This window comes from Peromyscus maniculatus, chromosome 1 (assembly GCF_049852395.1).
Source record: "Peromyscus maniculatus bairdii isolate BWxNUB_F1_BW_parent chromosome 1, HU_Pman_BW_mat_3.1, whole genome shotgun sequence".
NCBI lineage: Eukaryota > Metazoa > Chordata > Mammalia > Rodentia > Cricetidae > Peromyscus > Peromyscus maniculatus.
The window spans coordinates 187,303,889-187,375,977 of NC_134852.1; the positions used below are offsets into that span (position 1 = coordinate 187,303,889).

A 72,089-nucleotide genomic window follows, 5' to 3' on the forward strand; every position below is an offset into this window, starting at 1 on the left:
AGAACCAACAGATTCCAATGAATGAATATTTGCCCTGGGACAAGACCCCTTGGGGAGGTCTCTCTTTAGTAGTAGCCAGTTTAGCAGGGAGGGTTTCATCATCTCCTGAGGCAAAAGAGAAAAACTAAAGGCCCCATTTATTGTCTTTATTTTCTCTAGGGGAGTCAGCTACCAATGTCCTATAAGAGAGAGAGAAACTCATCCTGGCTTAGGAGTGATAGCAGTTGAGGAGTAGATAGATAGGCAAGGTATCTACATGTCTTGTATAGTTGAGGAAATCAGAAAACTTATGATGAACAAAAGCATCTCTTTCTCCCCCCATCAGCTTAGAGTCATTAACCACCATTCTCACATCCCCAAAAATCCCAAGTTGCAGGGTAAAACAGAGGTGGCTCTGGGACATAAGTCCAAATATGTTCCTGAGTACCGCATTTGGTAATAAAAATAGTGGTACCTGCACAGAGAACAGAGCAATCATAGCCAAAAATAGAGAGGGAAGAGTGATTTATTTCACTGCCTTGATCAATCACAAGATCCTCAGTCATATGTCCCGGGATTAGAACTTAACATCCCAGCCCTGTTGTTGAATGAGTGACAAGGGGTAATATAATTGTCACAGCTACTTCCTGCTGACTTTGGGGTGTCATTGGGGACCTTTCAATAGGCTGGGACATTGACCAAGTCCGGGAAGAGCAGGCTGCTTTATTCACTGTCCAGGTCCTACAAGACCATCCGAGGCTGGGGCTGTGCAGGCAGCAGTTGGAGCAGTCTGCAGTCTTTAATTGATTGGAAGTCCACTGGAACAGATGTATATTAAGGACAGGAAATAAAGTTAAGGGACTTTAGGGAGAGAAATTTTTTTCTTAGGTGTACATTTGAAACTCCCAGATCCACAGTCCTTTCAGCTGGGAGAAGGGTGTCCCAAAATCAGGGACAGGGGAAGAGCTTCCATCCCCACAGGAAAAGGTAGGTAGGTAAACAGGTTGTTGACTGGCAAAACTTAACTACAGTTTGTTTTGACCTGTGAGCGATGGATCCAAATCAATCTCCTGAAGCTTATAAGAACTTTTATTTATTTATTGTTTTAGAGGCAAAAGTTCCAGCTATGTTAGTGTGTTAGCATTATCATTGTTTGTAGTCTGTACTGAAATTTACATTGTAGAAAAGCCAGTAGACTCAAGTCACTAATTTGTGTGTATGTCTTCATAATAATGAGCTTATTTTGATGGTAACCCCAAGATAGTGGGGATCCTGGGACTATGGGACATCTTCTGGGGAAAGCTATAGGCATGAAGTAGAGCTGGCCAAAGGGAGAGGTCACATATGTTGTCTGTATCAGAATTGAAGGGATGAAGCTGTAAGGGTAATTGGAGTTCAGATGATGTCATACTGCACCCAAGACACCAAACATGGTGTTTGCTCTGAGTGGTTTCAGTTTTCTTTTGGCCTGATTTTTATTATTACTATGTCTCTATCCATACCTTTTGGAATGGGAACATTTATTTCTTCTATTTTATATTGGGGATGTGTAGCTTGTTTTTTGATTTTTATAGGGGATCATAGTTGTAAGAGTTCCTTGAGTCTTAGAAGAGACTTTGGACTTTTAATCAACTTTGAGACTGTTAAAGACTATGGGACTTCAGAAATTTGAATGAATGAATGAATGTATTTTGCATTATGAAATGGTCATGTGCATATGACAGCCCGGAGTTAAATATTATGGATGAAAAGTTGTGGGAGCCCACAACTGACTCATTTTCCCAGTTTGAATCTGAAGTCTATTCTGAGTCAATAGAGTTCAAGCTTGTTTGCTCCAAGGTTGTGAGAAAGTTCTGATTAGCCCACAGAGTCTCCTTGAAGGGCTGTGAGAAAGTTCTGATTAGCCCACAGAGTCTCCTTGAAGGGCTGTGAGAAAGTCCTGATTAGCCCACAGAGCCTCCCTGAAGGGCTATGAGAAAGTCCTGATTAGCCCACAAGAAGGAACACGCTATCTAGCTAGTTGTAGGCTGCTGATGCCAGTCACAGGTACATTGAGATAGAAAATGAAACTCCCTGCTCCTTGATGCAAGGCAGGATAGATAGTGGCTGAATGCCTGTGCTATGCATTGTTCTACCTCTGTCCTTCAAAACTGTATGTAAGCTGGCTGTGAAATAAACTCGGGCCTGTCCGTCATTGACCGGCAGACCTCTCGACTCTTTTCTGTCTTCTTCATTGTCTCTTCAATTCGCACGCCTCTACCCAGCTACCTAGCTACCCAGCTACCCAGCTGACTGTCGGCAGGCCCGACAAGTGGCACCCAGCGAAGGGGCGGGTATGGAGGAGTCCGTGACAGATATCACAGAAGAAAAAGGAGTGCACTCGATAAAAGTGGAAGCTGTGGTGAGTTAACTCGAGAGTAAAAGTAGTAAGTGCAAATAAAAAAGCAGACGCGTGGTAAAAAATTCGTGAACAAGTGTAAAAATAAGTATGGGCCAAGGAAATAAAGAACAGCTGTTTGTACATTTACTTACATATATCTTAAAGGCTAGAGGTACTAAAGTAGAACATAAGCAGATGTGTAAATTTTTAGAATTTGTAGAATGTATTGGAGTTAATATACAGCAGTATTATGATAAGCATTGTCCAGAAAAACTTACAACAGATATTTTCAGTCTCTGGACACTTATTCAGGACAACTTAGACCTCCGTCCTGAAAGGCATAAAATGTTTCCTGAACGAAGTAAAAACTGAAACTAAATCAGAAAGACGGCTTCAAGCAGTTGCTTTTACAAAGTTATTTGATGACAATGACCAGTTAGATTTTGGCAATACGGCAGATTTAGAGAAAGAGACTGCTAAATATTATAATGAAGATTCTCTCACACCTCAAAATTCTCCCCCACCTCCATTCCTGACTATGACTGGTTCATCTGGAGAGAATAAGTGGGTTGTGACTGCAAACCATTAGCCCAATGTCTCACTTTCAGATCTGTTCATTGCAGCTGGTAAATGTAAATGTGAGCACTCTTTGTCTTGGTCTGTGTCATGACTGTTACTATGTTACTGTTCTGTTCCATGAGTTTAAGGGGACTGGATCCCCTGGACTGAACTGAGATAAGCAGGTAGCTCCTGCCAGGTGTGGCTTATGTACTGCACGAGAAGTCATCTGTTAACGGGACTCGTTAACAGCGAGTGAGGCCATTGTCTCAGTGCTGATGTACCAGTACTTGTGTCTGTCAGTGTTACTTGTTTCTGTCTACTAATCTGCTTCGTTTTCCTGGATGAGAAGGAGAGAGAGGCATGGCAAGGGCCGCTTCCCTCCATAAGCTCCCTTACTATCAGGCCTGCAGTGCAGATGAAGTGGCAGGGAGTTCGTCCCTACTATTGACAAGCTGAACTGATGTCGAAAAGAGAATCTGATGTTAATTGTTAATTACTATAGTCAGAAAAGTTAACAAAATTTTTTTCAGGAATACGGCAGCCAAGGACACACTCTGTACCTCCTTTCCTTTCTAAGCCAACTGTGATAACTTCCAACTTTAACCCACTATAACCCTTCTCTGTCCTGATACTGTTTGAGAAAAAAAATGTTGAATTACCAACCTGCATACTCTGATGTTTTGGAAAAAATTATGCTTTTGCCTCCACAGGAAAAGAAACAATACATGGATTCTGGTGATTTGAGTTCAGTGGGTTACAAATACTTGTAATTATTTAAGAAAATTGATTACAAACTATTATTGATTAAGATAAGAAAAACTGTTGCTAATCTGAAACGTTTCACATTGATACAGGTTTTTAATATATTAATGCAAAAATAAGTTTTTGTTATGATATATGCATATATCTATATTTTTCTATTCTTGTTTGAAATGTTATACCTATGCAATGTTCTAAACTGCTGGGAAGAAACCACAAGAAAAAGAACTTTGGTGGAAATTTGCATGTTGTCTGAAAAGCAAGAGAAGGTGTAAGATTAGAATAATGACAGGAAAGGGAAAAAAGGAGTTTGTCTATGTCAGGCTGAACCAGAAGAGCAAACATAGGGAAGGGCCTGACCTGAAGGTACATGCTAAGTTGTACAAGGTCAGAGGGGACGTGAACTATGCTGAATGTGAAGGGAAACTGTAAGATATAAGTGGGATTTAACCATAATATGTTAATTCTGGTTTTCTTCATTTTAGAAATAGCTGATGATTCTTCATTGAAAAATGTTTATGTTAAAAATGGAAATATATACAAGTGTATGTATGTGGACATGTATGTGACTGATGGGTGTGAATGAAAGTTGGATCCAACTGTGTGTATGTGTGCATGTAACTATTGTTTAATTTTAAACAGCAATCACATGGTCTTCCTCCATCTTGGCTGGTGACCTCATCATGAAGTGGGCAGCAACATGGCTGGCAACAGTATTTAAATAAGGTTAAAGAATCTGTTCGTTGTATCTCCTTTTAGACTAGGAGGCAACAATCCTCAAATATTTTGGATTGGGATAGATTTCTATATGATATTTCATGTCATAAAAATAATGTTTAATTAGATAGGATTTAAAACAATGTTTATTTTATAAAATATTATAATACTTTTATACACAAGAATGCACCTTGCTTTGACAGGTAAACTTTGCAATTTAAGAGTCTCCCAGATGATAATGGTCTTAAAGATGTAAAGTGATCATGGGAAACAGCTGAGGCAGTTTTGCCAGGTGATGGCCACAAGAAGCAGGAGTCACAGGAAAATGAAATAGGCTTGATTCTAGAAGGTATTTTGGAAAGGAACCAAGTGTAATAAATGTTCCATTTACTAAACAACAAACTGGTTGACTCTTTCAAACTAACGATTCTTGGGCAATTCCTTTTGCTCAATTTCTGGGTCAAATTGATAATCATTGTTCTGCCGATCAACTATTACAGTTTTCTCAGATGAATTCTTTTACTTTTCCTTAAGTATTAATACATACTCCAGTGAAAGATGGTGCTTTGGTTTTTACTGATGGTTCTTCTAATGGGAAAGCAGCTTATTAATGGTGATTAATGGTGAAGGACATGTAGTTCAAACTACTCCTGATTCAGCTCAAGTTGTTGTTGGTTTCTCAAGTTCTTAAAAGAGGTAATTTATTTAATTTATATACAGATAGTCAATATATTTATAAAGCTCTTCAAGTTATAGAAACTTTCTTATATTAAAACTATTAATGAGCAAATAAGAAAGTTATTTCAACAAATTCAGGATACCATTCATTTTAGAAAATTGCCATATTTTGTGGGACATATAAGAGCACACTCAAATCTTCCTGGTCTGTTGGCTGAAGGTAATGCTTTAGCTGATAAAGTTACCCAGTTGATCACCTTATCTGAAGTTGAGCTTACTCAGTGATCACATGGCTTACATCATCAGAATAGTAAAAGCTTAAGAAAATAATTTGGCTTTACAAGAGAAACTGCTCACCAAATTACTAAGAAATGTGCTACATGTCTACAATATTTGACTGTACCTCACTTTGGAGTAAATCCTTGAAGTCTTCTTCCTAATTATTTATGGCAAATGGATGACACTCATATAAAAAAAGAAATGTGTACATGTGATAATTGATACTTATTCAGGATTTTTAATGGCTGCTGCTTAAACTGGTGAGGCTACTAAGTATGTAATTGCTCATTGCCTGAAGTGTTTCTCCTATATGAGGATACCAAAAGTTATTAAAATTGATAATGGAACTGGAATGGATAATGGAAAAAGTAAAGCTTTTTATCAATTTTGTTTTCAATGGCAAATTGACTATAAAACAGGCATTCCTTATAATCCTCAAGGACAAGGTATTGTTGAGAGAGTTCACAGCAGCCTCAAAATACATCTTCAAAAATTAAAGAATGGGGAGTTATACCCCCAGTCACCACATATGCTTTAAATCTTGTTTTAAAATTTTTAAATGTGGATGCTGCTGGAAAATCTGCAGCTGATCAATTTTGGCATGAAGGCACCACCACAAAATTTTCTCAAGTTAAACGTAAAGATACTTGTACTGACTTATGGAAGGACCCCAACCCTGTTTAATATGGGGACGAGGGCATGTTTATGTTTTCTCACAGAATGAAAATGAAACTCATTGGTTGCCTGAAAGATTGTTGTGGTATATGAAGCAGAGAGATGCTGATCCTGATGTTGCTGATGACCATCCAGAGATACCAGAGTGAAACCTATTGGGCCTATGTTCCTGATACATCAAATTTACACCCTGCAACTTGGGAAGGAAAAGAAATTGTGGTTGCAAGATACCAAGCTTTTAGATCTACCTGCCACCCAAGAGTTCCAGATTGCTCACAATTTTCTTATATTGGATATTGGTAAAGGGATTCCTGTATGTTTTGCAAAAAATATTACTTTGGAGGGATGTCTTGGATTGCTTCCTCAAGATGATTGGATAAGTAATATTTCACCCTCTCAATGATTTCCTCCATTCACAAAAGAACTGAGAGAGTCTAACAGAACTTTGTTATGGAGATGATGTACTGGCATTATTCTTTTAAAGTATAACATCACATGGACACAGCAATGTAGTCTTGATTGGTCTGGAAATCAGGACAATTATATTATAGTGACTCTTATACAGTGTCTATAGCAGAATCTTGGGACAAAGGACTGTCAGCTGAAATTTGGTATTCCACTACTGGATCTCCACAAACTGGTTTTTTTGTTTTGTTTTTGTTTTTTGTTTTGCTTTGTTTTGTTTTTTGTTTTTTCGAGACAGAGTTTCTCTGTGTAGCTTTGTGCCTTTCCTGGAACTCACTCTGTAGACCAGGCTAGCCTCGAACTTGCAGAAATCCGCCTGCCTCTGCCTCCTAAGTGCTGGGATTAAAGGTGTGCACCACCACCGCCGGGCCCTCTACAAACTTTTGTTTAGAAACTTGCTGCTGTGATGGGAATAGTGGCAGAACCTTCCAGTTGCTTGAAACTGTTTGTCCTTTGAAAGGAACTGTTTTAGGTTGTGTAAAAATGCTCTATGTTATTTTAATTGGTGAAGCAAATATTTTTATGAATGGTTCTATGTATCATGTCTTAATTGTATTTTGACTGATTGTATTTCTCAAATGGATAATCATACTCATGTAATAGTGTTAAAAGGACCTTCTTTTGTAACATTGCCAGTATATATGAATGATCCATGGTTTGATGAAAAAGGATTAAAAGTAATCGAGGAAATCAAGAAATCTTTAAGCAGACAGAAACATGTTGCTGGATTAGTTATAGCAGGAATTTCAGTTCTTGTTACTATGCTTGCTACTATTACTGTTGCTTCAATGCCTTTGTCTCAATTCATCCAGACAACAGGGTTTGTTAATGAATTGTCTATGAATGTTTCTATGATATTAGAGATTTAGGAAGATATAGATGTGAAAATGGAAGATAAATTGAATGATTTGTATGATGTGGTACAGTTTCTGGGAGATGAGCTCCAAACTTGAAAACTAGAGTACATTTGAAATCTCATACTAATTATGAATTGTGTTACATCTGTGTACAATGAAAGTGCTATTGGATGGGGAAGAGTTAAGGCATATCTTAAAGGAATATGGCATGATTCTAATGAATTCTTAGATTTGGCTAAATCACATCAAGAGATTATAGAATTGAAAAAGGCTAAATTGGATTTTGATGCAGCTAAAACAGCAGAAGATATTTTAGAACAACTTAAAGGGGCTATCCCATCATGGTCACCATTTATTTCACTCTTATGTAGTGTTGTAGCTATTGGAGCATGTGTCTAAACAGGCATAATCTGTTTGCGTATGATTCTCAAGCTGATTTTGAACTTACTATGGAGATTGGGCTCAGAACTCCATGGAGTAAAACTATGCACATTCTTATGACTTAACACCAGAGGCTGGTAGCCAAAGACAGGTAAGTTTTCTTTGCCTCCTTTCAACCTAAGACAGTATGTGAATGATGGAATTCATACTCCCATGACGGGTAAGATTGGAATGTGATAAGGAAACACCTAAGACAGGCACAGTCATCTGGGAGACTCAGCGGAGTCTTAAAATAAACAAAAAAGGAGGAATTGTGGGAGCCCACAACTGACTCATTTTCCCAGTTTGAATCTGAAGTCTATTCTGAGTCAATAGAGTTCAAGCTTGTTTGCTCCAAGGTTGTGAGAAAGTTCTGATTAGCCCACAGAGTCTCCTTGAAGGGCTGTGAGAAAGTCCTGATTAACCCACAGAGCCTCCTTGAAGGGCTATGAGAAAGTCCTGATTAGCCCACAAGAAGGAACACACTATCTAGCTAGATGTAGGCTGCTGATGCCAGTCACAGGTACATTGAGATAGAAAATGAAACTCCCTGCTTCTTGATGCAAGGCAGGATAGATAGTGGCTGAATGCCTGTGCTGTGCATTGTTCTACCTCTGTCCTTCAAAACTGTATATAAGCTGGCTGTGAAATAAACTCGGGGCTGTCCGTCATTGACCAGCAGACCTCTTGATTCTTTTCTGTCTTCTTCATTGTCTCTTCAATCCGCATGCCTCTACCCAGCTACCCAGCTGACTATCGGCAGGCCTGACAAAAAGTAATGCTTTTGGGTGTGAGTTTGACAAGGGGTGGACTTTTGATGACTAATCTTAATTGTCAAGAGGTCACAATATAAAGTAAACATAGGAGAGCAGCTTTTGGACACATCTGTAAGTGCATTTTCAGAGGGATTTAACTGAGGAGAGAAGACTTGGTTTGAATACAGACAGCTCTATTCTATGGGCAAAGCTCCCAGATTAAGTATACTGGAGAAAGTGAGTTGAACACTGGCATTCATCTCTGTTTCCTGACTGTGGACACAATCTGACCAGCTACTTTACATACCTGGTGCCCTTTCCTTCCCTGCCATGATAAACTGTTTCTCCAAACTATGAGCCAAATAAATCCTTAATTCCCCAAGTTGTCCTTGTTAGGTATTTAGTTACATCAATGAGAAAAGCAACTAGTAAAATTATGCTATCAACATAGTGAACTAGGACAATATTCTGTAGGATATTCTTTACTTTTTATCTTTCTTGACACTGTTGTAGCAAGAGGATGAGGTGAAATACTTTGCGACAAGATAGTGGACATTCCATGCTACTTTCCCACAAAGAAGCAAACTACTTTTGATATCTTTACAAGTGGGATGTATTATTAGACAGGGTTCTTTAGAGTCACAGAACATATGGAATGGATCTCTCTCCCTCTCTGTATGAATTGTTGGAATGACTTACAGGCTGGCTGTCTGTGGATGAAAAGTTCAAGAATCTAGTAGCTGTTCAGTTCCACTAGCCTGGGTGTCTCAGCTAGTCTTCTGTATATGCTGGAATTGTAAAGAAGTAGGCTTCAATACCAGTGAAGAAATGGATTTCCTGCAAGGCGAGGGTAAGCAGGCAAAGAACGAACCAAATGTTCCTTCTTCCATGTCCTTATGTAGGCTTCCAGTAGAAGGCGTGGCCCAGATTTAAGGTGTGTCTTCCTGCCTCAAGATCTGGATCACAATCCATTTCTGGATTTTAGATATCCATTGTATACTATTCCAGATATAGTCAAGTTGGCAACCAAGAATAGCCATCATATGGGATTGAGAGGAACATACATGCTAGTTCAATAACTTCACATTCGTATCCAGAATCTATATTCCTTTGTGCCACTAGAAAAATCCATTCATCTGCAACTCTAGGCATCACAGTACTTGTAATTATCTTGAATCATTAGCCTTAATATGTAGACAATGGTTTTATTAATTCTTAATTACTCTTGGCTGGCTTGCTTGAAGTGAGTAAAACAGAATTTACTAGTCTTTAGGCTGATAGTAACTTTGCTTCTACAACCAATTTTTTTCTGACATAAAAATTAATATTGTGGCCTCAGTCCATTCAGGTTGTACACTATAAAGAATTATGTATAAACAAATCAATGGATTTAGTTCTTTAACAATAAAACAACTTTATAGCAAAAGTATATGTCTAAATGGGTATTTTGCTTAAACCAAGAGGTAACTGGGAAATAAATGCATTGCTACCCAAATAACATCTCAGGTTACAAGTACTCAGTCGGATGTAGCTACAACACTGGAAACCAAATACTTCACCAATTTGTCAAACTGCTGGAACCCTACCTTGTGTATTTGTTTTAGTTCATTTCAAATTTGGATGGCATCGTTTTTTTTTTTTTTTTGTTTTTTTGTTTTTTTGTTTTTTTTTATCACAAGAGAGTGAACAGAAGAGTGATTTCACTGACAAAAGAGCTCTACTGGAGGCTGGTAGCCCTGTTTCTGTCCCTGGCACATGCTTTTCAGCCTCGGATAAAAGCACTGTGAACCCAAAGAAAACGGCTCCCTTTTCTCCAACAGGACTTCCTCCTTCCTTTACTCACCCATGAGATCCAGCTGCTGGCCTAATATTTTGCTGAATTTTCGTGATCACTCTTTGGAAATATAAATTAATTTACCAAAATGGTTGTTAATATTTCATTGTTGAAATAGCAGTGCAAACAAGCGAAGACTAATAAAATCTGACGGTGATTACCATATTTGCTAGCATAATTTTCTTACATTAATAATTTGCAGTTAAAATGAGAAGAGAAGCAGCTGTGGGGTTATTTGACTCTGACAAGGGTAAGCCTTCACAGCGTTGCCACCTGATGCTGAGTTCCCAGCGAGTCCCCCTGGAAATTGCTGTGCATAGAGGCAGGAGTGGACCAATTTAGAGAAAAGAGGCTTAGAAGCCCTGCTAAGAGCAGATGATGAAGAATTCGGATAACTGTAAGTCTTCAACGTACTTAGGCAGATAAAAGTCAATTAAACCCAATGCCTACTAGTCTGGTTAAGTCAAAAGTTTCTAAACTCTTGTTATTAAGTTTCAATTTACTAAGCTTCCAAAAATTATGTTTGCTAGAATGTGAAAAAGAAAAAGACACAATAAATATGATAGCCAGGAAAGACTCCCTTGCTCATTTTCTTATGTATTAAGCAGAAGCCAAAATCTGCTTAGAATGAGATCCCAACAGTCACCGTGGCCATCCAAACAATGAAACAGTCATTTTCAGAAACAAGGAAGTTTCATTTTCTTTTTTTTTTTTTTTTTTGTTTTTTTGGTTTTTTCGAGACAGGGTTTCTCTGTGTAGCTTTGCGCCTTTCCTGGAGCTCACTTGGTAGCCCAGGCTGGCCTCGAACTCACAAAGATCCGCCTGGCTCTGCCTCCCGAGTGCTGGGATTAAAGGCGTGCGCCACCACGCCCGGCTGGAAGTTTCATTTTCCTTACTCATTTGTCTGTTAATAACATCCAGGCCGATTCCACTTCTTACTGATGACAGCAGCAAACCCTGATGTGTAAGTATGTCTGTGATGTGTTCAGTTAGATAAAGAGAATGTGGTGCATTTACACATCAGAGCTTGTCCTCAGCTGTAAAGAAAATTAAATCCTCACATTTCAGGAAAGTGGATGGAACTAAAGTGAAGTGCCAGATTTAGAAAGGCAAGTCTCTCATGCTTTGTCTCATTTGGAGGAATGCCTGTGTGTGTGTGTGTGTGTGTGTGTGTGTGTGTGTGTGTGTGTGTGTGTGTATTTATATGTGTGTGTCCATGTGGTGTGTGGTGGTGGTGGTGTGTGTGTGTGTATGTCCATGTGGTGTGTGTAGTGTGTGTGTGTATTTATATGTATGTGTCCATGTGGTGTGTGGTGGTGGTGGTGTGGTGTGTGTATGTGTGTGTGTAGTGTGTGTGTGTGTGTGTGTGTGTGTGTGTGTGTGTGTGTGTGTGTGTGTGTTTGTGTGTGATGGAAGTAGAAAGGGGACCCTGAGACTGGAGTAAGATATTTAAAGGCAGGGAAGAGACGCCAGAGGATTACAGATGACATGAAATCCACAGAACACTGGGGAGAGGGACAGGATCAACAACAGAGATGCAGCGGGGAAGGGAGAAGGGTAAGAACAAAGGACAATGACACGTATGTATGAAAAATGCCATAAATAAACCCACCCCTTCATACATCGCTAACTTAAAAAGGAACAAAACAGAAGTTTCGGTGTGGTAGAGCTCACCATTAAGTGCTCTCTCTCTCTCTCCACATGTGTGTGTGGGGTATATGTGCATGTGTGTGCACATGCTGGAGCACAATCTTTAGCATCATCCTCACCCTAAGGTGCTATCCATGGCCCTTTGCTTCTGTTTTTGAGGTAGTATCTTTCAGTGGCCTGCAACTTGCCAAGCAGTCCTGGCTAGCCAGGGACCTACCTCCACCTGTCTCCGCTTCCCAGCACTGGATTATAAGCAAGCACAACCACCATGCTTGGTTTTTAAAAACGTATTTAGTGTGGATTCAAGGTGTTGACCCTGGGTTCTCACGTTTACTCACTGAGTTGTCTCCCAGCCCCTGGTCGCTGCTCATTCTAAAGTCACTTAAGAGGAGAATATAAGCAAAAACAAGAGAGAGAGAGAGAGAGAGAGAGAGAGAGAGAGAGAGAGAGAGAGAGAGAGAGAGTTAAATCTTATTTTTACTAAATCCATTTTGCAAATGGCTTTTCCACATAATTAAAATCAACCATGTTGTCCTTCAAATCTGGGTTATTGTTTTTACATCTTAAAACACTGTCATTTTAGAGGACGTTATCTATGTGATGAGAGGGAGCATTTTTAATTCCCCTGCCATAGATAGGTGTGTGGAGGACAGGAAGACAAATGGATAGAGCATCTTTGCGTCACTTTCTGTCCTATTAGTTGAGTGTTCCCCCACTTTGGGGTCCACCCTGCTCTGTAGAATGGTAAGGTTGGTATACATGGCCCTTTCTTTTTGTTGATCCGTCTGTACCTCCATGACCAGTTCTACAGAATGTATAGCTTAAACTACATTTATTTTGCATAGTTCTAGAGTCTGGGAGTCCAAAATCAAAGTGCCAGCTGATCCAGGTTATAAATAACATATGAAACACATTAGACCATAGTGCTTCTCCAGCGTGGCACTCTGCTATTCCTATTCTTCATGGTCCATGTCGTATGGTGCAGGCAGATAACTTAAGAGAAAAGATAGGTGGGTGTGAGCTAAGGCATTTGTGCACAGGCTATAGCGTGCAGCACGTTGAACTATAGAAGTTCAAACTCATAGATACCCAGGGTACCAACACTAGTGTGCAACCAACTTTTCAGCACACCCTCAAACTCAGCCAGGAATTTGTTCTCTCTACTACTGCTTCCTATATGAAATTTTGTCACAGTGGTGAGAAAAGTAATTAATATGTACACTTGACTGTATTGCATTTTTAAAATTTGCTTGTCTGGAAACTCAGAGTGAATTTCTTGGATCTGGTAGGCACACAGCAGCATCTTACAGCCTCTGGGTGCTCTGTTCTTTCTCCATGATGCTCACTCTTCTGTGACACCTGTTCCCCCAGGAAAACTGGATATGATTATTAAATATGGCTTCTCTAAGGTGCCTCAAACGACTTCTGCAGTGAAGAATTCCAGAGAGGTTCCTTGAGAGTCATAGGAAGGTCTCTCTTTCTCTCTTTTTTGGATCATGGACATTTTACTCAGGCAGCATGTGACAGTTGGGTTTATTTAGATAAAAAGAGAGGTTAGAATATGTTTCAAGACAATGTGAACCAAGAACACAGAAATGGAAGAGGATTCACAAGCAATTTGCTGAGGGGTGTTGGAACTAACTCACGGGGGCAAGAAGAATAATGTTACAGAGACTGGGTTGGGCCCCATTGGCTGGGGTGAGGGGCAGGGAAAAGTTGGAGCTTTATTTAGTAGATGACACTACAGAAGGACAGCGCTTGATGTGGAAAGACCTAAGCTGAGGTGTTGCTTGGGGAAAAAAGGGGTTAGAGACTCTACAAATGGTGGCTAAGAATACAGTAACTCCATCTAAGGGGCAACAGTAATGGTTAAAGCCCAAAGGACTAAGTCAGGTGGCATGGGTGAGAAGGGGAGCGTACTTGAGAAGTACAGTGGCAGTAGAGTGGGCAAGTCCTTGAAATTCATTGCCGCTGAGATCATGGGAGGAGTCCATGGAGGTTATGGGAGTTCGGACAATGCCATCGGGCATTTGGGGGATAAGTAGTACTGCTTTTTCTCATGGGAGTAAGATTAGGAAAATGTAGAGAAAGAAAAAAGATGTCCAAGCTAGGAAGTGTCTTGCTGAAGCTGTCTTTGGCCTTTGGTTAATGAGATTGCTGATATGCCTTTGTGAAAACCCCAAACTGAGTCAAGGGAGCTGAGCCAGTGCTGGCCCAGACTGTGCATGTAGACTGAAAGAGGGTCTGACACCTTACATGGAATGCTGGCCTCCATCTCCACCGACTCCTGATGGCACAAAGATCACAGGGACAGGTGCTGGACATGGTTTAATACTTTTCACTATGTGACTTTGGTAAATCTTTTATCATCCTCAATTTTCTTGTCTACTAAGCTGAAGATTATGAAACTAGTCTAAAAGGACTGTGATAATGACTTTATGAGAAAAATGTCTCATGCCATTAAGTGTTCCCAAACCTTCCTCCTTTGGTCATTTCCCTAGTAACAGCCTGAGGCAGTAATTCCTGATTAGTTATTTAGTGTGGATGTGCTCTCAGATGTCAGGGCTGGGAAAAGCAGAGAAGAGAAAAGGAGAAAACTGGCAAGAATGTTGTCTGAACTGGAGTTATTGGTTTAATCTGTTAGGGAAGTTCTGGAGGACAAAATGTGGCCCCCAGTTAACTTGATTTTCTTATGATTTGAATATGCAGCTCTTCCCATGGGCTCAGGCACTAAAGGCTTGGGTACCCCCAATGGGCTTTGGGAACTAGCTTGGATCATGAGGGTCTAACCCGGTAAAATAATTAATCTGTGGATAGAGTTGTATTTGATGGAATTATTGGGCAGTGATACCATTGTTTGGTGGTATGGCTCGATTGGAGGACAGCAAACTGGGACATGCCTTTGGAGGAACCATCTTGTCCTCTATTACCTTCCGCCTCCTCTTTCTTGTCTGCCTCTCTCCCATCATGCATGCAGTCTTCCTCTATACTTTCACCTTTAGGATACTCAGCCTTGCCTCAGGCCCAGTGTAGTGGAAGCCAAATAGAGATGGAAACCTTGGAATCTATGGGCCGAAATGAGTCTTACCTCATTTCAAGATGTTCCTGACATCCTGGTCATGGTTGTAAGAAGCTAGCCAATACATACTTCAAAGCAATGTGTTGGCTAAATATACAGCTGTGCGTTAGACTTCAGGTAACCATCCAAGCTTCAGATAATCAGCCCTCATTTGATTTATGTTTAACCAATCATGATTCTTTTACTCAGATTAATTTGGGAGGTATGGCGAAGCTAGAAAGTGAAGCTGGAGAATATTATTGCAGGAGAAAAAAGGTAGCTACTGAAGCCACATAGAAGGCATCAAGGTTGGTTAAGAAGCAGAGAAAGCAGGGGCAGGATGGGGATAGGCAAGCACCTTTTTTATGGTTTCTAAGGAGAGAAGTAAGCCAAGCATGGGAAGGAGGCTTAGGAGTGTCTGTTTTGAATCATCTCAGACTGTTCTTGGATGAGTGATATTTGGCTCAAGGGTGGGTATATAGTGACATAGGGGACATAGAGTCCCCATACAAGAAATTGTGGAGAATATACATTCAGTTGGATGCTCAGAGAAATTGACTAGCTTCTAGACAGGGCCTCAGAACTTGGTCATTGGTCAAAACAACAACAAACAAGAAACAACAACAACAACATACATGCTATACAACAGTGACATAAATAGAAGTTTCTCCAAGAGATATTATTGGTGGCAAGGTGGTGTAGTCCTCATAGAGTGAGAAAAAAAACTGACTGTCTGATTCTCCAGTTTTGTAAAACTTTAGTGTGGTAATACTAAAACTTCTTATCCTATGTCAAAGGAGAAGTTGGGGCAGCCAGTGCTTTTGCCATTGAAGGGCAAATCCCAAAGCACCATAGCTGCTTCTACTAGTTTTTATGCTTCATAGAGGTGAGCATTGTTCTGTTACTGATTGACAGATTCCCCTAGCTTCATCACTATGACATTCGAACTTACTTATCCCAGTTATCATTCTTAGAATATCTCCTTAAGAAAGGCTTTTTGGTTTCAACATACTGATGGTGGAAATAGCTAGCTTTGATATTAAAAAATGGACCACATAATTTTTCATCACCCCTCAGATTTTCTCAATGGAAGAAGTAGGAAACCATAGGCTGTGAACATCAAGAGGATCTTCATCATATTCCCTCTTTAGAAGTGGGCTCAGAGTACTTGCTAAGGTTATGCAGTCAGTTTTGTGGTTGAATTCGAACTAGAACCCAAGCTGTTTATTGCTGTGGGATGTTCTGTATGGCAAATGTGTTGCTCTGATTGGTCAATAAATAAAATACTGATTGGCCAGTGGCTAGGCAGGAAGTATAGGTGGACTAACAGAGAGGAGAAAAGGAAGAACAGGAAGGCAGAAAGAGTCACTGCCAGCCACTGCCAGGACAAGCAGAATGTGAAGATGCCAGTAAGCCACGTGGTAAGGTATAGATTTATAGAAATGGATTAATTTAAGATATAAGAACAGTTAGCAAGAGGCCTGCCACAGCCATACAGTTTGTAAGCAATATAAGTCTCTGTGTTTACTTGGTTGGGTCTGAGTGGCTGTGAGACTGGCAGGTGACAGAGATTTGTCTTGACTATGGGCCAGGCAGAAAAACTCTAGCTACAGTTTATTCCTTTGTTGGTGACTCAATCCTCTTGCAAAGCAATATACTCATTTTGTAACATAAAAGACTGAACTCAGTACAACTGGAATTAAAAACATTTATTATAGTTGAACTTTATATGTTAACTATGAAAGAGCCCTTCCCTGTCTTGTTTCTCAGAAGCTGAAGTGAAATGTCCTGAAGTTTAGCCCAGGAGCAGACACGTGCAGATGGCTTCAGACATGGCTTTTGCTGGTTCAAAGAGTCCTTGCCCCAAGTTGTATCAATAAGATGAACAGACATGACTTAAGACAGTAGTAGTTTGAATGACTGCTCACTAATCATCTGCTGTCTATGGTTGTTGTATCACTTACTCACCCATCTGAGCAAGGTGTGCTTTCTTAAGGAACTGCTGAAAGAAAACATCACTGCAAAGACATTGAAAGCAAACACCAGGACTCCTCTCTGAAGAGAAGTCATGTGGTACCCTGAAGACAAGGAGGAAATAAAAGCACAGTTGTACAAACTTTGCCAGATTCTGCTTGTGGGCTATCCCAGCTCAATATCATGGGGTGACTTTGTGATCGTAAGGAGAACAATGAGCCCAGTTTTGAAAGGTGGCTGACTATATTCACCTTTCTGGCACAATTTTCACACAACTCTCTGACATCCAGTCTTCCTCAAACACTTTTCAATGAGGGTAAGACTGCATTTGTTGACAGTTTTTCATTTTCAGATTTTAACAGCTACCTGGAAGTAGTTACTGACAGATTCATTTGTATTTTATAAATGAAGACAAAATCTTCTGTTTGAGAATCTTTGATGTTTATAAAGCAATGTCCAAGCTTTTTGGCTTGACATGTAAAGCCCTTCTGTCATTTCCTATTCATTTTCTTGTATTCCTTAGACTTCAGCAAATGTGGACTCATTCTTCCATCATGTATTCCTCCACAGGCCAGGTACTGCCCTATGCATCAGGATAGAGCCGTGAATTAGAAAGGCATTTGCCTTGTTTTCATGATGCCTGCTGCTGGCACTCTCTCTTCCAAACACCCCTTAAATTTCCAAACCATGTGTCTGTCTTTTCTCTCCCTGCTCTCTACTCATCCTCTCACCAGAAAGAGCCACTTTTCCATTAAGGCCACCTTCTCTGAATGTGTTTGTCCTTGGTTCTTCCTTCGCCATGTATTGCTATGGCATTTATCACATTGTATCCTGTATTCTCACTCTGAAAACTCAGATAATTCAAGATATGAAAACACAAACTCCTTATGAACAGAGGTCATATCTCATTTACCTTTTAATTCTTACTGTCTGACACAGTGCTTGACAAGTGTGGAGTTTCATAGAGATGTGTTGGGCTGATGGATAATGACATCGTCCTTTGCTTTCTCGTCCCATGGCCACCCTCCTAGTGTCCCTAGCATTTTCTTTCTATTTGTATTGAAGAATTTCTCCAAGTCTAAAGGAGGAAAAAAAATCCAATCAAACAACCTAGCCATCACCACCACCACCACCACCCCACTTGCCATGATGTGGAACTCAGCGTAGTTTGAACAGATGTGAATATGTAGGATCTCTCCACCCCATATTCAACTAACCATTTTTGAGAAATCTGGGATTAATGCATGATTCATTTTTGAGGCTGTTAATTGGTAACTGTTTATTAATGTTACTAATTCTGATAAGAAATCTTTTTATTTCCATTCCTATTTATTTTTTAGTTTTTAGTAACTGCTGTGAGAAAAGTGAAATGTACTTATTTTCATCCTAAAGAATACAGTGACTGTTGTGTGGAAGACAGTCCCTAAAATGGAGCACTCATGTGGCTGCTCAAATGACCCTGCTATTAATACAAAATGGCTCTTTTCATTTCACAAACTGTTGACTGCACCTAATTGCTTTTTTGATTATAGTGCTAGAAAAATATTAATATGATTTGCCACGAACTCTATAATTTAGAAAGGTAAGATATTTACTTCTATATCAATCTGGAATTCAATATAGGGTATATCTTTCTGCAGGACTCTTTATTAGAAAGTCCATAGTTACATATTTTTCTATACATTAATTCAGCTGTGAACTACATAGGATTTTTACTTGTATGTTCTTAGAATTTGGTGGATTAGAGTTTACAACTATGGTCATGTGTTTTTCTACATCTATCTAACCAAGGTTTCCCTCCTCCTTCTGCTCATCCTTAGTTTCCTTTTCCTCCTTATCTAAGAGTAAGAAGCACTAGCGTATATGGACTTTCAGGCTTGGTGTATAATTGTTGTTCACCAAGTAATCAGTTTGGGTCTTATAGTCTGTGGTTTTGATAGAAGTGAGTTTACTTTATGTTTCTAATATCAGAAATGACAGAAAGTGAAAGATACTCAAAAGAACAGGTGCAAACTTCTGGGCCAATCTGATTCCTTCACAAATAAGAGAGAAAACGGAAGCTGTGGCCTACAGAAATCCTTGGATGAATATTGAGAATGACTTGAGAATAAATTATTGGAAAAATTGTCAGTGAACATTTAGCAAGGGAAACTGTAATCATTAAGATCTTTCAAGGTTTCATGAGCAATGTTTTGTCAAGCTAATACTCTTTTCCAACTGATTTATTCGATACGCTCTCCATCAGAGAGAACAATTATGTGCCATTCTGCCTTTACTCCTGACACTATCTGGAGCTTTGAGTATTTCCTATTTGCTCATTCTTGCCTATTGAAGTTTATTCACTCATCAATACACAGTGCATTTAATGTTTCAGTGAAGATTTCCCAACCCCCCATCAGTATGAAGTACAGGATCGCCCTGTCGTCACAGAGACTTGCGTGTCTTTTCACCCTTTTCTCACTCTGGTCATCATTTTTTTGTTCTTAGTTTGTCTTTACATCTGTTCTCTGCTGATTGAAGATAGAATTTTTCAGCTCTGCCTACTGCCCTTCTCCAGTAAAAATGTAAATTCATATATGTATCAAGATGCTTTGTCTCAAGGACTCCATTATAAACTCACATTTCACCTTTTCCTAACTGGAAAGAATTAACTTTTACGTTATTCTTGCTATTTTTTTCTCCCATCTTCACCTATCTGGTTGGTACCTTAAGAGCAAACAGATTCAACATGGGTCAAAACCTCTATCCTCAGGAGAGTAGAACATTCCATTTCCTGTCTTTTTTTTAAATTGGTGGCTTATTCCAGCACTGAATGATGTTTGTTTCCTCAGAATGGCTACAAAGCCTGCAAAGGGTCACATTCCTCTGCTATTTTATTTTGATGATATTTCCTTTGGTTTATTGTTGTAGACTGTTCTTTTATACTGTGTGAAGATATGTCACGGTGACTGGTTTAATAAAAAACTGAATAGCCAATAGCTAGGCAGGATCTTCAGGGCAGAGAGAATATTGGGAAGAAGAAGGCAGAGTCACCAGATAGAGAGGAAGTAAGACATGCAAGAGAACAAGTTAATGCCATGAGTCATGTGGCAACATGTAGATGAATAGAAATGTGTTAATTTAAGTTATAAGAGCTATTGGGACAAGCCTAAGTTGTCAGCCAAGCTTTCATAATTAATAAGAAATCTCTGTGTTGTGATTTGGGAGCTTGCTGGTGGGACAAAAAAAATCTGCCTACAAAAAAAAATCCAACTATAGATTATCTGTATCTTTATATAAAGGGATATTATTTGCTTTTCCTTAAAGGGATATGTTTGACCAAAACCAAAAATGAAATTTATTCACTAAACCAAACATTTATTATGTTCTAGAACATGCTATGAGCAAAGATACAAAATAAAGGGCCTTCTCTTCATCTTAGAAGTACTATGGTATAGCTAGAGTTTTCCTGCCTTGCCCACAGTCAGGACAAATCTTTGTCACCCGCCAGTCCCACAGCCGCTCAGACCCAACCAAGTAAACACAGAGACTTATATTGCTTACAAACTGTATGGCCGTGGCAGGCTTCTTGCTAACTGTTCTTATATCTTAAATTAATCCATTTCTATAAATTTATACCTTGCCACGTGGCTGGTGGCTTACTGGCGTCTTCACATGCTGCTGGTCATGGCAGCGGCTGGCAGTGTCTCTCTACCTCAGCCTTCCGCTTCCCAGAATTCTCTCTCCTTGTCCCACCTACTTCCTGCCTGGCCACTGGCCAATCAGTGTTTTATTTATTGACCAATCAGAGCAACAGATTTGACATACAGACCATCCCACAGCAATATGGCTCTTTATTAATATTCAAAAAGAAATATTTCAATACAGTGTTCTAAGAAATGCCAATCTAAGAATCCCCTCATGGGGATGTTCAGAGTCATTTCTGAGTCTGCTTGGGAGGTAGTTTGGGACAAAAACCATTTTTTAGGAGTGTCACATTTAAGTATATATGACTCTGAGTAGAGATTAGCTACAAAATCAGATAAAGAAGAAACAGAGATGAGGAATGTATTTCAGGCAGAGGGGGAGCCATGATAAAGAGCCTGGAGGTAGAACATCATCCTGTGACTTTTGTTGTCTTTGATGTACCAAGTCCAGAGGAAGGAGCCTCAAGAGCTGAGGCTCTAGAAGAAGGTCAGATATTGGAGACTCTTCCAAAGTCTTGTAAACATAACTAGAGAGTCAGGTAGCCTTACTGTCCTGTGCCCCACCTCTCTACCTCTGTAATCACTATATTATTGATTGTATTTCTTTGGATTAAGGTATTACCCTTTCTTAGTCTATTTTCAACATGTGACCCTTCTCCCTCTCCTTTTAAGAGGTCATGTATAACCAGAGAAAGCGTTACCTCCTTGGGCCCTATAGCCCGAGGTCATGGGTGGAGCAAATACCACTACATTTCCCCTTTATGTCTAAGTAAGGTTCTGAACTTAATGCAAACTATATACAATAAGAATGATTATCAAGTATTGTCCAGGAAAAACAAAGGGTAATAACATAAACAAAAATGGAACTACAACCAACAAGAATAATATCAAACAAGAAAGACTTGCTAAATATCCAGAAATGTCCAGAATATAGGTAAATGGCAAATTATCGAAATTGTTCCAATAGCTGTCCTATCTTGAATATTCTAACTCTAGTACAAATATGTTGTAGCTAAGACATGAGAAGATTGTAACTTTAACTATCTAGTCTTCAACTCCATCAAGCACCTGAGAAGGAAAATAATAATAATATCTGAGAAAACAGAAAATGCAAACAGGCAACTCCCAAAATTCTTGCAATAATAGACAGAGACAGCTGGCAGCCTGGACAGTCACCTAAAGTTTCTCAGCATCATTGGGGCATCCAATTTGGCTACAATATCTGACAGACCATTTTCAGAAGCAGGAATTTTGAAAGACCATCTTGCCTTGTCTTGGCAGAGTTCAGTAGTTGCTTTTCCTTGTGTCATGCTTGTCCAGAAAAGACGGCATTCATACTGCCAGCAGTTGAGACAAGGGCAGTTCTTTGCCCAGCAGGCCATTTTGTCAATAATAAGACAAACTTCTAAACAGAAATGTCTAGAAGCTTAACATTCTCTTGGGATCTGATTGGTACTTCTAGATGCAATGGTGTCTCACATCAACAGAATTCTAACTTATCAAAACATTTAAATGCCATATTCTCTAGGACTATGAAGTGTTTGAAGATTATCTATCCATTTGATGTATGTTTTTGTAAATCTGGAGAACCTAACTAACATAACTGTAGAAATGGCAAGCATGAGTGACTATAGTTCTATAAGTCTTATTTACCTAAATAACCTAAGGACTAAGGCTTCACATTAACAAGGTAAACAGTCTAATATAACTATAGAAATGACAAGCATGGGTAACTATAGTTCTGTAAGTCTTATCTACCTAAATAGCCCAAGGACTAAGGCTACACATTAACAAGTTAAGCAGTCTGTAAGCAGATGTACCATATAAGGACAATGACCTCAAAACTGTGACAATACACAAAATATCTTAAACAGAAGTAGAAATGTATAGTAAAATATGCAATGACAACAATATCCTTAATATGTATCATTGTGCAAAATATTTCAAAAAGTAGTAGGAATATGTGTACTATACAACAAATATAGTTTTTTATTTGTATCAATATACAAATTGTCTTAAATAGGAATATAAGAATAGTTTACATTTGTATCAATATACAAGAATCCAGATCAGTGCAAATTATCCAAAGCTGATAGTTTGCTAAATCAGTTTACTAGTAGATACAATAATCTACCTTAATATACTATACCTATCCATTTCCCTTTATTCTTTTCTAAAGGAGACTACTGAGTCTAAATTTTATTGTTCCTCCCACAACCTTATAACCATCTATCCATAACCCTGAGAAAAATGAAGTCTTTGGGAGAAGGGGCATCATTTTCTTAGAATTATTTTCTGTTGTTTGGGGTGATGGTATGTCTTTGGGGTCCTGTAAGGAAGATTAGATAGTTAGGTCTCAATAGGGCTAGCTTTAGAGTGTGTAGCCAGTCTCAGAGTAGTGGATAAGATTGTCTGAGATTGCCGGGCAGTGGGGGCGCACGCCTTTAATCCCAGCACTCAGGAGGCAGAGGCAGGCGGATCTCTGTGAGTTCGAGGCCAGCCTGGGCTACCAAGTGAGCTCCAGGAAAGGCGCAAAGCTACTCAGAGAAACCCTGTCTCGAAAAAAACCAAAAAAAAAAAAAAAAAAAAAAGATTGTCTGAGATTGTGGCTAGAGGTGTAGTATGATGGACCATCTCATCTTAGAACTGTCCTGAAGAATTTTCAATCCAAAGTTAATCATTGAGTAATATTTTCAGGTATAATGGCATCTTTTTGGATTAAGTAGAGTTGTTGTTTTGGGGGCCCCATCTTCCTTCTGGAGACTTTAGGGATTGCTATTGGAAAGACTTATTTGTAACTGTGGAAAACTTGAACATTATTAATATCAAAATGGAAAGTTTGGATTTACACTGGATCAAGAAGGAATTTCCAGAAAGCAAGGACAAGCATGGAAAAAATAGAATCTTGACAACAATGGTCCCTAGATTATTGGTTTTCTTCTGTCTCACACCAGTTGGCTCTTATGATATGAGACATAATATCCTAATATTTCTTTTAGCAATATATTTGGGTTTAGAGAAAGAGAGAGCCACATTTCAACTCTAGAGCCAGCTTGATTTATAATTGAATCGGTAGAGCATGAGGTTCATGCCCCACATTGGGTGCCACATATGATCAATCCATGTGAGTCTATTTAATGGGTAATAGAGATTTATTAAGATACAAATTGAGGGCCAGGCAGTGGTGGCGCACGCCTTTAATCCCAGCACTCGGGAGGCAGAGGCAGGTGGATCTCTGTGAGTTTGAGGCCATACTGGTCTCCAAAGTGAGTTCCAGGAAAGGCACAAAGCTACACAGAGAAACCCTGTCTCGAAAAACCAAAAAAAGGAAAAAGAAAAAAAAAGATATAAATTGAGGAAATACACTTACAAATGCAGAAGTGGGTAGACAGCTGAAGTTGTTCTCTGATCTGACAGGCAGGAGCAGGGAGAAGGAGCATGTGACCCTTCTTCCTCTCCTTTTAAGAGGTCACATACAACGGGAGGAAGTCCTTCAGGCCCCATAGCTCAAGGTCATGGGCAGAGCAAATACCACTACACTATGTCATGTCTCATACCACCCATCCTGCTTACTCCATGTTTCTTTACATCTCTTTCATGCACTTAGATTCCTCCTTCTCCTTTTTCTCTCTGCCTAGAAGTCCTGCCTATACCTACTGTCTAACAATTGGCCATTCAGCATTTTATTACACAAATCACAGTAATATACCTTCACATAGTGTACAAATATCCCACAACACCTCAGGCTTTTTGGTGAGGATCTCCACCTGCTGAGACATCTTCCCAGCCCTTTCAATGATTTTGCAGCACTTAATCATGCTGTACCACGTAATATCCGCACCCTTAGAGTTATTTATGCCCATTGCTTCTATGTGGAGGGAATATTCTATAATGCTGTGCTCCTACTGTATGTCTCCTCTCCACTCTTTATTCATTGCATCATATTGAACGCCTGAATTTGCCATAGTGGGGATATATACAGCATGAAAATCAGCAAATGCTATAAACCAGAGTTTGATTGATTACTTTGTTGACTGTGTGAGTTTAAGAAAGCAATGGAGCAGATGTGGATAATACAGACAAACATGAAAACGTGCTGTGTGTGTAGCCATTGCATTCTGAATAACATGAAAGTTGAAAAACTATTCTTGCTGTATTTGCAACTATTTTCCAGTTTGACAGAGAAATCTCTCCAGTCACTGGCAGATGAGTGAAGTTCCAGATTTCCCATGTATGTCATTACTCTGTTGCTTTTGTTCTTGTTAATATTAGAGAAAGCACCAACCTAAATTCATGTCAGGATGGCATTCAGTTGTTATTGGCAACTACACAGAAATGGATTCAAGAAAAGATTGACAAAAACATTCCATAAGAACTTTCACAGGTACATTCTGCATCTATAATTTTTTTCAGGAGCTGAACATTAACTGCTTCCCAATATACTGTACTTGAACCTTTGCCCTAACTCAGATTCAGCTTATTTTTCTCCATTGATTCTTTCTTCCATTGAGCTCTGTCTTCATCCATTTACATTGTTATAGCACAATATAACAGAGTTGGACATTTATGAAGAACAGAAACTTATTTCCTCCAGGTTCTAGAGGTGAAGAAATTCAAGTTCTCTGCCACTTTTGGTGACTTGGAAGGGCTCTCTCTCAACTTCCAGGATGGTACCTCAAATCCTTCACCTCGTGGTGAGGAGCAACTCTTCCTTACATGGCAGAAAATTGGGAGACCATATTTTTTATGGAATGGTTCCACCCTTCCCGTTGGACTGTGCACCTAACACTGTTGATTTCAGGGCTACATTTTAGCACATCATGTTTGAGGTCTATATCCAGACCATGGCATGTTTTCCTATGCAGCATGCAGAACTGCCTGTGACAGTTCATCCTCTAGGCATTGTGCTTCTACTAACCTTGCAGGTGCAACCACTCTTAATCACTCTGGCAATCTCTGAGCAAGCACACCTTTGTCTCTTCTTGTGACACACATCATGGTCTTCACCAAGAAACTGGAATGATGTCATCATGTCGAGAAAAGGGAAATGTTTTGAAGCACCTCTTGTAGGCAGTTGTTCACTTCCTGCTTTTTATTGCACATCCAAATTCTCATCTCTCAACCTTATTCGTAGGTTGAAATATACAAACTCCACTTAAGAGTGCAATTCCTTCTACTTTGCTTTATGACCTTTACTGTCCCAAAAGATGCTTTCTGAGACACTATGGAAGAATTAGCGGTCTCCACAGGGATCAACAGAAGCATCAAAAAGGTATGTTATACCTCTATTCACCATATGAGAGGGACATGCTAGGTTTGTGAGAACTAAACCTCTGTCACTCCCAGAAAGCTGCCACTGAGATCAAGTGTTTCTCAGAGCCTTCTAGAACCAGTCATAAGAAGCATAAGCCATTACTTCCCCAGTGGGTGCCAGTTCTTCTGAAGAAACACTCCAGCTTGTCCTGAAGGTTAATTACTCCAGTTCCTTCTATTCTACTTCTCTCCTGCCATCATCTAACTGTATTCTTTCCCACACCAGCCTCTCCCCTGGCTCCTGTTGTCATCAACCTCTTATTTTAGGGCTTAGCTTAAACATCTTATTTTGCAGGAAGTGAGTGTCCCCAGATCTTTGCCCATCACTACTGTTTTCTGTACTGACACTATACTTCTTCCCTCTATGACTTTATCTCCAGCTTCCAGCACCCACTAAAAGGAAAGTACTCATTGAACGTGCACCCTGGGAAGCAATGAATGAATACCTGAGTAATTTCTCTCACAAACCAGGTTCCTAATTTTTGCTAGAGTGCGTCTTGTTGAAAAATATAGAATCTTTTTTTTTTTTGACTCATTAATGAGCTGACTCATTAAGCAGCGGGGTCAGCTTGTGTTTGACACACATAGCTGAAGAAGTATATAATATGGAATTAAATGCAAACGCAGTGATTACAACCCATCATATTCTTGTTTAAAAACAGCTCTTGGCAAGACATAAAATTTCCATAAAAAGCCAACATATATTTTCCAGGTGTAAAGAACGAGGCCTTCATATAGCCTTACTTTCACTTTTTATGTGCAAATAAGGTTCATTTACCATTGCTACAGCTTGAACCTGGGATGTATCCTGAAACACCACGTGTATGTGTGGAACAAATGGAAGGTGGTGCTTAGTGGAAGAAAATTAGCTCAATAGGGCCATGTCCTTGAGGGGGATGTTGGGGCCCTTGTTCTCTCCTGCTCTTAAGAAGCTCAAGCTGCCATAGGGCAAGCAGTCATCTGCCTCTTCTTCTTGTCACGATATACTAGGCTAATAAATCTCAAAGACACAAGGCCTGATTGATATGAATTCAAACTTTCAGGACTGTGAGGCAAAGTAAATCTTTCCCTCTTTAAGGTGATTATCTCAAGTATTTTGCCACAGTAACAGCAAGCTGATAAACAACTATTTACTCTGAATGTTGACAATCAGGAGTTATTACTCTGGCAAATGAATTACTATACATAGACATGTAATTGTTAACTGCAAAAATAAAATGTGATAAATGTGAAAATACACAAGCCTTAGGCATGAAACTGAAAAAAATAATTCTGCTATTTTTTTATCTTCTCTGAACTTTAATTAACCTGGCTTTGCGGCTCCAAACCAGTACCTTTGCCTGTAATATTTATTAAAAGTGAGGCTGTTGCAAAGATTCTTAGTCAAGTGATTTATTGAGAAATTCCTGAGAATGTATGGTCATGGTGCATGATTTGCTTCAGCTTGGTTCTATGAGGGATCTATAAAAGATAGCTAACACAACAGGCCTTGCTGACTGGTTTGGGGGAGGTTGGGAGGAGAGTGCACAAGGCCATACTTTACTGCTTAAGACAGCTCCCATTAGATGGAGGCCATTAGATGAGCATAGAATACACACTTAGAGCAGCTAGCACTTAATGGTCTACTGGGATGACTAATTTTCTGTGTCAGTTTGGCTAGGTTATGATGTCCAGATGTTCAGTCAAATGGCAATACACCATCACTAGGATGGCTCTTTCGAATGCCATTAACATTTATGTCAGTAGAGTCCAAGTACATTTCCCTTTATAGTATGGATAGGAAATTTTAACCACTTAGAGCCTATAAGATAAAAGACAAGGTCCTCCAAGGGAAGGTGAGATTTTCCTCAGACCTGGCTTCAGACTGGAAGACTGGAGCAGTTGGTGTTCCCTGGGTTCCTACCCTGCTGGCCTGACCTGAAAACCATGGACTTGTAGGCTCATGATCTTATGACTGAATTCCTTAAAATTATAAACACACACACACACACACACACACACACACACACTCACATTCATACACACACATGAGAAGATCCTGTTCTTGGAGATCCCTGAGTAACATAGTCACCAACAGCATCTACTACAAGTAACGCTCCCTTCTCCTTTCCAATTTTCTTCCCTCTGCTCCTACCCTACCTGATGCCCTGGGAAACTTCTTTAATAATTCACTTACACGTGAAGCCTTATTTCAGGGCATGTTTCTGGAAGTTTTGTTCTCAAACAGTATAATCTTTTAAAATCTATATTAAAATTTGAGAATGCCCCTTTTTGGGTTGTATCAAGTGGCTATTGCTGTGGGGCAAAACTATCCTCAAAGTTCAGTGAACTGAAATAATAAGATAATTTATTTTTTCTTAAGTCTTCAGATCTATTGTAATGATCTGGACTGGGTCAGAGAAAGGGAACCCTGGTTCTATTCAGCATGTTCCCCCTTTCTTTTTATAGTACTAGACTACTCAGTCATGATTTTCTTATGACAGAGATGACAGAGAAACTAGAATTTTGCATGGCTTCTTGGGGCTGCTTGAAACCAGCACATTCTGTCTTTGTACCACAGAGGTTTTATACAGGAAGCCACTAAAGTCTTTGCTCCATACAAAGGATGAGTAAGGAGTATCACGTGAGTTTATCTTGCATAGTTCTTTTAAAAGAGTTATTTATTTATTATGTTCTGTTTGCATGTATGCCTGCTTGCCAGAAGAGGGCACCAGATTTCATTACTGCTGGTTGTGAGCTTCCATGTGGTTGCTGGGAATTGAATTCAGGACCTCTGGAAGGAGTAGCCTGTGCTCTCCAGCCCTTGTCTAGTTCTTTAAATTGAGACAGCATGGATTATCAGTGATCTCAAAACTACCAGTGGAGTCTTTGGCAACTTTAGGCATAGTCAAATTGGAGAGCTAAGTTCTTGATGCTACCAAGACCATTAGAGAAACCCATTCTTAAAATTCTGTTTCTGTAGAAGCACTTCTGGTATTGCAATATGCATTAGGCAAGGTTTTCTAGAAGAAGAGAATAGAATATTATAAAAGAGGATTCACTTAGTTGGCTTACATGATAGGTGATGGGTAGTTCAATAATGGGCATATGAACACTGGAGAAGCTGAGAATGTGGTAGCTGTTCAGCTTCTGAAACTGGATGCCTCAGCAATGATGATCTGGTTCTGAAGGCCTGGGAGATTCACAAAGAGTCTCTGGTTTTCTGTTTACATTGGAATGTTGAAAAAGCTGGAGTCTGACATGGGCAAAGCATGGCAGCAGCAGCAGCAGCAGCAGCAGCAGCAGCAGCAGCAGCAGCAGCATTACCATTACTACTGCCTACCCTCACCATCGCCACCTCTACTTCTGTGACTGACACATTTATCAGCTAGAAGCGAAGACAGGCAGGCAAGCAACATTGCTTTTTTCCCCCTTAGTCTTCTTTATATCCAGGCTGCTGCTGGTAGGTGCCGCCCACTCTGGGACAGAGTTTGTGCATGAGTGCCTGCGTGTGTTCATTCTCTCCTCCATTAATCCATCAGGGGAAAAAAAACCCCTCCAGAATTACTGAGGGACATATTGCTTAGTTGGTTTCAGATCCCATCAAGTTTACAATCAAGAATAACCATATAGGGACATTCCTAAATTAGTTGGCTCCTGGCCCATTGTGGTGGCTGCTTGTCCATTGTTTTCTGTAGTTCTTAGTTTCTTCCTCAGATACATATTTCCACAACCCCAGTAGCCACCTCCCAACAGCAATTGTCATAAGTACTTAGAAAAAACACTATCCCCTTTGTATTCAGAGAAAACTGGGGTCTCCACACCTTGTACAACCTGAGCGGAGGCAGTATCCGAGCTCAGGATAGTACTGCTTCTTCCACAGAGCTCTCGGCATACTTGTGGATTTTCTGTGTGTTTGCTTTGAGTTCACTCTGTGTGTCAAAGGTCATACCAACAATTCTTTTTTTGAGTCAGGCATCTCTTTGCAGACTTAATTATTACTATTTCAGGCACAGCTGTGGGACTGGGACTCTCAGCTTCATAGAAGCCCTTTTTGCAGCTGAGAGGATGCCTTGTTTCTTTCCAACATTCTAACAAGGTATGTGCAAACAAACTCCTCATTTGATCTTTACCTCAAGGGCAATGTCCTTGATCTTTGCTGCCAAGAGTTACCTTAATTTTAGAATCGTTTTCTGCTTGGAAAATCTGGCTAGGGGAAATTATTTTTCAGACTAGCGAGCACCTGCATTTCTGGGCTGTGCTTCCTCTCAGTTTTGTTTACAAATTTATTGGTTCTAGCTTGCATTTATCTCTCTTTTATAATACCTGCTCACAGATAGCTAAAAGCAAAGAATCTGCTGGTAATTCAAACTTGAAAAAGCATAGCAGTTGTATTTCTTATTTTCCAAGTTACCGTGTGCCCTGGTTTTCATCTTGGTTGCTGTGATAAAAATATTCTGTCCAAAAACAACTTGGGGAGGAAAGGATTTATTCAGTTTTACATATTGCAGTGACAGTTCATTATTGAAAGAGGGCAGAGCAGGAACTTAAGGTGGAAACTGAAGCAGCGACCATAGAGGAACAGTGCTTACAGGCTTATACAGCCCAGGTCCATCTGCCTAGCGGTGGTACCATCCACAGTGGACTAGGATCTGCTACATCCATTAGCAACCAAAAGAAAAAACATGCCTTACAGGCATGTACATAGGCCACTCTAATGAAGGTCATTTCTCAGTTGAGGTTCCTTCTTCTCAGGTGTGCCAGCTTAGCCAACCAAGAGGAGCTGTCATTCTATTGATGACTTACAATGTATTATATTTACATAATACAGGTGGCTTTCTCTCTAGGCACACAAATTTTTAGTTTAAAAAACATTTTTCTTACGGTTCTTTCTTACATTCCTATGTGTGTATGTGCTGGGGGGAGGGGTATGCACATGCCATGGCTCGCATATGGAGCTCAGATGATGACATGTGGGTATCGATGCTTTCCTTCCATCATGTGGATCCCGGTATCAGGTTATCAGAGTTGGTGGAAAGTGCTTTCACTCACAGAGACACCTCAATGGTCCCATTCCTAACTTTTTAAAAATAATTCATTGTCACTGCCTTACCTGCACGCACATCCAAGTCCAAAGCTAATAATGTAACTCTTTGCACCAATTTCTGTATTACTAGCTATTGTTATAATAAACTGTCTCTCAATGGCTTAAAAAGCTGTTTGTTATATTTCAAATGGAATCTAGAGGAAGAGGGTTGTGGGGTTGTTGTTAATATCTACCTCAAAGATTAAGTCCTTTGCGTTGGAATTATAGATAAACCTCTTGCTTTGTTTGTTGAATAATGATGTTACAGTCTCTCACATTTGATAATTGCTTTGATAACAGCAAACTACTTTCTTTCTAAATAAAAATATCAAAGACAGGTTTTTAAGTCTGTAAAAGTCAGTGCATTAAGGAGCCATAGTTTAAAAGTTGAAAATCCAATTTGGAAATAAGTAATATTTCTGCAAACTCTCACTTCAAAGTGTGGAGAATGGAGCAGAGCAGGTTGATGGGGGGAAAGCTCTTTATTGGCAAGTTGCTTTAGGAACTTTGCAGGTTCATGGGAGAAACAGAGCTTTGAAGGTAGTTGGACTAAAACCCTTTGAGGGATTCCTGAATGATACAGGGGGCTGAGAATACAGAAATTGGACAGGTGCAAAAAGCTGCAGGCCAGGAGGACCTGGAGACCTGAGGACTCTGGCACATGTAAGTGAAGGAATGCAAACTGGAAGCTCTGTTCTTTAGCACTCTGTGAAAAAGACCAGAAAATTTCGGGCCCCCAGTGGCAGCAAGGACAAGTATAACCTTAATGCTTGGATTAAAAAAAAAAATCTTGCTCTACATATAAACTTTGAAACAGGTGTGTGTGTGTGTGTGTGTGTGTGTGTGTGTGTGTGTGTGTGTGTGTGTGTTTATGTCATGGCCTGAGGCACACATGGAGGTCAGAGTACAACTTGGGGGTGGGGTCAATGCTCTCTTACCTCTATGATGTAGGTCTTGGGGACTGAACTCAGGCCATCAGGCCTGGCAGCAAGCCTACATATTAACTTTATAAATATAGTCATCAGTTAATATTTGTGTACCTTGACATGTTTTTGCCAAATGTTGGTGGAACAACTAATGTGCTCCATTGTTCATAGTTTTGTTATTAGCCAGGGGAGGCTAATTACTGCAGCAAAACTGCTAAAGCTTAATGGTTTAACAAAATCGTTTAATTTCTTAGTCCCATCACAGCCTAGGGTGGATGGAAGGGCAGGGGACACTGCTCTGGAGCCTTTCATCTTACAGCTACCCCCATTTTAGCTCCTTGTAGTCTGCTCAGTTCATTTTCTATTGATGAGAAGGCTGTGGTGGTTTGAACACCACTGCATATTCTAGGTGGTCTTTTTGTGCACACATCTCTTTTTCATGCTTGTGGAAGTGGGAACACATTTTCTTCCCTTTGAGTGTGGATGCCCCTAGTGACTTGCTGCTAAAGAAAAACAGAGTGGGAACTTGGCCTTCTGAGACTTGGTTCTAAAGGTTTCATTATTACTTTCTCAGTGTCCTTCACCTGCTTCTCATGTTTCTTTGCGGAAAGTCCCTCTGACATTCAACAAAGACACTTAAGGCAGCAGACTTAAGTCCTTGTGATGGACATCTGAGGTCTTTGACAACAACTAGCAAGTAAATGAAGCCTCTTCCCAACATCCCTATAGAAGTAATTCTTCAGTAGTGGGTCTTCCAGCCCCACTAGAACTTTCAGATGACCAAAGCTTTAGAGCTTGGCTTGACTAAAGCCTAATGATGGCCTCTGGGCCCAAACCACCCAGCAATGCCCTTTCAATTTCTGACCCTCAGAAATTGGATAGGTTGATAAATGTTTGCTGTTTAAAGCTGTTAAATTGTAGGGTGATTTTACAGTAATTAATAACTAATTATATATATGATAGAGTTATGTGTGATATTTATAATGCTGGGCTTGTTAGAATAGCTGCAGCCAGCTGATAAAAATACTTAATGAACTCCCAGGCATTGTATGAAATCTTTTATTAATCATAGCAACAAGTGATCTAGGTTTCCATTAATGTAACAATCCTTGAGCTAACTCACTGTTTCTAAGGTTTCAAGTCTATGATTGATTGGTTCCATTGGTTTGGTCCTATGGCAAAGCATCATGGTGGAAGTGTGCAGTAGAGCAAACCCTTCCCCGTGTCCAGGAAACAAAGAAGAGATAGAAGAGGACATGCCCATCCCATAATCTACTTTAGAATACAACCCAGTTCTGGCACTTCTATTAGGCGCTACCACTCAAAGGTTCCACCAACCTTCCAATAATGCCATCCTGGGGACCAAGTTGCCAACCCATGGAACATCAGGAAACATTTAGTATCCAAACTATAGCAAGTGAGGTAGGTGCACTTACCAGTTCTACAGTGGGGAAAATCAGCCACAGAGAAGTTTGGGAGCATGTCCAAAGAGTCACAGATAGCTCTGTATGCCACAGGTTCAGCTCCCTAACCTAAATTAATACTTTTCCATAGGTAGCCTTAGGCCTCTGACCCGTAGACAGGGTTAGTGGGGTGATGGAAAGAGCTGGGAGTATTTTCAGTTGATGATGTGGGAAGAGTTCTCACTGCTGCTGATGTGGATGAAACCAGAACCTGAGATGCTCTTCACTGTTGGGGATAAAATGAAGATACTGGATGTTGCAGGCTCAGATAGGCGTGATAGTAGTTGTAGGCCTGGCAGGAGACTTAAGTGCCATAGAAAATTCCAACTTGATGAAAATCTTGTTTTCTTTTCCTTTGACACACTTCTCAGTAGGGATGCTTTAGTTTATTCTAAATACTAAATAGAGACTATATAACTTGCTGTATGGCAATCTTGAATGATGTAATATGTGAGAAAACTTCTTGGGTATTCTGGGGTACAAACACAGTTTTAGGATATAGTATAACAATGACTTTATTTTCTAGAGACACACATATTTTATTTATCACTGTAAACCCAGTGCTTAGTGTGTTATCTTGCATGGAGGTGATTGTGCAATGTCGTTTCCGTTGAAGGCACAGATGAACAAATGGTAGAATTTCTTCATTGTTCATAGGAAGATGAACTAGTACATGATGTGCAGCCTCATGATCATCCCTCTCCTCTGGGTGCTGGTGAAGAGTTCACCACATACATTCTCACACCACATCTTATGCTGGTGCCCCATCAGGACATCGGCACAGCCTGTGCCTGGAGCAGTTGGAGGCAACCCTTATTAAAGCACTTTGTCCGATTCAGCATTGAAACAGATCTAACAAACCCAGAGAGTGCTCAGAGGAGAACAATAAAAATTGATTGAACAGACCTTCTAAAGAAAGTCTAGGCAGATTGGGATTATTTTAGCTAGTGCTGCCAGTTGGAAGGGTAGAATGGTTTTTCAAGACACTAAAAAAAATATTATAAAGCTTGTGGTGATCAGTCGGCTGTTTCCAGGGGTGACAGAAAAACAGACATTTCCACCACGTTCCTCTTTGACAGTAACAAGAAGCTGCTCTCAGCTTCTGCCCATGGATTAAGCACAGTCCATTTGCCCTCTGAACATTCTCCATCACTAGGGCATTCTCTGAAGAACACTGTGGCTTTCAGGTACTGTCAAATCATGGGGTGATTCAAAGGAGAGACATTTTAAAGTCAAAGATTGAGACATATTCATTCCTTGACCTGGCAGTTTGAAAGCTGAAGATCATGAACCCAGTTAACCATGGGACCTAGAGACACCAGAAGACCCTACTTCCCTTCCATGTTCTCCTTCCTCTCATAGCTAACTCGTCAACATATGCTGAAATCTGTAACATATGAATGAATGGCACAGTCGTTTTACTCTTGTTCAATTATGTCCCAATACTTACGGATAAGGGAAGGCTTCACAGTCTAGCAAGAGCTTGGAATTAGGACTTCTGCTGATAATTATGTCATTTCTTGCCCGAGCCTGTGAGTTATCTAACATGAATGTCACAGAGCTAATTAACTTCTAGATGTGGATAAATACTTGTTATGTGTCTGCTATTGTGTTAAGTACTGAAAAAGTATATTGGTGAATTGTATATATATGGCCCTTGCCAACACAAAGCTTGAACATAAGGCTTACAGGTCAACTGGACACACAGACAAATCAATAGGCAATTGCAATATAGTAAGATACACATTGTAAATGACCATAGGAGAAACAGTCTAACTGGAGTAACGGTCAAGTAAAGCTTTTTGGCTAGTGGGATACCCAAGTGATCTGTGGAAGATAAACAAATATTATCAATTATCATTAATTCCTTTTTGGTCACAGTATTAGTTAAGTTTCTCATACTTTGGGAATACATGTTAGTCAAGCATGTCCACACTGTAGCCTGTGGGCCCCAAGTGACTGAGCACAGCTGTGACTGAGGCCCAACACAGTCTTTAACTTACTAAAACTTTGTAAGAATTCTTTTTTTTGTTTGTAAATTGATCCTGTGAATCTTAAATGTGAACTTTGTATATGAGAGCACAATGTTACAATATCAAAGGTTGACTGCCACTGGACCCATCTATTCCCCCCCTGCCCTGTTCATGACTTTTCATTTTATTTAAAAATTATAATTTAGTAATCTAAATCTATATCTCCAAGGCTTAGTGTTGAGAAGAGTTTCTTGGTATAGTTAGCCTAGATTAAATTAGTGGTAGTAATCATATGCAAAAAAACCCCCTCTGTCTTGAAGAAATGTGTTGGTAAACCATCTAGGCAGCCCAAATGTTAATATCCGTCTTCATTATATAGGAAAGACCCTTTGTTCCTCAAGCTAGATAGAGCTAAAGGCTCAGATAGGATTTTTTTCTGGTATTACTGTGCATTATCATTTTCATTAACTAGTTTTGTTTAATAATACTATTGAGGTCCCAGTATGATTCAAAACCTTTTTGGAATTAAATGAAAAGTTGTCAGTGTTAAATAATTAATTATAACAATCTGTGTAGTGAAATGGAAAGAGTTGACTGTCCAGCTGAGAGTGGTTTTCCCTTCTTCACCAGTAAGCAAAGATGCAAGAGTCAGTCCCCAGTGGGACATATGCATACTGGGAACAGCTAGCAAACCCAGGGTTGGATATCTGGCCCAAGACGAGCCAATCTGATGTCATCTTAGGGATTTTTGAATTGGGACAAGAAAGAATGTGAATGAGTCTCTCTTTGTGTTGGCTGCTGCAGAATATAAATACTGGGTACTGCTAGTGGCCTTTTTTCTGTCTGCATTAGGAAGATATGAAAATAGATGGGTCAAATTCCAAAATGGGACAGAGGGAAAGAGAGGAAAAATAGGGATACAGGAAGAAAGAGAGTGAGGGAGGGAGGGAGGAAGGAGGGGGAGAAGAGGGAAGTGAGGGAAAAGGAGCCTGTGAGGTATCTAACATGAATGTCACAGAGCTAATTAACTTCTAGATGTGGATAAATACTTGTTATGTGTCTGCTATTGTGTTAAGTACTGGAAAAGTATATTGGTGAATTGTATATATATGGCCCTTGCCATATATATACAATATAAATAGGGAGAGAGAGATAGGGAGGGGGAGGAAATAAATAGAAGTATTTGGTATTTACAGGTGCCTTGCTCATTACTTTATATGGTAGTTACACCCATAGTGCCTGAAATTCCCCAGGGCCCAGTTATTCTGGCCTCTGCTATAGTTTTGTGAGAAAAATATTATTATGCTGGTCAGTTTTCCATTATTATGAGAAAACAGTTTACAAAGATCAATTTATAATGGGGTTTTGGAAGTTCATGTTGCTTGGGGCTTGTGGTAAGACAGGTATCATGATGGCATTGCACAGTGCAGCAGAAGGACTCAGCTCATTTCCAGAGAGCAAAGAAGGCAAAGGTGCATCTGGGGCCTCATAATCCCCTTCACCTCCCAAAGACCTAGAGCCCTCCCTCAGTTGCCTCCCTTCTTAATGACTCCACTGTTCTTCAGTGCCACCCAGAGACCATGGTCTAACACATGGATCATTGAGGGGGCATTACACATCCAAATATAGCAATCAATGTTTTGTCCATAAGTTCATTTTTAGTTTTTGCCTGGCCTACTCCAAATTGGACTTTCCTCTCCTACAGCCAGTAGTTTTAGTGGAGACAGGACATGTTGTATGGGTGGAATCTCTACTGCCTTCTTGTGGCTGATGGTTATGAAGTAGGGTCTCACACTTGCTGCCCTCCAGAGATCCGTATGACCAGATAGATGCTAATGAACCATTCCACTGAGCCTTGGTTTTTATCCATAATAAAGAAGTCTCACTGTGTGTTGTTAGGAATAAATGATATATTCCCTATAAAATAATGAGTAGAGCACCTGGCATGTAACTGCTCACTAATGTTAGCAGTCGCTTTAGTAAAAATGAAGCTTATAAATAGGAAAGAACTGTGCTTTCCCATGAAGGTAATGGATAATAAGCTTTTAAGATGCAAATGATTTCAATCCTGGTGTAAATAACCGTGGCTATCCTTCAGAAGAGACTTGAATTAGACAAGGGCAAATCATGATTGAATTTCTGCTTGTGGTATAAGGTGACAGTTTCACACTCTCTCACTACCCTTGAAAAATAATACAGCAACAAACGAAAACTTTTGCCATGAAGCAGCCTGCTATACTATGCTTTACTTCATTTTGGAATCCAGTAGACCCTCTCCAGGGAGTTTAATTACTTGATCTCTCAAAAGGAACTAATTATAACAACACAAGGTTGCCCCCAAGTTGCATCTATGTGCAACAAAACAACCATAAAAATCTTCCGTGCTCATAGCTCCTGTTTATATTCCACAGTCTGAAGTAAAGAAAGCTGACTGTAGGAAGACTTCAAGGTCAGTCAATCGGTTTCTAGTACTTCTTGCTTCCTTTCTCTTCTCTGCACTTGACCTTAGCCAAAAGGCCAAAGAGGTGTTCTCTTTCCTGAAACCCATCTCTGCTCTTCCACTTTCAGATGCCCCATGGCCACCCCCAGATTTAATGAAATACATAAAGGCAATGCAATTTTGAGAACAGCTTTTGAATCAGTTGTACCTGAATATCAGTTCTAGCTCCAAACAGCTGATAATGCTTACCTCCCCATGTGAGAACAAATTGCTCAATAAGTGAGAATTACTGATCATTCTTAAGGAGACTAATTTATAACATTAAAAATGTGGTTCTTGAAATTCAGTCTACCAATGGAAAACACACAGCACTCTCCTCAAAAGGAATAAGGTAATTTACTGAGCCAGATATAAGTGACCATGACTCAGGAGCATTGATTCATGTTTCCCTGAATAACGTGTTCCAATGTAGAAATGGTTACATGAATATTTATGGTCATAGGACAAAAGCTACTCATAAGTCAAGATATTTTGAAAGTTCATTGGGGATATTGGGTAGGTAGTTTATAGCAAGGTGGGGACACTCTGCTAATAGTCCTATATGTTATCTGACAACTTCCTTAGCTTTTGGGTTGATAGAAGCTAGTGGTCTGTTAATACATTCCAAAGGTCTTATCAGGTAGTTGAAAGGATATTAGGTCAAACAGAGAAGTAGGCAATGAGTGCCTGCTAAGGAGACTAAAGATATCTCAAGATAATTTGTCTCTGTACCTGAAACGTCCCAACTTTCTATAACCAGGAAGTACTAATCAGTCAGGGGAAACAAGATTCCTTCATGAAGCTTCTGTGTGAACATTTCTGGCCAAGTGTCTAAGAAGATACCACAGGAAAGACACCTAAACCTTCAGGACACCAGTATCTTGTGACTTCTTTTGACATTGGCAACAAGTATTTGCTCAGTTTCACATCTATAATTTTGCATGTGTTTTCTTAAATGTTTCCCATTTTCTATGTTGTGTAAACTTGACTCTTTAATTCCCAGATCATCTTTTCCTCAAACTGGATCCCTTTAGCTTTGTAGAAATAAGTTTGGGAGGCTCACTAGATTTTCATATAAACACAGAATAAGGGCCCACTTGTAGTAATTTGGTACTAGAAGTGAACTGAGGACTGGCCACAGGTGTCCTGGCTGTCACTTACATATACAGACTGTGGGTTCCAAGAACTCTCAGACTGAGTCTGCCCAGATCAGCTCAAAACTTGCAGGGGATGGCCAGAAAGCAGTATTTCTTTATTATTTTTTAAAAGAATAATTTAACTAAAAGTAATTTCAAACCTGAGGAAAAGCTGCCACAACAGAACCATTCTCCTGACTCTTCAGCTGACAATAGTGGCTTTGAATTGCTCTCAGACATGTGTTCTCTCCCTGCCTGTTTTTAATCTTCTTTTCTCCTTCTGGTACAGAACTATGATTTGTTTTCATGTCTTTCCAGTTTGGAAGAATTTTTTGTTTATTTTGTCTTATGTTTTTCCATAGTCCACATCTGCGGTGGTTTGAATGAGAATACTCCTCATAGGCTCATGTATTTGCGTGCTCATTTGCAGGCTTGTGTATTTGCATCCCCAGTTGGTGAACTATTTGAGAAGGATTGGGAGTGTGGAAGGATTGGGAGGGTGGACATCAAGGATTTCAAAATCCCACACAAGGTTCTCTCTCTCTCTCTCTCTCTCTCTCTCTCTCTCTCTCTCTCTCTCTCTCTCTCTCTCTCTCTCTGCTCCAGATCAGGATGTAAAGTTCTCAGATACTGTTCCACTGCTATGCCTGTCTGCTTCCTGCCATGATGATAAAGGACTAATCCTCTGAAGCTGTAAGCAAGCTCCCAACTAAATGCTTTCTTTTATAAGAGTTGCCTTGGTTAAGGCATCTCTTCACAGCAATAGACTGTAACTAAGACAGACAATCTTGAGAGCTTTGAAGGATACATCCCTTTTATTTTGCCTCTTATTCCTGTATTATCAAACACAGGTCACATGTTCTTGGGAGAAACAGCACTCTTCTCAGGACAGCTCGTCAGGGAACATTTTCTTACCCTGTCCCACTACAGGTGATTGTCAGCCATGCAGGTATTTGCCCAGTTTTCCTTTTGAACTTAACTAGACTTTTTTGGGGGGAAATAGCCCCAGATTACATCAATATCCTAGGCTTCATTGATGGCTTCCAAAGAGTCATTCTTTACTTCTGTCACCTTGCCCACATTAATTAGCTGCCATTTGCTAAAAGGAGATTTTATTATCATAGAGTCATAGATTATTATAATATTTAAAGGGCTGAAATTTGTTACTTTAGTCATTTCATGCTCCATTCTTCTCAAATTTGAAAAGTAGGAGTCTCTTCATCACAAGTTCCCACCATATACCTACATTTTCTTTTCTTTTCTTTTGCTCATTGTCTTATTTTTTATTAGTATTTTCCCTTTATTTTACATACTGACCACAGTTTCCCCTCTCTCTTCTCCTCCTGTTCCCTTCCCCTGACTACCATCTACCTCCTCCCCATCCACTCCTCCTTTGTCTCAATTCACAAAGGGGCAGGCCTCCCGTGGACTTGAATAGCATGGCACATCAAGTTGAGGGAGGACTGAGCTTCTCCCCCTGTATAAAGGCTGGGCAAGGTAATCCAGCATGTGCCAGGGACAGGTCCTGATCTCACTGCTAGGAGCCTTACAAACAGACCAAACTACACAACTGTCACACACATACAGAGGGCCTAGGTCAGTCCCATGTAGGCTCCATAACTGTTGGTTCAGAGTCCATGTGCTCCAGGAGCTCAGGTCAGCTGTCTCTGTGGGTTCTTCCAACATGACCTTGACCCCCCTGGCTTGTACAATCCTTCTTCCCTTTCTTGAGGAAGATCCCAAGCTTGGCCCAGTGCTTGGCTGTGGATCTCTGCATCTGACAATTAGGGTAGCCACCAATATAATTCCAGTAGATGGCCAATTCAGGCACCCTCTCCACTATTGCTAGACGTCTTAGCTGGGATCCTTGTGGATTCCTGAAAGTTTCCCTGGCACCAGGTTTCTCACTTTCCCTCTGTCACACCCCAAAACTGCCTCCTGTGCCCAACCCTCCCAACCTGCTTCCTCAGGTTCCCATTCCCCATTTCCCCCACCTGTTGGCCCCCAGTTTACCCAGGAGCTCTCTTTTATTTCCCCTTCCTAGGGAAATCCGTGCATCCCTCCTTGGGCCTTCTTTGTTCTCTAGTCTCTCTGAGGCTGTGGATCGTAGCATGGTTATCCCATACTTTACTCCTAATATCCACTTATAACTGAGTACATACCATGTTTGTCTTTCTGGGTCTGGGTTATGACATTGAAGATATGATAGAGGAAATAGATTCATTAGTCAAAGAAATTGTTAAATCCAAAAAAAATTCTTAACACAAAACATCCAGGAAATCTGGGACACCATGAAAAGATCAAACCTAAGAATAATGGGGATAGAAGAAGGAGAAGAATCCTGCTCAAAAATCCAGAAAATATATTCAACAAAATCAGAGAAGAAAACTTTCCCAACCTAAAGAAGGAAATGTCTATGAAGATACAAGAAGCTTACAGAACACCAAATAGACTGGGCCAGAAAAAAAAGTTCCCTCATCATATAGTAATTAAACACTAAACATACAGAATAAAGAAAGAATATTAAGAGCTGCAAAGGAAAAGGCCAAGTAAGATACAAAGGCAGACCTATCAGAATCACACCTGGCTTCTCAATGGAGATGCTAAAAGCCAGAATGTCCTAGACAGACATTTTGTACATACTAAGAGACCATGGATGCCAGCCCAGACTACCCTACCCAGCAAACCTTTCAATCACCATAGACAGAGAAAACAAGATATTCCATGATAAAACTGGATTTAAACAATACCTATTCACAAATCCAGCCCTACAGAAAATACTGGAAGGAAAACTTCACCCAAGGAAGTTAGCTGAGCCCATGAAAATACAGGCTATTGATAATCTCACACCAGCAAAACCCAAAGAAGGGAAACATACAGACATATACTACCACCACCACCACCAAACCCAAAAAATAACAGGAATTAACAATTGCTGTTCGTTAATATCCCTTAATATCAATGGACTCAATTTGCCTATAAAAAGACATAAGCTGACAGAATGGATATGAAAACATGATCCATTCTTCTGCTGCATATAAGAAACATACCTCACCTTCAAAGACAGGCATTACCTCAGAGTAAAGGATTGGGAAAAGATTTTCCAATCAAAGTCTTTCCAACCAAAGACCTAAGAAGCAAGCTACTGTAGGTATCCTAGTATCTAACAAAATAGACTTCAAACTAAAATCAATCAAAAGAGATGGACAAGGACTTTTCATATTAATCACAGGAAAAATTCATCAAGACAAGGTCTCAATCCTGAACATTTATGCCCCCAATACAAGGAAATCCACATTTGTAAAAGAAATATTACTAAAGCTTAAATCACACATCAAACCCACACCCTAGTAGTGGGAGACTTCAACACCCCACTCTCACCAAAGGATAGGTATACCAGACAGAAACTTAACAGAGAAATAAGGTAACTAACAGATGTTATGACTCAAATGGACTTAACAGACATCTACAGAGCATTTCACCCAAGCACAAAAGAATATGCCTTCTTCTCAGCACCTTATGGAACCTTCTCTAAAATTGACTGCATATTTGGTCACAAAGCAAATCACAACGGATACAAAAAAAAATTGGAATAACCCCTGTATCTTATCAGATCACCATGGGTTAAAGTTGGAATTCAACAACACAAACTACAGAAAGCCTACAAACTCATGGAAAGTGAACAAGTCTCAACTGAGTTACCACTGCATCAAGGAAGTAATAAAGAAATTAAAGACTTTCTAGAATTCAATGAAAATGAATGCACAACATACCTAAACTTATGGGACACTATGAAAGTGCTGCTAACAGGAAAGTTCATAGTACTAAGTGCCTACATAAAGAATTTGGAGAAATCACACACTAGTGACTTAACAGCACACCTGAAAGCTCTAGAATAAAAAGAAGCAAACTCACCCAGGAGGAGTAGATGGCAGGAAATAAACTTAGGGCTGAAATCAGAAAAATAGAAAGAAAGAGGACAATACAAAGAATCAATGAAACAAAAAGCTGTTTTTTTTTTTTGAGAAAAATCAACAAGATAGACAAACGCTTATCCAAACTAACCAAAAGGCAGAGAGAGAATATACAGATTAACAAAATCAGAAATGATAAGGGGGACATAACAACAGACACTGAGGAAATTCAGAAAACCATTAGGTCATACTTTAAAAACTCCACAAAATTGGACAATCTAAAAGAAACGGACAATTTTCTTGATAGATACCACATACAAAAATACCTACATTTTCTTACTTCTTGGGACAAACAAACAAATTCTGAAATCATCTTATATTTTCTTTGCTACAGCCTAGGAATTGCCCATTTCCCCAGGGAAACATTTGCAAAACCCCAAACTTTCACCAAGTAGTGTTTATGACTAAGAATTTCATATAAGAACACAGTTAAGCTGCCAGATTTAAGCACAAACATACTAACAAAAGTTAAAGACAAGATGTAAGACAAATGAAACAGAATAATGTTTTCATTGACTGGAATAGTCTTAACACAGTATGAGCATCTCCAAAGGGCTCACTTATTGGTCTGTGGTGTGGTAATGCTGGGAGGTGGTGTAGAGCCTTTAAGAGATGGGGCTCAGTGAGAGGTCCTTGGGTGACAGAAGGTACCATCCTTTCAAAATATCAATGTGGTTCTCATGGAATCCCTTGGCAGCCTTGGCACTCCAGAGAGAGTTGGCTGAGAAGGAACAAGCCTACCCTTACCTGGCTGTTTGGCTTTCTGTTTGAGAAATCATTCCTCCTCCTCTACTTGCCTCTACCACCATGATGCCATCTGCAAGGTCTGCCTCAGAGCCAAACCACTGCTGGTTCCTTGCTCATGAATTTACAAAATGGTGAGCTACACAAGCTTCTTTTCTTTGTAAAGTGACCCTACCTCATGTGTTTCATTATAGGAACAAATAAACAAACTAGTTCATGGTCCTTATTTCTTTTTGAATTATGTCATCAGCTGACAAATATGCACATTTTCTAGCATTTTATTTGTACTTTAAGTTCTTTCAGCATTAACCAGGTTACTAAGTTGCCCGATAAATGTTGTAGCTGTCAACATTTTGTTATATCCTCATCAAAATCTCCTAAATTGAGTAGGATGAACAGGCTAATCCAGTTTGCTGGTTGAGCACAAGGAAGAGTCTGGAAAAGGCTTTTGTGTTGTGGCTACCTCCTAACATCACTCTTAAACTAGGAATGTTGGCCTGGGAAAGAAATTTGCTGATCACAAGCACTTCTGCTGCATTTTTAGATGTTCTCACTGTTTCTTGCTGAGTCTCCTTGCCAGAATAATTAGCTTGCAACCCATGAACAGCAGTAAGGAGGGTGGAGGGGTGATGAAGGCACAATTACTTCCTGTGTTTGCTTTCCTGAAAAGATTGCAGGTTCTCCAACGTTCTATGCTATTTTTCAATGCTCTCATTCTAATGAGAAGCAGGCCCTGCATCATGCAATGGTTGAGTTGGTATGATAATTGCATTACAGGAAAGAGGCCCACAAAACTGACCTAAGACCCATTGTTCTCTTTGCAACAGGGTTGCCTTTAACAGCGTCAGATTTTAAAGGGACAGCAACCCTTTGAGCCATTTTTTTTCCAGGTACAGATAGGTGAAAACTTACTTTATTGGTCTTGTGGTGGGTGTGATTAATTTTCTATCTGTGATAAAGTGAGGGGTGTTTTTATCCAAGAAAAGTATGGTAGAAATCATATAGAAGACAAATGGAAAAAAAATGGCCTGGAACTTGTTACATAGACCAAGATGGCTCCTGCCTGCCTCTGCCTCTCAAGTGACAGGATTAAAGGTGTGTGACATCATGCCTAGCTGAAATTTTTACTTTGAAAAATATGTTCTTCTCTAGAATACTGGGGGCAAATATCAGAATCTCTGGATTCCTGAAATTGCTGTGTGAAGATAAAGTTATAATTGTCCTCGTAATTTCCGTTCCTAAAGGAAATATAAACTTTGAAGAGACAAAGTAAACTATTCACAGAATCAAGTTCGCTGAATTGAAAATGCCATGTTCAGGTTACAAGTCTAAATGGAAAGATGTCTAAAATCTAATGTAATCTTTAAGTATACTGGAATTGTAAAAAGGTTAGGAGAAATTCGTCAAGGCATGTATGTCTGCAGCAGCAGGCCCAAGGTGCTGCCAAGTCCTAGGCATAGCTAGGCTAAGTGTGAAATATGACCTGGATTAAGAAAAGAAGGTGTGTTTAAGTGCAAGGTGTGTTTAAGTGCAAGGTGTGTGTGTGTGTGTGTGTGTGTGTGAGAGAGAGAGAGAGGGGGGGGGGGAGGGACAGGGGAGGGGAGGAGAGGAGAGGAGAGGAGAGGAGAGGACTGAACCATCTGCATCTAGGAGCTAAAATAATCCCTAATCCTTTATTTCAGTTTTGGTCACTGCAATAAGAAAAGTAATTAATATAGAAAATCATTTCTAGAGAAGGGGAGGGGTCATTGCTGTTACCAAGTATGTCCATGTGTTTCTTAGACATTTAAAACTAGTTTGTGGGAGGAATCTGGAAGAGTTTAGAGATGTAGGGTGGAGAAGCCCTAGAATGCTATGAACAGAACCTAATGAGATGGTCTGGTGGGATTCCAGAAGATCAGAATACCAACAGAAATATGAGCAATAGAAATTATACCTGTGAAATTTCAGATAGGAACAAGGACTAGGAGCTATCCATGTTACTTTCTGACAAAGAATTTCTCTACATCTTTGTCTATAGCTTGAAAGTTTGAGTGAGGTTTAACTTACAAGAAATGTGCTAATCAATTTGGTAGTAGAAATTCAAGAGAGCACAGAATTCAAACAGTGCCAAGGTTATTGCTAGTTTCTTGTACTCAGATTTATAATGAATATTAGATACCAAAACAAGAAAAAATGATTTGGGAAAAAAGTCCAGTCTAGCCAAAAAGGAACTGAGATTTGTTGGCAAAGAGTATATAATTATTAAGAGTAGTATCATTAAAAATAAGCTAAACATTTAGCATTGGGGGAGGGGGGAGTTGGAAATGTGCCTGAGATCATGTTAGGAGTTGGACAGACTCTGCCCATCAGAAGCACCAGGATATACAATTGTAAGTTCAGTTGAAATGCTTTTCTTTGATAGAAGAGGGTCATCAGGACATCCTGTTCATATAAGCCTGTCGAAGTTGTTTTCTCATGTTCAGCCACTGAAGCTCTCAGAGACTCCTGCAGTTGTCCAAAGAGCATGATTATTGTTCAAGCTGACAGCAGATTTTGGTATCATCTACATAACTGGGGTTTTGGAAAAAAAATGTGTAACATAAGTTAGAAAGTCTTAGAGTTTTACATTGAGATGTTTCAGGCAAACCTGGGATGCCAGGCAATATATTGCAGGATCCTATCTTCTTGGAGCTCCTGAGAAAGAGATGCATGAAATTTGAAAGTGGAGCTTAAACTGAACTGTTGGATATGGCAGAAATGTGGAACATCTACCCAGGAATGATGCAAGCCATGTGTAGAGCATGCATGAGAGAAAAGCCATGTGGGCTGCAAAAGATGTAAAGATGAAAAAGACTGTGAAGATGAAACTTTTCATGCCCAGTGCAGCTCCCAGCAGGATCCATGCCCTGGAAGTAGAATGCAGATTTTTTTAACTTGCTGTTTTCAATCTTCTTACCTTGCTATTCTGCTCTTACTCTTATGACATTGTATATTGGAAGCATGTATCTTGGTTTTTATTCTTACAGGTATAGCTAGAGTTTTCCTGCCTGGCCCACAGTCAAGACAAATCTCTGTCACCCGCTAGTCCCACAGCTGCTCAGACCCAACCAAGTAAACACAGAGACTTATATTGCTTATAAACTGTATGGCCGTGGCAGGCTTCTTGCTAACTGTTCTTATATCTTAAATTAATCCATTTCTATATATCTATACCTTGCCACATGGCTCGTGGCTTACTGGCATCTTCACATTCTGCTTGTCATGGCGGTGGCTGGCAGTGTCTCCTTCTGCCTTCCTGTTCTCTCAATTCTCCTCTCTGTTAGTCCTGCCTATACTTCCTGCCTGGCCACTGGCCAGTCAGTGTTTTATTTATTGAACATTCAGAGCACACATTTGACATACAGACCATCCCACAGCATACAGGTACTTACAAAATTGCTTTGACTCTCAGAGGAGACTTTGAACTTGGGTTTTTAAACAATATTGGAACTGTTAAAACTCTTTGACATGGACTGAATGCATTTTTGGAGGCCAAGGGTAGAATGTTTTGGTTTATAGTGTCAAGGTGACAAAGAGTGGACCTATAACAGTTAGTTTTATTACATATAGTTAATTATATTAATAATAGTTATATTTATATTCATTTTCAACTTGACTGCATTTGGAAATACCAGGAAGATTTAATACATATCTCTGCACATGTCTGTGAAGGCATTTCCAGAGAGGGTTAAGTGAGCAAAGGCTCTAAATATGGGTTGCATAATTGTATGGGGTTTGGACCTGAACTTAAGTAAAGGAGAAAAAGGAAATTCAGGTTGAGTATAAGCATTTCTATTCCCTGATTCCTGGTTCACCATGGTGTGATATGCTTTGTTCTGCCACACTCTCATGATGGGTTGACGTCTCTGAGATCATGAAGTCAACTGAGTCCTTCCTCCTTTGTTTCTGTCTAGTTCACAACAATGAGCAAGCAACAAGTAAAAATAATAACTTATTGATGCACAATTATTCTTTTCAAATCCATATTTAATTAGGTTTCATAAACCACATACCAAGAGTTGGTTTGGACACAATGTAATTGAGGTTTAGAAGCTTAAACACAAACTATGACTATGGGAAAATAGCTGGTTATCCTGATGGGAACAGTCAGCATGTCTGGGAACCAGACATGACATGGATATGAAGGACATTTAATTAAACCAGGGAAGTTCTACTAAGTAAATTTTTACTTCATTTATAAGTTGAATCTTTTCCTTTAATTGACTATTTTCTTCCTTATCTCCTTCCTTCCTTCCTTCCTTCCTTCCTTCCTTCCTTCCTTCCTTCCTTCCTTCCTTCCTTCCTTCCTTCCTTCCTTCCTTCCTTCCTTTTCTTCTTTCCTTCTTTTTTCTTCCTTTGTTCTTTCCTTCTTTCTTCCTTCCTTCCTTCTCTCTCCCTCCCTCCCTTCCTTCCATCCTTTCTTTCTCTTTCTCTCCCTCCCTCCCTCCCTCCCTCCCTCCTTCCCTCCCTCCCTCCCTTCCTTCCTCTCTATGTGTCTCTCTACATAGCCCTAGCTCTCCTAGAACTCATCTGCAGATGAAGCTGGCCTCAAACTCAGAGATCCACCTGCCTCTGCCTCCTGAGTGCTGGGATTAAAGCCATGCACCACCATGCCTGGCTTGATCATTTCTTTATTGAACATTTAGCAGCATATTCCTGAGAGATTAGCTTTTTCTCCGCTTTCTCTGGAGAGGGACACACCAGAGAAATCATTTTGGAACTACTAATAGGAGCTACATCCATAGCCCACATGGTGTAGAAGATGGTGTTAATGTGGATTTCAGAAATGGTTCCCCATGCACAGAGCAGGGAATAAGGCTCCAGGCTCCAAGGATGTGTAATAGCTTCTGTGCAGATGGACAGTTACTTGCCTCTTTGGGCTAGTTCCTGGGGAAAACAAAAGTCACTGGTCCCAGGCTTATGAGATGTGGTGCTAAAGCCAACCCCACACTGTGTTCCTTGGATGGCTGATTCTATATATAGAGGAATAGATATGGGTATGTGAAGAGGAAAGGATGGGCTATAAAAATTTAGGATCTCAGGAATGATGTGATTAGGATTAAATTTATCTCTGAATAACTGAATTATTCTTCTCTGGGAACCAATGTGGTTAATGTAGAGGCTCTAAGCCAAGGGTGTACCTTCTGACAATATTTACAATTTGAAAAGGTGACAGAGGTAAGGAAACAATTTTCTTTTTAAAAAAGATTAATTTGATTACTTTATGTGCGTATGTATTTTTCTTGCACATATTACGCACATGTATATTCCTGCAGAGGTCAGAAGAAGGCACTGGATCTTTGGGACTGGAGTTTATAGATGGTTGTGAGCTACCATGTGGGTGCTGAGAATTGAACCCAGGTCTTCTATAAGAGCAACAAGTGCTCTTAACTGCTGAATCAACTCTCTAGTCTCAGGAAACATTCTTCAATGTAATGTTGGAGTATTGTGTTATAGAGTGACACACAATTGCATAACTTTTTAAGGAAGTGGGCCTCTGTTTCAATTTGCTGTCCTTTATCAATTAAAGTCAAGATTTTGTAATATTTCAGGCGACTAGGTATACAATGTGATATGGTTGTAAATGGGTTTGTCTTGTAAACAAAACAAAATCAAACTAAAGGTTGTGTTTCAGTGGAGGAAGTTTTATAGCCTCACCAGTATCTTATTCAAACAACACAAAACCATCAAGATCCAAACAGCCCAGATTTTTCAAATGATATTCTGATCAGTATTCTCAATGAGTTGAATGAGGCTTTGGTGCAGTTCATTCCTTGTCTGCCCAAGTCATGTTTGTGTTTGACTTTGATATGCCTGTCAGGCTGATATAGGGTGTGTCTCCATCAGTGATTCCATGGAAGAGATCAGAGGCAACACTCCCATTCTTCCTTAGTAGGGTAGGTGGGAATAGTGGACTGAATGCTGGGTAATTGGATTTAAATTTCCAAGTGTTGGGGTAATTTTAGGTTAGGAGTGTGTTCCTAAGCTTTTCAACTCTTATTAAAGGGGAGGTAGCAAGGTGGTGATGGTGATGGTGATGACAATGAGGACCAGTATTGGAAAAATAAATATGATGTGATTACAATTTAGTTTTGCATTAATAGATCCTTTGATAAAAGCTTTTAGAATAATGCCTTAACTTTGGAATGATTTCCTTTGTATTTCTGATTGTAGCATTTGACAAGGGTTTTGAAACTGCAAAGATGAGGGAGTGGGGCATAACATTCTGGGCATTTTATTGATAAGAAAGAAATTAACCTGCCAGGAGTTACAATTTATAAACATCGTTCATTGGGATAATTTTAATAGAAAACATTTCTCACAATCAGAGGAGAAGACGATTGTGGTTATCTCTCCTTTTGCATTGTTTAGCTGGCTCTGGTTCATCTAGATGGCTGTCAGATGCAACTCTAGCAGTACAGTGATAGTCATTATGATCATGGTTTGTAACATTTGCTGAACATTTCCTGTCATCAGGCCCATTTCTAAAAACTTACCTTTAGCAATTCATTTTCATAATGCAAAGAGATGAAATTATGTCACAGTTTTGTTCTGTAGTCAGTGTGAGGTGGCTGTTGTGGTTCAAATTGCTATGGGAGCAGATTCCAACATTGAGATGTGTGTGGAAGAAAGTGAATTAGGGAATGCATTTGGAATCAGCATCTAAGAAGCAAGATGGGCTGAAGGGAGAATTTGGGTTGTGTTTAGTTAAGGTTGCTATTGCTGTGATGAAACACCATGACCAAAACCCATTTGGAGAGAAAAGGTTTTATTTGGCTTATATATCCTGAATCATAGTCCACAGAGGGAAGCCAAGGCAAGAACTCAAACCAGACAGGAACCTGGACGCAGGCACTGATGCAGAGGGCATGGAGGAATGATGCTTACTGGCTTGTTCCTTATTGCTTTCTTATAGAATCCAGGACCACCAGCCCAAGGGTATTACCACACACCATGGGCTGGGCACTCCCTCATCAATCACTAATTAAGAAACTGCCCTACAGTCTTACCACTTATGGCCAGATCTTACCGAGGCATTTCCTCAATTGAGGTTCCATTCTCTAAAATGACTACAGTTACTGTCAAGCTGACATTAAAATAACCAACACAGATTGCAACACAGTCACAACAAAAACCACAGCTGATCCCAAAGAAACCTCTAGGCATCTGTATCCCTGCATCAATCAGACGTTGTACGTGAGCTTATCCCACAGACAGGGTTCTGACCTCCATCAGAGGATAGCCATTTGGTAGAAAAATTCAGTGGTTTGATCACCTAGGTTTTTCTTCACCTCAATTCGTCTTTTTTCTCTAATCTTACTTCTTGTAGCACAGGTCTGGGATCTCATCTCTTTAGTGGATTAATCAATGGCTTCTCAACAACTTATTCCCCAAGCCCGGTTACTGTCTTTTCCAATTAGGCTGACATATAATTTGTCAATTAGACTGGGGGATATGTTTGGGAATGGAACAGAGATGCCATTACACATAAAGAAATTGTAGAAAGCAGGCATCCTCAAAGGCCATCCGAGGTAAATAGAGACATATGGATTCTCCTCTATTTACTTGCACAGCTGCCGGAACCTGCTTCTTTGCCATCATCGCTGACCCTGTCATTTGCCATTCCACATGTGTGTCTGGGGGGAAATCACTAACTCCTCTTCTAATGATTGCCTTGCTTTGCTTGGCCAAATTTCTTGTTATAAATCCATCAAAGAGCACTCATCATCTCTTTCAGTTCGGAGTATATTGAAATTCTTTGTTTTACATTTATTTATTGAATTGTTCATGTGTGTGCACATGTGGGTGTTGGGGGACAATTTGAAGGAGTCTCTTTTCTCCTTTCACCATGTTAGCTTTTGGCGAGCAAACTTAAGTCTTGACACTTGGTAGCACATGCCTGTGTCGGGTAAATTTTGATCAGTAGGAGTCTTCCTGGTGTTGGGTTGCTCTTAGGTGTCATAATAAAAGTCAAGCTCAAAAATTTTCCAGGCTGAAAATCACCCTACCACCCTTGCTGCTCTACCTTCAACCTTAGCCATCATCTCTCAGTTGATGCTGGAACAGTGGTTATAGAAATCAACAAATGGACATTTTAACCAAGGTCTGAACAAGGCACAAATTGGTTATCAAAAATACTATATACATCATAATTTTTCACAAAGCTTTCTGTTTTGTTTATTTTTTTGTGGAAAATCACAAAAAATGTTTTCCTCATTAGAATACATTTATTTTTGGTTTTTTTGCCTATAGGAAGTTCTTTCTTTCTTTCTTTCTTTCTTCCTTTCTTCCTTTCTTCCTTTCTTCCTTTCTTTCTTTCTTTTTAGAAAGTTATTTCTTGCAACTTATCTGAGAAAACTTTTCTCTTAATTGGTACTTGTAGCACTGCTTAAATATTACATATTAATATAAGACATATTTATTAAATAAAATTTTGAAATCATAGACTAGAAAAAAGGAGAAAACACTACATGAAAGAGGCAGGATGCTTTCACCTCAATTTCAAATGGCAGGACCAATATCCAACTAAGATGGATGCTGGTGGCAGGATTAACCAGACAGAGAGCACAGAGTCTGAGATCCCTGCCCTGACAACAATCAAGATAGTTATGGTGTGGGTAGTGCTTCCACAGAAGATGTGGTTCCCATCTGCCTGCAAGGAAGATGTACATACAGTATAGTGTCAGAAGAAGGATGATGATGAGGAGGAGGTAGAGGAGGAGGAAGAGGAAGAAAAGAGAAGAAGAAAAGGAGGAGGAGAAGGAGGAGGAAGAGGAGGTGAAGGATTTGAAGTAGGGTTTTGCTATGCAGCTCAGGGTGGATATGAACTTAGAATCCTCTTGCCTCAGCCTTATAGGCACTGGGATTATAAGCATGTGATCCCATCTTGTTCACTTTTAGGTTTGTGAACAACTTGATGGACTTTACATTGAGCTTCATGGTTGCTAGACTGGCAGCTTTGTTGACTTAACTCTTAGTGGGTGGGGTGATGACAATATGTTTATGTGGGGAGAACCTTTTTTCTAACTATATAAATCCAAGTGAAAATTCACACAGCGTGTAGACTTAAGGCACCCTTACCTTCTAAGAAGTCAAAAGAGCGTGTGGGCTGTTAGGAAAGGTCTGGACTATCAACAGCTAGTGCCATCTTCTAAAGCTGACACAAGCTGTTCCTAATCTCTTAATGTAACATACTTGGTGTCTTTTCTGTTTCTCTTTGTCAGTGTTCTGTGAGTGGGTTAAGAATTTGGTCATCCTGGACTTCATGTTGGCTTACTCAGGGACACTTTTCTTTCTTCCCACTCTGGGCTCTTCATACTGGTGGAGTGTTTGTCTGCAGTACTCCTGATATATTTGGAACATGATATTTTGTGTTTTTAATCTGCGCAGGGCCTGCCTTTGCCCTAGTTGGATTCTGCCTGATGATAGGATTCAGTGTTCAGAGCATGTTTACAATGTTGGAAGATGCACACACATCTTGGAGATAGGGCTCTTGCATGCTTCCTTCATGATTTAATTTCTTTCAACCCATCATCATGTAAGTATGGGAATGACTGCTGGTGTGACTACACTGGTGTATCATAGCTTTAGGTTATGGGTTCGCCTGACCTGAAATATACTTGCGTGATCAGAAAGGGGACAATTTTTAGATCATAAACTATTTGTAGACCCAAAGTCAAAGAAATATCACTTGTTTACACAGTAAGTTTTCTGTGAAAATTTTGTGACATATTTGGGATTGAAGGTTGCCTCTGTTGTCTAATGGTCAATGCTTTAGTGTTAAAGCATTTCTTTTCATTTATTTTTTAAAACTTATTTAATGATTTGACACAGTAGCCATAGGCTTTAATCACAGAGGTTCTGCTTTTATGTAGATTTCCTAATTAAAGGGGTTACTCTTGGAATTTCATTTCATAAAGGTTTATATCTGTCATATAAAGATATTGGCTGGCCTTTGACCACCTCCAGAGAGAGAGAGAGAGAGAGAGAGAGAGAGAGAGAGAGAGAGAGAGAGACCCTAAAACCTGGGCCTGCACGAGGGATATGAATCAAGGTTACTTAAGATGGGCCCTTCAACCACATCCAAGTTCATGCTAGTGAGATGACTGATGATGGGTAACAAGATAGTTTTAGGATGAAAGCAGGCCATGTCAGAAAGACCAACCATGTGATTGGAGCTTGGGCTTTGAGCCACATGATATATCAGTCTGAACCCCTGGCTTCTAAGGGGCTAGAGAATGAAGCCAGCCTTTAATCCAGTAAGGCAAGCAATCACAATTCCATAAAGAAATACCAATACAGTTCTAGATAGTTGGAGCTTGGTAAGTGTTCTGTTTAGTGATAGACTTGCCAAGGAGATGGCATGGCATCTCCATATCTAGAATTCCTCCAAGCTCATCCAAAATATTTATCAACACATTCAAAAGAAGCATAAACAAAAAATTATTTATTTGTATTGTGGATTAAACATTGGGCTTCCCACATGTTGGGCAAGGACTGTACCTTTGTCCTATGTCCCCATTCTTTTTTCAACTTTTATTCATGAGATAGAGTCCTACTAAATTTCCCAGGCTGTCCTTGAACTTACTCTGCAGCCCAGGCTACCCTTAAACTTGTGGTCTTCTTACCTCAGCTTCCTGAGTAGCTGGGATTTCAGGTAAGGCCTGGCTGAGATAACTTTTTCAGGAAGTTTTGGTGTTGGGGAGATGGTTTAGTGTGTAAGAATGCTTGTTGTACAAGCATGAGACCCTGACTTCCAGTCCCTAACACTTACATAAATAGCATGCAACTACATGCATCACACACACACACACACACACACACACACACACACACAAAGAGAGAGAGAGAGAGAGAGAGAGAGAGAGAGAGAGAGAGAGAGAGAGAGAGAGAGAGAGAGGAAATCAAATACTATTTTTAAAAGTTTTGTTTTATGGAACTATTTGTTATAGAACAGATACTATGAACAGAGCCATGAAGATATATTTGTGAAAGTATCTATGCTAAGCCGTTTCAAATTTCACTGATAGGAAAATAAGAATGGAGAACAATAACACCTTTGTAGCTAGAGTTTTCCTGGTCCTACCTGGCCCATGGTCAGGACAAATCTCTCTCACCCACCAGTCCCACAGCCACTCAGACCCAACCAAGTAAACACACAGAGACTTATATTGCTCACAAACTGTATGGCTGCAGCAGGCTTTTTGTCATCTAGCTCTTATATCTTAAATTAACCCATTTCTATTAATCTATACATTGCTACGTGGCTCGTGGCTTACCGGTATCTTAACATGTTGCTTTCCATCATGGTGGCTGGCAGCATCTCTCTGCCTCAGCCTTCCACTTCCTAGAATTCTCTTCTCTGCTTGTCCCGCCTATATTTCCTGCCTGGCTACTGGCCAATCAGCATTTTATTTATACAGAGCAATATCCACAGCATACCTTGCAAAATTTTTCTTACCAGATGCTCCAAAAGCAGTAGCAGAATGAGTAGGTTTCACTCAAACTATTATTCTTACTATAAAAAGTGTCATTTAAAGGTGTCAGATTCTAATTTTTCAATCATAAAATGCTACTTTCAAGAAGATTGTGGGTAATTTATTAATAATTTAAAAATAATGAAAGTATATTGAATAAAAAGATCTTCATGAAACTCACAGAGATGTTATAGGGAAGGCAGATGCTGCTAAGAAAGTAGGTTTTATATGGTTGTGCATTATTTCACCTAGAACAAAAGCCAAAGTCCTTCAGATGCCATGTAAGACTCTCCTAAAGAATGTCACACGTTCCTCTGTGACCTCTATGCTGCTCATATGTTTTGTGTCTGACAAAACTGTTTAAAGAAGGGAAAATATTTCCTTTAGCTCCTGGTCTCAGAAGTTACAATCTGTGGTAGCTGTTTCTGGGCCTCTGATGAGGTGGAGCATCGTGGTTCAGGAGGACTGTGGAGCAGAGCTGATCATTTAATGGAAGTCAGAAGGGAGTATTAGGAAAGGGTCTGTGACAAGATGTAGGCCCCTAAAGACTTATCTCTAGAGACTTATGTCTTCCAGCTAAGACCTACCTTCCTTAGTCACACCAGCTCTGAGTAGTTTATTCCAATGGTGGAACTATCAATGGGTTAAAGCATTAAGCTAGAACCTGCATGCTCTAATCATCCCTAGGCGTGATGTCTCCCAGAAATACCAAAAGGTAAACTTTACAAATGGCCTAGATGTTTCTCATTCCAGTCAAGTTGACAATCAACATTAACCATCATACCCTCTTCTGACCTCTCTCCTTGCTCACTTTACTTGAGTCAATTCCCCACTGCATTCTAGCTGCCATTTACAGTCAACAGGCACTCTGATGGCCACAGTTAATCATGTGGTAAGATCACAAAACCAGGCATATCTCAACTCTTCAGTGTTCTGAATATTAACTACTCCACCACTAATTAGTGGTAACAAGATAATTTCATGTTTCATCTAATTTGGTTTAAAGCCAATGAGATTGCTAAGTTGTAGTGATATATATAAAAGAAGAAATGGGGCCTCAAAGTATGCAGTCTCTTTCTAAAGAAATCAATAATGTCAGGTAAAATCAAAGAGAATGCAATGAATTAAGAAGAAAAGACTCCAAACAGAAGTGTATATCTGTTGCCACAGGAAATAAATGTTTGTTTGCTTGAAAGTCTCAGACTTGCTGAAAATACCTCAATCTCCAAGGGGATAATTATTGTTTACTCTTCATCGCTTTACCTTTTCTTAAACAACAGATTCATACTATTTTTTTTCTCTCTCCTCCTATCTTGTCTTTATTTCCTCCCTCTTGCTCCTATTCACATTAAATTTCAAAATTTGCTTTTTTCATCACCAAACCAAACAGCCTTTTCTGTCTTCATCGAGTTGTGCCTTAAGGTTTACAACAGTAGACAATCCACTGGTTTAAGCACCACCCATTATGGATTTCTCTGACATATTTGCTCCCTCTGAAGCATGGCCGCCCTTTGAATCTTTACCTCTTTACTGCCTTTAATTATTTTTATATGTCTACTAACAGAGTCTTTCTTTGGCCTTCTACTCTCTGTGTGCATTCTGCATGGGAGCTCATTCCCGCATGGGAGCTCATTCGTCTTCATGGTGTTCCTGCAGCACTGACTACATAAGGCCCAAACAAACTGCAGCTTCCCTTCCCTTGCCCATCTCTATCACATTTACAATCACTTACAGGAGGCCTTGGCACCATGCTCTCACAGCGGACATAGTAAAATCAAATTCCAGACTTCTACACTCATCTCATTTCTATCTGGGATCATATTCCACTCTCCCAGGCAACATGACTTCAACATACACACAAATTCAATACATGAGACACTGAAGTCGTTATCTCTCCTCCAAAAAGATTTCTGCTTTCAGCTTCTTGGTGCTTCCCTGTTATATTATGGTCTAACACGAACCTTCCAGATCTAATTTTGTAAACACTGGATTCTCCTTTTCTGGGTCAGACTTGGCTTTCATCCTGCTCATCTCCACTGAGAGAATGTAACTGTTCTTCAGGGGCCAGCCTAAATCCCATCGGAAGCCGCAGGCCAACACTACTTTGGTCTGACCTTTATCTGCACTCCTTTAGCATGTAAGGCGCTTCAGTGGATAGAGCTGTTTCCGTGAATGTCTGTATTGTCAGGTAATGAGACTTCATTGAACCAGATTCTTTTGGATGTCTTGCAATCCTTCACAGTCTCCAGCTAATGGTCTCAATTTTTTTTTTAATCAAGTGGCACAGAATTCCCTAGTCATGGAGGCACAAAATATTCAGATGGGCCCCTACTTAAGCATTTCAGAGCCTTTCCCCCACTACCTACAATTAAACACTAATGAAAAGTCATCAGAAAAATTAGAATGCATACATCACAGCTAATAGCACAACAGGGATGACTTCCTGCCTAGAGATTCAAGCACACAGGCACACCACATTCATTCGTCCATTATCTAACTCTTGTCCTCCCATTTCCTACACATTGAAAGAGAAGAAAGTTACAGAGCAAAAATGTAACATCACGGAACAGGGAGTACCTGACCTCACTGACATCCAGAGTCACAACAAATGTCTACTGCCAGAGCCTGCCGAGGTATTTGTTCACTCTTCCAGATCCTTGCAGGAAGTGCTCTGATGACAGATTGTAACTCATGTCTTAGCTGTCATTATGAGGGACTTGACTGATGACTGTGCCAAGCCCTGTAGTCTGAGCAGGGGCTCTCTGGCACTGTTCTCTGCAGGGCTGGCTCCAAGCTAACCAGAGAGTCTGTTGGCTTTTCCCTCCCACTATCCTCAGGGATACTCAGTTTCGTCCTTTCCAACTCCTAATCGCCCTCTCCCAAACCTGCAAAAGATTCCTTTCTCCTTCAGTAGCTGAGAGCAGGAGGAGATATTGGAAAGATACTAAGTTTTCTGTCAAAATAACACATACAATTTAAGTTAAAGAGCATCCCAAGGCGCATAACAAAGAAGAGCAGCTGTTTGAGTCTTTTTTACTTCATCACCCATTTGTGCAACCAGACACAACCATTTTCAACTACTTTAGCAATGTCTTTAGGTTTCAACTCCCCGTGTCTAAACATTTTGCATATTCTTCTCTTCATTTTGAGCTTCTTGGTTTTACCTATTACCTATTGTACTCTTATTCAGTTATGGTAATGATACTAAAGTTTCTACACACAGGCACGCATGCATACACACCTATTAGCACATACATACTTATCTAAAAGCATGTATTTCTGCACACTCTAAAAAAATGGTTATATCATAGCATGGGATGTAAATATGGGTGATAGTTCATGTGTATAGTATTTTAATGATTTTTCCTTCTTGTTCAACTTTTTGTTATTAATTCCCAAATTAATAAATGCCACATTACAAATACTGACTTTTAACTTACCAACTAAGTTAGCCTTGAACTTCACACAGTCCTGACGTCAGATGCCCTCACATCATTAAGTCCATATTGACTGCTGCCAATGTCAATCACACAACCTTGTTCTAAGTCTGTATTCATGATCATCCCTAGACTTTTCTTTGCCTTCCTCTGCAAGATTCCGAACTCCTTATTTTCCTTTTTCTTCAGTTTTCCATCATTTTGGTGAGGTACACCCTCCAGTCACCTTTTGAAGAAGAGTATAGGAGGATCATTTTTTAAGGGCTCCTTTGACTTCAAATGGCATCATTCTACTCTTATCTGAGACTCTTTCCAGTGCATCTGCAGCTATAACAGTAGTTTGTTTAGTTCACAGTTCTGGAAGCTGAAAATGCAAGATTGTTTGGTCCTGTGGCCTCTGATGCAGGTTCCCCTGGCTATGCCATGACATGGAAAAGAAATAGAAAACTGTCCCCATGCACAGGCTGGCCTCATGTTACCAAATCCCAATTGAGAACACTTATTTCAAGGAACTCACCCCAAAAGATAAGCATGTCTCTCTTCCGAACACAATGCTCCTAATAATTTTGCAGTCAGTTCAGCTCTTAAAGACCCCACCTCATCAGAACTGACACCTTGGGACCAAGTTTGCAATACACAGACTTTTGGTAGACACACTCAAACCTTAGTACTGAGTTTGAATTTTTACATTTTTTTTCTACTCAGAACTCTGTTACTTTTGAGGACTCCACTATTATTTAATTAGCTGTGTTTGGTATATGAGCCACACTCTCTTTCATTTCCAGGGCTAAATAAAAATGTCTTCTCCTAAGTCAAGGTATTTCAAAGAGCAATTCATGTGTGGAATTTAAAAATTAAAACTTCTATACCACTTGACTCTTGGATTGAATTGATTTGTTTCTCTTTATAGTGATAACTTTAAATATCTTTCTGTCCACAGGATTTGCTTTCAATAATGGCAATTTCCCAAAAGCTTCAGAATTTAGTATATGACAACTCCTAAGACTTGTAGGACTAAACACACTGCATTTTCCCATGCTGGATGCTGTTCTTGAAAGGGCTAGAAAAGGATTAGGAAAAGTGAGAGGTTGATAACTGGTTATCATTCAGATTTAGTCACAAGTTCAAATGGTTCTATTTGCTGCAAGTGGGTATCAGATGTTGTTACTAATTGAAAGTGTGATGGGAGCTGGAAGCAAAGTGAAGGTCAACCAATCCTATCCAAGCTTATTTGCAGGCAGCTAATTGCTATTGATTGCACTTCATTAGAAATGAAAAAAAATCTGGAAACAAGTACTGAGAGCAGGAGCTGGGGAGATGACTCAGTGAGTAAAGGGCACATTGCATGGGGACCCAAGTTTAGATCTCCAGAGCACAGAGAAGAGCTGGGTACCACAGTGTGTACCGGCACCACCAGCACCGGAGAATGGAGACAGGCAGATTCCAGAGACTATTAGTGAACTCTGACAGTGAGTGCCAGGTTCAGTGAGAGACTGTATCTCAAAAAATAAGTGGATAAGCAACTGAAGACACTTAAACTCATCCTCTGACTTCCACATGAACCTGCATGCATGACTGCACCCGAATATATAAATGTACACACTTGTATTCAATACACACACACACACACACATACACACACACACACACTGCTAAGAGGTATGTGAGTCCAGGAAAACTATCATGAAATTTCAAGATAATCTTCAAGTATTGTGGAAGTAGGGCCATACTAAATAAATAAGATGTATGGCCTCCTTAGATTTAAGGCATTTTTATTATAATAACAAAGAGCCATTTCAGACTTTCTGAAGGAGGATAATATACAAGCTTATATATTGGATGTTGTTTTAAATGGCTCTGACTTAATGTTCAGCAAAGAAAAAAATCCGTAAAACAAAAATGAAGGATTTAGAGGAAAGGAGAATTTCTTGGCTAGAGGAGAACAGGAAGTGGGTAGTAATATAGCTTGGGACTGGCCAGAAGTTAAAATGCTGAGAATTCATCTTGTAATTGTTTGACGAATACGACTAAAATCTGGGCATTTCATATCCACCCACTGCTACAAACATCTCATGTGGAATAGAAAAGGGCAGATTTAATGGCATTTCAACTTCAAACACACTTGAGTTTCCAAGGAGTAAAACTGACTTATTAAATTGGCAACTTCCAGAATCACTGAGTAATACTTATTTTGAAGAGTAAGAAATGTTACAGGTTTTGTTGGTTCTCTGTGGTTGCCTCTCTGTGAGGAACAGGATGTTTTGGTGCTCGCCAATGGTAGTGATAGATATAAGGTAAAGGAAAGGTTTACAAATGGTTCACCCTGGTGATTTGCACTAAAACGGAGGAAATACATTTATTTGAATTGAGGTGAAGATTACAATCGGAGGAACTGGGGAGTTGTTTTAGAACCATTTATTTATCTACGTAATCAATTCTGTGCACACTCCTGTTATCTGCTACCATTTTCCTTGTTGCTGTTCAGCCGGGCAGACAGGGACCCCCGCCTTCATGGAAGTTCCAGGTGAATGACACACAATGTTTCCTTTAGTGGAAGTAATTCCCACAAGCATGGGAGTTTTGTTCTGTTCCTCTTCTAACCCAGAACTGTTCACTTCTCCTTTGGCAATCAGGGCCTCCCTTGCTCCTGGTGGTCCTTATATTGATGTCAAGTTGAATGTAGACACTTGGTAGACACAATGCACTATAGCCTGTAACTCTTAGACTCAAGTGATTTTTTTTTTTTATCTCAGCTTTTCTTGAGTAGCTTGGAGTACAGGTGCATGCCACCACACACAGCCAGTGGATGGTGTATTATAAGAATTTGTTTCTTACCCTTTTTTTTTCTTTCCAGGGGCTGTGCATGTCAAATTTATATTTGTATAAATACCAGATTTCTGACCATCTATTAAAGAGGAATGAGGGATAATTGAAAAGCATATTTCTCATCAGAGTAATCCTAAAGAAGCAAACTACTTAGCATGTTGATACAAATTAATAATACCAATAATAAATTTATTGGGCGCTTTCCATGTACAGCACTCTGTTAGGAGATCTGTATAAGTTATGTCATTTTTATTCTCTCAACAATCATATAAGGTAGGCACTATTGTCAGCTCTATTTTATAGAATATTTTAGTAACTCAGAGAATATCATACAATATGTTTGATTATATTCATCTCCACTCCTTCCCCAACTCCTTCCAGATCCACCCCCACATCCTCACCCCTCTCAACTTAGTTTCATTTTTTAAAAAAAATTTAATAAATCACTGGGTCCATTTCGGAGTGCCTGTATACTTTTGTGTGTGGGGCCATCTACCGGAGCAAAGTTTACCTACCAGAGACCACGGCCTTAAAAAAAAACCAACTCTACCTAATCCAGAAGCCATCAACTGTCCATAGCTCATCAGCTAGGGCTGGAAGGTTGACTGGCTTGATACTGTGGAGGTCTTTTGCAGGCAACCACAGCTGCTCTAAGTTCATGAGGCAGCACCCCCACCATGTTCAGAAGGCATGGTTTTGTTCCAGTCCTCCATAACCTACAGCTCTTACAGTCTTTCTGCTGCCTCCTCCACAATGGTCTGAGCCTTGAGGTGGGGGTGATATAGAGGCCCCATTTGATCAGCCATGAGCCTCTGTGTTATCCTCCACCCACTGTGCAAAAACTTTGGTGAAATGTGAGAGCTACACTAATCTATGTGTACAGAGATGTATTTTCAGTAGGCAGTTTGATGATGTGGCCATTTGAGGGAGACCAGCTCCCTCTTATTTCCCCAGGGTACTCTTGAGCAGGGAGAAACGAGGAAATTATACCCTTCTGTCTTTACTACAGGGCTTTTTAAAGAAATGCCAAGGGGTGAGCAAAAGACCTTCCCCCAGCACAGACAAGTGCAGACCATCCCAAACACCTGGTGACCTTGCACGTGGTCAAGCCATCCTCTAATGCAGCCCTGCTGTGTAAAGCAAGCTCGGGTCTCACTAGAAAAACCTTTGTGGGCTCCCACAGTCATTTAGCAGAATAATAGTGAGAAGTGCAGCCTAGGGGCTGTGAATCCCTCAACAATGGGTTCTTGGCCAGATTTTCAATACCAGGCATTCATTTTCTCTTATAGACCAGGCCTTAAATTCATTCAGAAAGTGTTTGGTTAACCTCATAACATTCATGACACTGTTACACCCATGGGCCTATCTTAGCATGCCAGTCGTTATTACAGTTCACAGGGTTCATGGGTGAGTAAGATGGTTGATGACTTCCCTGCCAGCAACCAACATAGCACCAGTTTTTACTGTGAAAGTTAGTCAGCTGAGAAAATGTCCCTTAGCCAGGATTAATTTGACTTCTCCACGTCCTGTGACCAAAGTATGTTGTATCATCAGGAATAGGATTTTGCTAGCAAGATCTGCTGGGCAACCAAGAGCAGTGGCAATGGCCTATATTGTTTTGGGGGGTCTTCTCCAACCAATAGCTCAAGAAGAGCCTTTTATTTGGAAATCTATGACTCCTGGGAGAAGTATTAGTGTAGGCTAACTTCAATTAAAGTCACACACACATACACACACACACACAATTAATGTAATAGTATACTTCCTTATAGCTGTTTCAAATACCCTTGGAGTTAGTTATCTCTTCCCTAACCTCTTCCTCTGTCCTACTCTCCCATCCATATCTTCACTTATTATTCTGCCTTTCTCTTTAATATCACCTACACACTGTTATTCCCCTTTTAAAAACAAAAAAATGACTACAGAAAGGGAGCATAAGTTACTTTCCCAGAGTGCTTATAGAGTGTGAATAAGTCAAGATTCAAACCTAGTGAATTTGACTTTGAAAGGACCGTCTTGAGCCCATTCCAGGTTTCCACCAGAGTTGGTCTAAATGTAACGCATTCACATGGTCACTGTGGACCAGTCTACATAAATGCCATTTGCACTGCTGGCTGAACAATAAAGGAGCTGTCAAAGTCTTGGAATGTCCAGCATCTGCACTCAGGACATCATCTGTCCATCATCACAAAATGGATACAATATCTATCCCTTGTCAGTGCCTATGGAAATTCAGGAGTGTTAGCATCTGGACTGGGTATGTACTCACCAAAGAGTACCTTATTAGAACACCATCAAGTAAACATCCTATGTCAAAGAGATGGAAGATATAAATGGCATGGCATAAAACATCAGCTAGAAAGCTCCAAGGTATGCTCAAAATAAAGAAGAGCAGAAATATAAAAGCTTTTGTCTTCTCTATGTGCTTGTGTGTGTGTGTGTGTGTGTGTGTGTGTGTGTGTGTGTGTGTGTGTGTGTGTGTGAATTAAGTCAAGCTGGTGCCACAGATATTAAATTATTCAATTAGGCAGTACAAGATTAAGCCAATAAAATGTGATAATGTGACACATCATTTCACAAATGGGATTTGAGGATGCCTTGCTGAGATTCTTTAACATGACAAAAATGCACATTAACTTTTTACTGCAGCATCTTTTTAAGGAAGTCAGGTAATAGTTCAAGAAAGAGCAGGAGGGGTGCAGAAGTCAGTGTTCTTGAGCAGTGATTTTACTATTGTAATTTGATTGGTTGTTTTCCTAAATGCTCTTCAGACAAACAAATAACCTGTCTTGGTTACCCAGTTACATGGCAGTGAAGCCTATTGTTTACTGAGCTCTATTTTGGTGGATAAACTGTGGCTTAATCTTTATGGGGCTTGAGATGTGGCTTAGTTGTTACAGTGCTTGCATAAAGGCCTGTGTTTGCTCCTCAGGGCCACGTAAACTGATATGGTGGTCATCCTTGGCTACGTAGTGTATTTAAGGTCAGCTAAGGATGTATGCCACCCTGTCTCAAAAATAAGCTTAATTCAGTGTAGTATTTTTTACATATTATTTTGATGCACCATTTAATATTCGTTTGTTGTTTGTTATGTATTTAACCATTGGAAACGATTCAAATGTTCAATAATTGGGGAATGATGCAAGTCAACAGGGGTTATCTATTATTTGCAATTAAAATGTTGTGAATAAAGAATTTATAATAAGAAAGGTAATTATTATGTTTAATAAATAAATTGTAAAATTGTTTATATGTTATATTTGTAAAATATGCATTGAAAGAGGATTAGAGGAAGGTTTTCCAAATTATTCATGTTATTTATTTCTGACTCATGATGTTTGGGTATGAGTGTTAGTTTTTTTTTTTTTACTTTCTTCATTTTATTTCAAAAGTACACAAGGTCACAAACTAAGAGCAAGTTTCTGTTTTTAACAAAATTGTTCTTACAAACTTTAAAATCTGCATCATTGGATATGTAAGCCAGATATTTGAAATACAAAATCTGAAAATGACACTACCCATACTCCACTTTGCAAATGTGGGGTGTCAGATTAGTATTCTTAGTACCACTGTATTTATTGCCAAAATTCACAATTAGGGACAAGAATAGGTCAACCAGTAAATTGTGGTTCTCCCAACACCTTTGTCATTAAATAAATGAGCAGAAACCACAGAGCTGGTGTTTGCCAGAGCCTTTGGTGTCTAACTAACACCCAGCCCTGCTGATGGTGTCTGGAGCCAGTTCAAAACAAGCCTGAGCTACACTGAGAGACCTAACACTTGGGGTTGAACTCAGTGGTACCATGTTTTGTCTCGAAAGAGCAAAGACTGAGGTTTGAATCTGAATTCTTTTAAGACATGAATTTCAGATTGAGCTCTGGGACTTTAGAATTTAAGTGAAGAGGCAAGTAAACGTTTTTGATTAAAAAGAACTCACTGCATGGAGTTGGCTATTCTTTAATGTGTGACTTATTATAAATAACTACTGGTTCTGTGGACACAGCATGTAAATTTGAAGCTATGTGAATGTTCATAGGTTTTTGTTTTTTCCCTAAATTTTGTTTCACCGGTGTTTAGAGTGCTCTCAGCTGCCTTATTTCAGTGTGAAAAGAAAGTTCATTTTTTTTTATGTGTTGAATGCTTTAAATGTGTCAATTGCAGAGTAGTGTGTAGAAAAATGCTGGCACAATTTTAAGTGGTTTGTGACATTGTATATTATATATATACATATATCTTTATAACATCCTTGTGTTTCGTAGTATAAATGTTCTGGGCAAGTTTTAATATTTCAATTGCCTCTGGATATTCCAGCAATAAAGGCAACATGTTCTGCAATAGAATTTCTTCTTTGCCTACTTCGACACTAAAATATTTGAGCAAGACTGCATTTGAAAATATTATAGAAAGGGAATAATAATAATACATAAATTGGTGAATTGTGGTTATTTCTCCTTTTGGAAGGCCGATCATTTACCTTCCAGAATTTGACCCTAAGCTCTAATATCAAGCTTACAAAATATATTTCATAGGTCCGAGTTTGTAGTTTAGAATGAGTGTTAGTTTTTAAGATTATTTTTCTCTCAATGAAATCAAGAGTCTTTTATTTGAATAGATAAATAAGATTGATACACCCTTAGCCAAATTAAGCAAAAGGAAGAAAGAAAAGATCCAAATGAAAATTAGTGATGAAAAGAGAGACATTACTATAGCTACAAATAAAATTCAGGAAATCATTAGGATGTATCTTAAAGTCTAATATTCCACTGGAAAAAATATAGAAGAAATGTATGACTTTCTAGATGCATATGACCTACCAAAGTTACACCATGATGAAATGAATGTTGTAAACATAGCTATTAAAAGCAACAAAATTGAGGCAGCAATAAAAAATAGAAATCTCCAAGCTAAAAATGACCACCCAGATGGATTCATGGCTAACTTCTACCAGATCTTTAAAAAAGAATTAACAGTGAAGCTTCACAAGCTATTGCATAAATAAGAAAAGGAAGGAATGTTAGCAATGCTCTTTCTAAGAAGTCAGTATCACCCTGATACCAAAACCAGAGAAAGATGCTGCAACAACAAAATGTTAAAGGTCAACATCCCTGATGAGCATTGATGTAAAAACTCTCAATAAAAAATATTTGCAAATAGAATTCAGGAATGTAGTAGAATATTATTCTAAGATGTGTTACTTTTGTTTATATTGCATTTGTTTAACTCTGTGAAATTGTGTTACAATGCCTGTGTAAAACACCTGATGATCTGATAAAGAACTGGCCTATAGCAAGGCAGGAGAAAGGATAGGCAGGGCTGGCAAACAGAGAGAAGGAGAAAACTGGAGAGAAAAGAGCTAGGAGCCAGAGAAGGAAGAAGACTCCAGGGGCCAACCACCCAACTACACAGTAAGCCATGGAGTAAGAATAAGACTTACAGAAGTAAGAGAATGGGAAAAGCCCAGAGGCAAAAGTTAGACAGGATAATTTAAGTAAAGAAAAGCTGGCTAGAAACTAAACCATGCTAAGGCTAGGCATTCATAAGTAATAATAAGCCACTGTATGTGATTTATTTGGGAGCTGGGTGGTGCCACCCCCCCAAAAAAGAGCAAAAATAAACAACAACACAGGAACATACCAAAAATATTATTTACCATTATCAAACTGACTTCACTCTAGAAATTCAGAGATCATTCAACATTTTAAAGCAGGAAATGTAATATATCAAATAAGTGGGCTCAGGGATAGAAGTCACATAATCATCTCAACAGGTGCAGAAAGTTTTTTGATGTTGTTGTTGTTTTTAATAAAATCCAACATTGTTTTTTGATAAGAGCCCTGAAGAGTCTAGGAATAGAAATTATGTATCCTAGCATAATAAAGACAGTATACAACAAATCTATGGCCACCATCATAAGAAATAGGGGAAAACTCAAAACACTTCTGTTACAATCAGGAACAAGATAAGACTGTACACTTTCCCACTCTTTTTTTTTTTTTTTTTTGTCTTTTGAGACAGGGTTTCTTTGTGTAGCTTTGCACCTTTCTTGGAGCTCATTTTGTAGCCCAGGCTGGCCTCGAACTCACAAAGATCCACCTGCCTCTGCCTCCAGAGTGCTGGGATTAAAAGCGTACGCTACCATCGCCCAGCACTTTCCCACTCTTATTCAGTTTAGTACTTGAAATGTTAGTTAGAGAAATAAGACAAAAGAAGGAAACAAAAGGGATACAAGTAAGGAAGGAGGAAATCAAAACATCCTTTGTATATGACATGACTATACACAAGAAACCCTAAAGACTCTACCAGATGGACTGGAGAGATGGCTCAGCCATTAAAGGCTAGGCTCACAACCAAAAACATGAGACTCCACAAGAAACCTCTTAGATCTGATTCAGCAGAGTAACAGGATTAGAATTAGCACACAAACCAAGGAGCCTTTTCATAAGGACAAAGGAAGGACAAACATACCCCAAAATAAATCAGGGAAATCCCATTCTCAGTTTCCTGAGAAAGATCCTAGAAAAAAAATTAACTATGGAAACAAAAGACTTCTGAAATGAAAAATGTGAGACACTGAAGAAAGAAACTGAAGAAGAGACAGGAGGATGGGAAAATCTCTTCACTGATTGGAAGGATGAATAATGTGAGAATGGCCGATCTATAGAGTCAATGAAATTCCCATTAAATTCCAATGCCACTTTTCCCAGAAAGAGTGAAACAAATCTTGAAATACATAGAGAAGCAGAAGAGACTCTGGAGGGGCACAGTGATCCCGAGAAAAAGGAAGAATGCTGGAGACAGCCCCAGTGATCTCAACTCACAGGATGAACCAATAGCAAAGAAAAAAGCCCTGTGCTGGTGCAAGAGCAGATAGAAGAGATCAATGGAATGGAACAGAAGGCCTACATCCAATCCCATGAAGCTGTGTTCACCTGATATATGATAAAGATGTCTGCCAAAAATACACACGAGAGAAAAAGCCCCTTGAACGAATGAAGTTGGAAAAATAGGATAGCTACATGTTAAAACAAAACAAAACCAGCAAAAACTCGATCCCTATCTTTTACCACATAGAAAAGTCCAACTAGATCAAATTACTAGATGTAAGATCAGAAACTTAGATTTAAATGTAAACTTCCTCTAGGGGTTTAAGGGCAAATACTTCAAAATACTGATATTAGCATATGCAAGGGCTTTCTGAAAAGGACTGTAATTGCTCAGTAAATGATGGCAACAATTGATAGACAGGACTTCATAAGATTAAAAAGCTTCTCCACAGTAAACAATTAAGTGAAGAGATAGCCTACAAAATAAGAAAAAAATCTTTACTAGCTGTATATCTGATGGAGAAGTAATCGTCACAATATACAAAGAGCTCACAAAATGAAGCAATAAGAAATCAAACAACCTAATCAATAAATGGGCTGATGAAATATATAGACAGTTCTTAGGAAGTGCAAATGAGTAGAGATAAAACTTTTTCCACCTCACTAGCTATTGGAGAAAGTGCAAGTTGAAGGTACATTGGGATTTTATCTGACACAAAAAGAAAACAAACAACCAATGCTATCAAGAATTATGGACTAAAGGGAACCCTTATCACTGTTGGTGGGAATGTGAAGTAGTCCCGTCATCATGGAAATCCAGATGGTGTTTCCCCAAAAATCTAAAACAGACTTGGTCTCTGACCACCTAAACTCTCTTGGGTATTTACCCAAAGATTTCAAGTCAACATATCATAGGATCTGCACACATTCACGGTAACTGAAGCTCCACTCACAATTTAACTCAGTTGTGGAAGCAGCCTCTGTGTCCAACAGAGGAATAATGAAAATGTCCTGTATATACACAATGACAATGCTTGTTTTCTCACATGAAGAAGAATGAAAGTCAGACTGCTTTTAGAAAAACGAATGTAACTGGAGATTATATCAAAATTGAGTTGCATATGTTTCTGTCATTTATGGTTACCATTTTTAATATAAATACATAAAATCTTGTATGTATATATGATACGGAAGTAGAATCAACACTAAGGAGGGACAAGAGGGACTAATCAGAGGGGGAGAGATGAGAAAGGAAGCATTTCTGTGTTTCTGTTCCTTTTTTGTTTTATTTGCCATATTTTTTTTTATATCCCAATACACACTAAAAAGACTAATTAAGGCACATTTGAATTATTCATAAGTACCAATAAAAACTTCAATTAGCAGCCATTATTAGTCCTGGTCCTTCCAAACAATTCAAATATCACGTAGTTTTAGTATTTTAAGTAAAAATGATTTGTTCAAAGTATTTTTTAAAACTAAATGCTGTCGATATCTCAGGAGAGAGTCTGGGAGCAGAACGCCCTGCCCTTTCCCTCTGCTGATCAGGTTCTATGGCTGGCTGTGCTCTGTTCCCTCATCCCCTCCCTCAACACAGTCCTTCTTAAGGGTGCCTGCTTGGGGAAGTCACCCAAACTTCTCACTCTGAATGCAGGTCCCAAGAATGAATGTTGCTCTTCTTTGCTGAAAAACATGGAGTTTCTCCTACTAGCTCTTTACATGGTGTGATTGTATCATAATCTACATAATCTCACTTTTGTGTGTATGCCATCCTGCTCTATTTTAAGTCCATACAGAAAAGGACAGTATGTCTATTTAGTTCTCTACTGCATTCCCAGAACCTAGCACAGAGCATAGCACTTTAGAATTCAGCAATGTGTGTGTGTGTGTGTGTGTGTGTGTGTGTGTGTGTGTGTGTGTATGCTTCCTTGTGTATATCTTTGGATAAGACAAGGTTGCTGTTGTATGTCTTCCTTGAACACTTTCTCTCTTACTTTTAAAAATGTTTATTTTTATTTTTAATTACATGCATGTATGCATCTCTCTCTCTCGTGTGTGTGGAGGCCAGAGACCTCCGATCCTGCTGGAAGTTTTAGTGGTTGTTAGTTTCACTATGTGGGTGCTTGGAATCCAAATCTAGTCCTCCACAAGAGCAGTACTTCAACTCAGGCATCTATCTATCCATTCCTACTTATCTTTTGAGACAGGGTCTTTCATTGAGCCTTAAACTTGCTGATTTGGCTAGACTAGCTGGCTGGGAAAGCTCTTGGGATTCTCTCTCCAATCTCTACCTCCCCGGTGCTGGGATTTCAGATAAGTTCCTCAGCAGCCATCTTTTTACATGTGTATACATCCAAACTCAGGTGCTTATGACTGTTCATCAAGCACTTGGTGACTGAGCCATCTTCAAAGCCCAGTCGCTATGTATGGTATGGATGAATGAACCCATTCTGTTTCAGAGACCCCTGATGTGATATTCAAATGTTTGAAAGTCCCCACACAATTGAAAATCAGCTTGAGAAGGAATTGGAATGTGTTGTGGGTTGGTTACAGTATGGAAAAGTGCAGGGGTTGTAGTTTCCTTCAAACACTAACATTTGGGGGTGAATTTGCTTCAGTCTATCAGCCGTGTTCTTTTAGTCTAAGCTGAGTTTTATTTGAAGGATGTGAATGCAACAGACTGGAATACTATCATTTGAATCTCACCTAACTACCCAGACCTGCAAATGTGACACGCTAATTAATCTACTAGGCCCCCCTTTTTGAATCTGTGGAACTGGGATAGAGTACCTGCCGCAGGAGCCATAAAGAAAAGAAATTAGTCCATGATCCTACCCCAGCCCGGGTCTGGTTGATATCCATGGCGCATGATACCACCAAAAGCTGTGCAAATACCTGGAGTCTGGGCCATTCCCTGAGGCCAGGTGGGAATCTGAAGGTCATGCTGCAGCGGGGCCATACAGATCTGAATGGCCGGTACTGCCACAAGGCGCCATGGTGACATCTGGGCCCAGGCTGCTGTCAAGGGCCATGTCTGGGTCTGTGGTCCTACAGCAGCCAAGGTCTGTGTTGATGTCCACAGCTCCTGATACCATCAAAGGCTATGCTGATGTCAATGGTCTGGGCTGCCACGTGGGGCCATGTTGGTGTCTGAGGGCCATTCCACTCTGACTCAGGGGCCATGCTGATCTGCTTGGCCAGTGCTGCCACCTGGGGCCAGGGTGACATCTGAGCCCAGGCTGCTGCCTGGGACAGTGTCTGGGTCCACGGTCCTACTGCAACTGGTATTTGTGTTGATATCCATGGCCCAAGTTGCCACCAAAGGCCAAATGGATGCTTGGGGTCTAGCCGTAGACTTGTGGCCATATTGGTCTCTGAGGGCCATGCCACCACTGGGCCATGCTAATCTGAGTGACCTGTACTGCCACATGGGGCCATGGTGTTGCCTGGGTCCAGGCTGCTGCCTTGGGCCATGTCTGGGTCTATGGCCCAATAGCAGCCAGGGTCTGGGTTGATACTGTGGCTCCAGTTTCCACTGGGGGTTGTGCAGATGCTCAGGGTCTGGACAGCCACCTGAGACTATGTTGGTGTCCAAGGGACTTGCTGCCACCAGGGCCATGCTGATCTGGGTGGCCCGTGCTGCCACCAGGGCCATGGTAGTATCTAGTGGAGATGATGCTGAGGCCCATGTCTGGGTCTGTGTT

The 72,089-nt window shown here is 39.8% G+C and overlaps 2 long non-coding RNA genes across 2 annotated transcripts in view; one reads left to right on the plus strand and one right to left on the minus strand.

The window, feature by feature from the left end:
• The first annotated feature begins 1,741 nt into the window (after positions 1–1,741).
• On the plus strand, positions 1,742–9,951 carry LOC143271007 (uncharacterized). Its single transcript, XR_013048257.1, has 2 exons — positions 1,742–2,380; positions 6,073–9,951. It is a non-coding gene; the product is annotated as an uncharacterized LOC143271007 (long non-coding RNA).
• Positions 9,952–46,019: 36,068 nt separating this feature from the next.
• Positions 46,020–72,089, minus strand: part of LOC143271008 (uncharacterized) — a 28,437-nt gene continuing 2,367 nt past the window's right edge. The window contains exon 2 of the long non-coding RNA XR_013048258.1: positions 46,020–46,353. This is a non-coding gene — a long non-coding RNA (uncharacterized LOC143271008). The remainder of the gene's footprint in view (positions 46,354–72,089) is intronic.